We start from the raw sequence: 60,948 nt of genomic DNA on the forward strand, positions 1-60,948 counted from the left end.
ACAGTATTTTTATGTTCAATTACTATATGAATGTGTTTAGAGATATGTATTTTATAGCTATTTGGGTTTAACGTGGACGCTTTTGTAAGGTAAAGAAAAAAATTAAAAGGTTTTTACTTTTTTCTTAAAATTTTGCTCAAGATACAAGCAAGGTATGAGCATGATCTGGGAACAAATTAGTTTTCCATGTGAAAGTAGCACTGAATAACAAAATGAAAAAATATTTGGATATTGTTTTGACCATTTATTTCTCAATTCCACTCATTGGCATCGATATTAAATACTGGCGTCTAGTGGCGCTGAGTGGTCACTTTCCGGGTATCATAGACGACTGTCACGGGACCAGACCAGATCGGAGGCAGGAGGCAGGAAGGGTGAACTCATTCGCGTTAACGATCAGTTATTTTTATTAAGGAAATAAAAGTCGTCCAACACTCAGGGACAAAAACAAAAACAGGCTTACAGCCAAACAGGAACTCAGACTAGGAATACTCACAAAACAGGTTTTTACTCAGAACGGGCAAGTACAGGTTTCCTCAAGTCAAACAGAACAGAATAATGCAAAGTAATGCAATGAACCCGCAACCGGCAATCCCCAAAACCCGCCCTTAAGAAGCACACACGCAAATTAGAAAATCTGCTACAGCCGGTGCCAAGGGGGCGGGGCCAGACGGTCACCACGGCGACCATGCTGGACATGACAGACGACAGGCATTGTGGGGGTTTGGTTTTTGATCAGAGCACTCGCAGGCCACATAAATTCTGTGATTTTTTTTTTAATTAAACATTTTTTTAACATGTGACACGTGCTTTAAACAGTGAGATGATTATTCAAGGAAACAAGCTGAAAAGTAGATTATAGGTGTATTTACCTCGGCAAGGGAGGCTCGTCAACTGTTTTGCTGCTTCCCCACTTTTCCATTGTTACATTTTTTTAAATTTTCTATTATTTACTTCAAATTGCCTCCCTCTGCTCATTCCCTCACCAGCCGTTATTTCTCCATCCCCCGGCTGTGAAACCAAAGGCCAAAACTCCCCTGGGAGTTCTGTTTACCTGAGCTACTCCCTGCTTTTTGACATTCACCTACTTGGAGACAGAAAGAGACAAAAGGGAAGGCCACATGTTGGTGGTTCTCATTTTTTTCTTCATTGATGTACTAACAGTGTAATATTTTTTAGACAAGAGGCACACTAAACTGGTCTTTACTGAAAACTTGTTCTATTTATCTTCTGTGGACAAACAAATAAATAAATATACTTATATATATCAACAACCAAATTGATTATAAGTGATTGTCTCGCTGGGATGGAATGTTTTGCAAATTTTATTATGCAAAACAGAAATGATTTCTTCATTGGCAATCTTAAATTCATTTTAAGTATTTTTTTTTCTTTGCAAATGTTTTAATGAATTCATATAGTAAATAGAAATAATGCAGACAGTCATATTTTTTTCATGTTTTAAATTTGGACCTGACAATATCTAAATGATTCTCTTTCAAGACTAGAAAAATGATAAAATAATTTAGTAAAACATTACGTCATCTGCCATTTTGTGTGTGTGTGTACCTTAAGTATGAGTTGTCTCAATTTATTCCAGAAACAAGTTTAAAATTTAGTAAAATTAAAATAAACGTAACCAAGTATAAGCAACAAGTTCTGCCTTTAAGTTAAGTTTGGTTAGCCTTGTATTTGTTACATGATACACACAATGTATAAAATAAGTAATATTATTCACCAACGGGATAAGAATGTGTTAATATTTTGTAGTAAAGAGAGAAAGGATAGAAAGAGCTGGGATTTTGGATCACATAACACATATTTTAAAATCTCAAATACCGCCTGAATTGTGGTGCATAGTATGCAGGTTTACTATTACGCTACTTGAGATCCATTATGTTCAATAGTAAAGGTCTGCCCCAAGTTTGAAAATAAAAATGATAATACTTGATTTACAAATTACAATTATTAGAAAATATAAATGTATATATATAAAAATGTTCATCTTTTTCACAATACTCTCTAACGTTTTCTTAGTGTTACTCAACGATTAAGAAAATAAAAGTACTACATATTGGGGAGTTGAGCAGTGTGTAAATTCAAACAAAGAAAGACATGTCTCTGAACAGTGTGTGTTTACCTTGAGTGTAATGCATTCTGATGGTGACACAGATCCCTACTGGGCCAGACACTCCCGGGGTCCAGGTCGCCCAGCTTGAGGACAGGGTCAAACAGGCGAATCTGACCCGTCGCGCCATAGAACACTGCCCAGGACCATTAGTATCCATTACTAGAAGATACCGTATAGCTGCCTACCATACAAAGACACAAACACACAAAGACACGTGAAGAGGGATAATCTTGAAGGGATTATATTGGAAGGATTGTGCAGTGTTGGGACAAAAACCTTACAAAGGTATCAAAAAGGTACAGTAACTTTTCTCTGTAATGTGTACTTTAACGCACTAATTGTTTTTACAATATGATGTGTTACTCCGCTACTTACAAAGGGCAGATCCTTAGTGACAACGTCCGCTTATTGCTGTCACTTTTTTTGCACACAATGTAACAAAACTTAAGCAGTGTTGGACACGTTATTTTAAAAGAAGTAGATATTTATAGTTACTCACTACTTCTTCAAGAAAGTAACTGATTTCATTATTCGAGTCAGTTGAAAAGAGAAGAACATACATGTAGCTGTGTTATAGAAGATAGTAATATTTATTGCACCTCCCCAGCAACAGATTTATCCCATCTTTGAAGTGCAGCAAAAATAAACAGTAAATAATATTATAAAACAACATCCAGCAGTAAACAATATAAAGTGAGTTTAATGAATTAAATCTACTTCTCACAACCTGAGACAACTGGTCGAGTAGCCTACTGTACTTCAAGGATTTTGTTCACAACAAAAGTCAATTAAAAGTCAATATCGTGAAGCCTTCTTTTTTTTTTTTTTTTTTTTTTTTTGTAAAGACGCGACCTGTATCTGATTTGTTAAAGCAGGGGTCAGGAACCTTTTTGACCCCAAAAGCCATGATAGCAAATTATTTTGATTTTTTTAAGAGAGCAATACTGTGTATTTAAGACAAAAGTAAAACCGTAAAGACCGCTCTCTAGACAAAAGCTAAATTATTTCACTGTGTGACATTAGATGATTTGATAAAAGTAATGAAAAAATGATAATGCCAGAGGCGTTACGGCGGCTGGGTGGCTGGGCGTTAGTTTCCTTCGGGCACTCCGTTTTCCATCCATATTTCATATAGCATGCATGTGGGTTGATTGGCCAGTCCGAATTGTCCCTAGGTGTGAATGAGCGAATGAGATGTCTGTCTCTACGACTGGCTGGCAACCAGTTCAGGGTGTCCCCTACCACCTACCCCCTGCTCCGCAGAAAATGGATGGATGTATAAATAATGCCAAAGCCTATGTCCCATACTGTACCACTTTAAACAAGTCTCCCTCCTCTTAACTTTTTTCATTAATAATGTTTTTTGTAAAAATGTACCAAAAAACTGCAAAGGAAAAGTTCACGGATGTATTTCCATTCAGCGCAGTGGGTGCGTGTGCAAGAGAGCGGAGTGTTCTAAGTAAGCCTGTGTACTTGGTTAGTGTTTTTGGGTGTTTGCATTTTGTTCTGTTTTTTTTTTATCATAAAGTGTCTCAACACTGAACATACATTATTTATGAGCTCCCATATAAAATATTCTTTGGCAACGTACAGACAAAACTGTTGGTGTGACACCTTTGATTGAAAACTGTAGTGAAGACTTTGCCCTTTATATACCGGACTAAACATCTTGTATCATTGGCACTTACCAAACGCTATGCTAAATGTATCCGTCTTGGACCGCTGCAGACAAATGTAGTAGCATTATATCTCTGAGACATAAATACCCAAATGAAAAAATTAGGAGGGGGACTAAATTATACAGGAACAACAAACCAACAGGAAATCCATGAGGCAAACGTGAGCACAGGATTTACAGTAGAAGTTTTTTTTTTTTTTTTTTTTTTTTTTTTTTTTTTTTTTTTTTTTTTTATAAGATTATTTACATAATTTACAATAAACTATGACTGGAAAAAAAATGTCTCGGACACCACATGAAAACGGAGAAGTAAATCTTAGGGTGCTTTGGACCTATGGACGTGGAGTGTCTCGGATTCGTGTTCGTTTTCAGACTTTTAAGACTGCACAAGCCAGCCAAAGGTATATCAGGGGTTTACTGCTTCCACAGGAACAAAGTTTATTCTATTTATTTTATTATTTGACTATTTTAGAGCATTTTAAATTGTCAGCTTAAATACAACTACTGTATATACGTTTTTTTGTAGCTAGAACTACTAGAGCTACTTTTGGGTAATTACTTTGTAAATGGAGTAACTGGTAATTGTCCCTTATTTCTCTTTTTAGCAATGCACCGAAAACTGATCGTATGTATAATATTTAAGTAAGTAAATGACAAAAAGCGATTGTGTGTTTACATTTCAGTGGAAATGATTTGGCTTTGAGTCCGGTTACCAATCTCCATTTACAACAATAGTGACTTTAGTAGCGAAATGCATGCACGAGTAGCAGCATGTAGATGAAACGTCGCAACTCGGCCTCCAGCCGCCTGGTGCCAAAGATCTTCACTTCAAATAGATCTCCTCAGGGCAATGACCTTCTGGGAGTCTGCAGGGTGTGTACTTGTGTAGATTAGATAATTGTGATATGCAAACTAAATACCGGTGCCGTGGGGCGGACACCTTGGTTTGTCCAAAAAGGCTGCTTTTCATATCCTTTTACAAAGTGGTCTTTTCCCTTGGCGTCTGTTGCTTTTACACGTCATACATGAGTTAATATTGTAGTTTTAAAAAAAATGAGCTAAACCGGGAATTAAATATTATTTGAATATGGAGGGAACTATTAAAAAAATTATTGAAGCAAATACTTGAGGTCCTTTGTATAGCCTGAGAGTTTTTCCGTACTTTCCTATGTAGCATTGTGAATTCAACAGATTTTGAACATTTAAAGATGAAATACGGTTTAACACGTTGAGGTAAAGTTGAATGTTTGTTTCTATTTTCTATTTTCCTGGGCTTTGAAAAAGGTGAACATATTAAGAATGTATTTAGCTACATTAACATCAACGTGTTAACTAAGAAAAAATAATTATCTTTTAAAAGTTGGCTTTTTGGAGGAAGTTAAATCATTCAAAGGGTGACAAAATAAACCTTTGAACAGCTCTTAACATAAGAAAACTTACATTTACAACCAGAGAAATTTCCAAGGCTTGAACATTAATACAAAAGAGCAGTTATCTCTTGAAAATAGAAAAGAACTTTTTTGGTCCCCTTTGTGAAATAGATTTTCCCCGTCTGTACCAGCGGGTATAGGCGCATGCTCTGTGCTGTTGCTGCAGAGCATGCGCCAAATGACTGATTTACAGCACCTGGTATTCCCAGGCAGTCACACATCCAAGTAACAGTGGTTGTTGTTTGAAAATGACACAGCGCTTGTGGCTGATTTTGAGGAAAGATTGAGAAGGTTGGTAACGGAGTTTGGAAGAGTATGTGATAGGCGTAAGTTTTGTGTGAATGTTGGGAACAGTAAGGTGATGAAGTGTTCACGTGAAGGATCGGGCATGGCGTTTGAAATAAGGTTGCATCGACAGGTGCTGTAAGAAGTTGAAAGCCTTAGGTACTTGGGTTGTGATGTGGTTACAGTCGGTGGAATGGAGTGCAAGGTATTGCACAGAGTGAATCAAGGAAGCAAGGTTTTGGGTGCTCTGATGAGAGTGATGAGAAACAAGAGTAAGACCTACATACACAAGTGAGTCATGAGAAAGGGTATTTAAGGTGGCCAGTTGTTCTCCTCTGCATCTTCTCTGAAGAGTGGCAACATGGGAGCCTCAGAACAACTGTCAAATGACCTGAAAACAAATATTGTTCAACATCATGGTTTAGGGTAAGAATATAAAAGCTAGCTCAGAGATTTCAGCTGTCAATTTCCACTGTGAGGAACAAAGTGGGGAAATGGAAGGCCACAGGCACAGTTCTAGGTAAGGCCCGGAGTGTCAGGCCAAGAAAAATCTCAGATAAGCAGAGGCGAAGGATGGTGAAAATACTGTAGTCAAACACAACCCACAGACCAGCTCGGAAGACCTACAACATGATCTTGCTGCAGATGTTGTCACTACACATCGTTCAACTATTCAGCACACTTTGCACAAGGAGATGCTGTATGGGAGAGTAATGTGGCAAGAGCCTTTTCTGCACACATGCCACAAACAGAGTCGCTTGAGGTATGCTAAAGCACATTTGGACAAGCCAGCTTTATTTTCGAATAAGGTGCTGTGGACTGATGAAACTAAAATTGAGTTATTTGGACATAACAAGGAGCGGTATGCATGGTGGAAGAAGAACACAGCATTCCAAGACAAACACTTGCTACCCACAGTAAAATTTGGTGGTGGTTCCATCATGTTGGGGGAATGTGTGGGCAGTGCAGGTACTGGCAATCTTGTTAAAGTTGAAGGTCGCATGGATTCCAGTCAGTATCGGCAGATTCTTGCAAACAATTTTCTAGAATAAGTGACAAAGCTGAAGTTCCTGCCGGGCCTGGGAACTTCAACAAGCCAACGACCCCAAAAACTGCTCAAATTCTACTGAGGCATTTATGCAGAAGAACAAGTACAATGATCTGGAATGACTATCTCAGTCCCCAGACCTGAATGTTATTGAAAATCTTTGGTGTGATTTAAAGCGGGCTGTCCATGTTTAAAAACAATCAAACCGGACTGAAATGAAGATGTTTTGTAAAGAAGAATGGTTAAAAATACCTTCAACCACAATCCAGACCCTCATATAAAGCTATAGGAAACGTTTAGAGGCTGTTATTTCTGCAAAAGGAGGATATACTAAATGTAAATTTTCTGTTGGAGTGCCCAAATTTATGCACCTGCCTACTTTTGTTTAAGCAATTATTGCATATTTTCTGTAAATCCGATGAACTTCATTTCACTTCTCAGACTTCACTGTGTTTGTCTGCTATTTTAAATATTTAACTGAAATTGCTGATCCGAACAACCAATGATTTATAAAGTAAAAACTTGAAAATGATCAGGGGTGCCCAACATTTTACATAGGACTGTAGATATTCAGAAGTGTCAATTTTTTTGTTGAAGCTAAATAATGCTTTAAGTGGCTGCCACACAAGTATGCACAAAAGATGATATACATTTGTCTCTTGACAACAGTGTTTTTCTAGCGCTTGCTTCCGTGTGTGTGTGGGCCCTTAGCAGCCTATTATCCAGACGAATGTGTGGCAGCCGGCCCATATCTGCAAGGTGTATGTGCACTTCAGAGCGCAGCAGCTGTGTCGTACCTCCAAGCATCTTCAGCAGATGAGGATGGTTGTCATTGAAATGAAGGACAAAAGTCACACCTCTGCCACTTTTGTAAACTTCTGAGATGTAATATTTCCTCTATGGCCTGCAGGGCACACATGCATGTTTGCACCCTTGCATCCATCCTTCATCCATCCTCGCATCTGCCCATCTGTGGATCTGTCCATCAATCAATCAATCAATTATTGCATCCACCCTTCTGTTCTTCCTTGCATCCTTGCATTCATCCATCCATCATCCATCCGTCCATATATGAATTTATCAATGAATCCAGCCACCCATCCATCCTTTCATTCATAAATCCACCTGTTCATCCATCCAATCTTGCATCCCCTTATCTATTTTTCCAATCATTGCATCCATCTATCCATCTATCAATCCAACCATTCTGCCATTTTGCATCCATTATTCTATATTTGCATCCATGCAGCCATCATCAATCCATTCATACTTGTATCCTAAGATCCATCCCTCCATCCTTGCATCGGTCGATACATCTATCCATCCTTCCTTGCATCCTTGCATCTATGTATGCATTCTCACATTCATCCACACATGCATTCTACCATCTCGCTATTCATTCCTGTAACCTCGCATCCATCCATCCATCAGTCGATTAATCCATGCATCACCACATCCATCCACCAATCCTTGCATCGATATAGCACATTATTTATTTACTTAAGTGTTTCTCCTCACATTGGTTGAAGGTTGACTTTCAACAGAAGACAGCAGAGAATGTGAAATTGTATTAAAAAGGACAACATCATCCCTTAGTCATATTTCTTTTAATTTATGTTAAGTTGTGAAGCCACTTGCTACCACCTGCTGGACTAGAAAGTAACACCAGTGAACACTTGAAGAATTTACATGAATGGTCTTTCTGGCTGTCTTCGTACGAAGCGACATATGCATTCAGGCACACAAACAGAAATGGGATCTCCCTGCTTCTAAGCATCCCCACCTCCGTTCCACATGTGCTGCCGCTGCCGCCACCAGTCACGGCAGCCTTAGGGCGCGGCCATCTGCCGCCGCTCCATCCCACCCGCCTTCTTAACATATGCAGACCTTGCCCTGGGTAAGGTCGTAGGGGCACTGGCCTTGGGTATAGCCAAGGCGGGGGTGGGAGGGCAGTTTTAACTTATGGTGCTGGTGAAAGAGTCACAGGAAGGTGATGAAGAAAATGGAGACAAATGAAGGATTAGTTAAATCCCGCTTGTACGCTCGGGCTCCCGCATTTGATTATTTTCTGTGCGACCACCAAGGTCACGCCTTGCAAAGGACTAGCGAGGCCGCCAGCGAACAGGGGGTGAGAAGTATGCCAGGGGGTTTACTTGGTCAATATAGCTGGCACTGTCACTGAGGCGCCATTGTGACATTCCGCCTCCAGGCATCCGCTGTCACAAAAGGTAGTTGTGCGCTACTTTCATCTGCTCATCAGCATCATCCCGCTACGCTGTCTTCCTCCCCCCACCGAAAAGATGAGCAGATGACAGTGGCTTTTGTTTTATCGCTGACATTAATTACATCCACTTTTCTAAAGTCCTTTCGTCCATTTTTCATGAGGCTTCTTTTGCATGCACCCTGCCACTCTGCCATTCTCTTTCTTCCGCCGGGGCCTCTTTTCCCGTTCCAGGAAAGCATCAAGTGCAGAGGTTTGTTAGTTAACCCAAAAGGGAATTGGGTCATCAAATACTCTTAAAAATTCATTAAAAAAAAAATTCACTGCAATCGAGCAAGATCCAAAAATGTAAAAACAACAAAAGCTTCTCCATCTGTCACCTCTGTCACTCATATCATCTAATAAAGTAGGGAAACAGATGTTGCCTTAGGAAATTTATAATGTTTTACCCCAAAGAAGCAACATACAACATACATTTTACCCCGTTCGGATAAAAAAGGCTCGCTTTGGGTATCATCTTTTCTCATTACAATATTTTGTACTTTTTAATTAATTAAAAAAATCATAGTTCGTAATTTGGAGTAAGACAGTTAGTTGGATGAACTATATTATTTTTTCAATATGTGTATTATTTCTTAGTTAAAAATGCTCAGCAAATCATTTTCTCATATAAAAGTCATGCATTGTTTGAGATGTCTGTAAAAAAGTGGAAATTTAAACATTTTCTCTATCAAGTATGTGTTAAAAATGTCCAACTAAGTTCAAAGAGCCATTATTCTTTTCTCCTACCCCCATATTCTTTTATCTTACTTTTTAAAAAGCTGAGAATGTACGATTGGTGAGGAATGATGTCATGCTTGTTCCCGCTCTTGTTTCCATCGCATTGAAATCCAAGAAGAAGCCTACTTCAAGTCAAAAAGACAACCAAAACACCAAGAAAGATGAAAAAGAAGATTAAGTTTTTCAAACTAGAATTAAGACCTACTTCTATTCATTAGCTTATGATTGATGCCCACATCATACTATTCTTTTCCTGTCTTTTTCCGACTGGTTGTGATACGAGGGAGAAGGACGATTTGAGATGAGTCAGCGGACCAGCATCTGGACCTGAAGCATGTCAACACCTGTATCGACTAGCCAGCAGAGATGGGAAGCTGTGTCGTTGCTGTTACGGATTTTTTGGACTATTTTATAGGCTTGAGGCGTCGTTGCTGTCATGTACTTTCTGGACAAATGTCATTCTCTTACCAATTGTTCACTATGTTTTATGTACTGTTACCCAATGCTAAATCTATGGCACCCTAGTCATCCGGGAAAAGAGATTACCACTTCTGAGGCCCCTTCTCAAGGTTTTTTATTTTTCTCGTGCTGAGGTTTTGAGTTTTTCCTTGCCTGCATGTTGGTTTAAGATCAGGGGATGGTGTAGTTGTAATCCTGTGCAGTCCTTTGAGACAGCTTGTGATTAATGGCTTATACAAATAAAAGTGACTTAATTTGACTAACACAAGCCAGAGGGGGGAGGCCCAAGTAATGTCCCAAGATCTGTAGAGCTGCTTTAAAGATCACATGTGATTTTATTCATTAAAAAACAATCAAAATATCAGAACATTTTCTAGAATTTCCTGCCAATATACGATTGTATGATACATGTAGGCAGCGCGGCGGCGCAGTGGTTAGTGCGTGTGCGGCACAGTTCTGAGGTCATGGGCTTGCACCCTCTTATCTCTCAGATTTGATTTCCCCCTATGTTCCTGCACGGAGTCTGCGCTCGGAAAATGCCGGTCTACTTGTGACTCCGAGAGCCAAGAAGTCTGCGGGCTCGAGAGCGTTCTCCATCCGGGCCCCGGTGTTATGGAACGCCCTGCCTCTGGAGATAAGATCTGCAACCTCAACGGAAGTTTTTAAATCGAGGCTTAAGACACACTTCTATTCCAAAGCATATGATTGATGCCCACCTCATATTCTGTTTTGTCCTGTCTTTTTCCGACGCCTGCCTGGCTGATACGAAGGAGAAGGATGATTTGGGATGGGTCAGCGGACCGGCGTCTGACCTGCAGCATGTCAACCCCTGCATTTACCAGCTGGCAGAGATGGGAGGCAGCGTCGTGGCCGTCATAGACTTTCTGGACTGGTTTGCAGGCTGGGGGCGTCGTTGATGTCATGCACTTTCCGGACATTTTCAACATCTTACCTTATGTTTACTATTATGTGTACAGTAATGCTAATTGTAATTCACCCTGGTCAATCCTGGAAGGGGGATTACCACATGTGAGGTCCTTTCTCAAGGTTTCTCTTTTCTCCTCACACTGAGGTTTTTGAGTTTTCCTTGCCCGCATGCTGGTTTGAGATCAGGTAATTGTGTAATTTTGTAACTGTAATCCTGTGCAGTCCTTTGAGACATTTTTGTGATTAAGGGCTATATAAATAAATTTGACTTGACTTTGACATGAGATCGAACCTCCTGTGTGGAGTTTGCGTGTTCTCCCCGTGCTTGTTTGGGTTTCCTCCGGGCACTCCGGTTTCCTCCCACATTCCAAAAACATGCATGTTAGGTTAACTGACAGGTCCAAATTATCCCTAAGTGTGAATGAGCGAGTGAGTTGTCCATCTCTGTGTGCCCTGCGACAGGCTGGCAACCAGTTGAGGGTGTCTCCTGCCCACTGCCCAAAGACACTTGGGATGAGCACCCCCACGGCCCCACTGAAGATAAGCGATGCAGATAATATATATATATATATATATATATATATATATATATATATATATATATATATATATATATATATATATATATATATATATATATTCATTTTAGAATTTAAAAACAAATCTGATCAAAAAAGGGAACAATAACAGTTTTTTAAAAATTCCACCATTGGGGCACCAATTTGTGTGTGCATGTATGCATTTATTTGTTAGCTGACAAAAACTCAATTAGGTTCCTTGCTGAAAAAAAAACCATGTGTATGATAGTGCCGTGATTAAATAAATCATGATGACCTTTCTTACAACCTTTCCCCCCACCTCCAACTCTGACCTTACAAGACACACGTACATTAAAGGCATTTTTCCACTTCATCCCACATGCTACTCTAATATGAGAAATCTATGGTTTGGATTCTCCATGCATTGCCCTAAACCCTACCACCTCATAAACTTTCTTTATTTTCGATACGCATGGAATATGTTTGCGCGTGAGTTTATGCTGTTTGGTGGGTGTGATCTTTAAAATCTTCAGGTTCAAACGACCACTCCCACCACGCCTTGCCACTGAACTCCCCAAGAGGTCGCCGAGATTGCACAGTGTGTGCGTGAGCCCGTATCCTGATCTCTTCCACTAATACCCCGAGGACCTTTGGTTTTTTAACTGCACGAGCCAGTAGAAACACACACACAAACACCTTCAAAGATCTCACATCAATCGCTCTTGCCTCTTGAAGTCTTAAAGAACGGGCACCTCGGGTGAAAGGTCAATATACCTGCAGGGTTACAATCAATCGATGAGCAGGAATAAAGGCAGCGTTAAGTGTGAGTGACAGGGAGGAGGGAGGAAGCCACCACGTGAAACAGCAAGCCAGGGTTTTACCTTCAAGCAAGCAATGATTACATAACAAGAAGTCATCGTGATGGTTCTAAGTTTAAAGCTTCACTTGTGCTGTCACTTCCATTCAGTTCCTTTTTATAACTTGTTGCATGCCGTGGTTGCGACTGGACTCACTGGCAGACTCTGAATCTTGTTTTTTAGCTTTAATCTGGTCTGAAACATTGTACTACAAACAAATCATATAAAGCTTATTTACTGTTTACCATAGGACATAATCAGGTTTCAATTCAGGGCTTTTAGATTTTAGAAATTTAAAATTACAGTCCAAAAATGTAAACTTCTGTTTTATTACACTATATAAAACACATCAGAGTTGAAAAGGAATTACATCCAATAACTGGTGAGCTTGGTTTAGAACAGTCTAAAGTTACTTCTCAAAATGCCTTTGAAGGCAACATTACTCTTCTTAGAAACAATTTTAAAATTATTGGAAAGTAATTTTCAAGTGGAGTAATCAGGGAAATAGAATGACCGGCAACTGTTTTTTAATCCTATGAGGTCATGTATACACAATTTACTTGACAGCAATTAACAATTCTCAACATGTCATGATTGCTGATTCAGGGCACCTGTGACTGCCCAATTGGCGCCAATAGCCCTGAGCGCTGATTGGTTCAAAGACTCTTTTTAAACCCCTGGCTTCCAAGAAGAAGCCGTCAAACCGTTTGCGAACCTATGCTCCCAGCTAGGCAAGCTCATACCTTCCGACATTTTCCTGCCCTGTTTTCTCCTGCCTGATACCTGTTGCCAACCTGTTTCTGGACCTGTTTCTGCCGTGCTCTTTCTTCCCGACCATCGACCTGTTTTGCCCTGTTTCCTGCCTGATACCCGTTGCCGACCTCTTTTCTGGACTCGATATCGCCCTTGGTCTCCCGTCCCGGCTAGTGACCAGTATTCCTGCTGCCTACGATTATCCTTGCTCGACACGGAAGTGCCGTCGACCATCGAATTGTGGAAGCAAGCACTGCTCTCTCTCTTTATTAATAAAACTGAGTGAACGAACGCTACTGGGATCCTGTGTCCGTTTCTGGCTTGTGACACAACATTATTTAAAATAATTTCTTTGTAATAATTTATTTTTATTGCCAAACTTCCATGATGCAAATGGTTTTTCAAAGTTCAATAAATAAGGTTTACTCATTCATTTATTTATTCATCCATTTTTTTGTTAGCTGAAAAAACTTTGCTCCAATTAGGTATATATATATATATATATATATATATATATATATATATATATATATATATATATATATATATATATATATATATATATAAATAATATTTTTGTCAGCATACTAAAGTGGCTAAGTTTGCTAATGATGGCTGCCATGAGAGTAACCAGCCGGTTTTTTTTTTCTCCCAAATTCAACCCAAGCACCCCAAAGAATAATAGCATTTTTCCTTAAAGAAGGACAAGATAGGCTTAAATATGATTTTTTTAAATGCCAGATTAAAAATAAAAAACACAAAAGGAAAACAACACAAAAAAGTGAACAATGCAGAGTCAGAAATACTCCACTGCCTTAAAATATTTCAGTCGATCTGATTCCTGCAACAACCGCCACCCCCCAACACCTCCCCCGACCCCCAACCCCCCACACACACCCCTGTTTCACTCGGCCATTAATGTGGTATCATCAAAAAATATCAGTCCTCATTTTAGCTGTATTGAATTGAATGCAACAATGATCAGCCAGCCTAATTGTTGCATGGGTGTGTGTGAGTTCATCCTCCCAGCACCAGCATTGACATTTGCAGTTTTTTCTGTAAAAAAGCAGCATGTTCAGGTGAGGGTCCATTACCTACAACAACCATTGAAAAATAAAGAACACTGCCACCTAATTTATTTTCATAAGGTTGTCAGCGCTGGGAGATAGGGGGGTAGCAAGGGAGGAGATGACAGATAAGAACCCAAAATCGCCCCTGGTTTCTGCTCCAAACGTGCTCAATAAACCCACACTGTTATAATTTTAAAGAAAGGGTCACACAAAACCCTAAGTGACACCCAATGCAAGAAAGCTTTCCTTGCTATACTAGCTCACTTCTTGCACAGTTTGTATTATGGACGAGGCAGGAGCTTCCAGTTGGGATAATGATGGAGTGTCCGTCTACCACCCAGTTGGCGCGCCACAGTTGAAGAACTGCGCTCGACTCGGCCTGGCCTGCGTGGATGGAGAGGCTTATCTGCGTACGCTTGGTGTTTGCTGGCGTCTGATGTGGGACCAGTTTGGGTAATGCTTCCTGCGCTGGGTGCGCTGATAAGCAGGAAGCAAAAAAAGTCTCAGTTGCTCACTTGAAATGGAAGCCCTTTTGTCTGTGATGTTCTTCGTTAGCTCATCAGCCTCCCTAAGCAATGACCGGAGCAGCAACATCCCAACATTTGGGAACTGGGACAAGAAGGTAGCGTGGTTAAAAAAAAAGAGGGAGGTTGGATGACGGAGTGCAAAGAAAGAAGGGCGGAGGCACATGGAATGCCACAAAATGGAAAGAACAGAAAGGCAAGTGCATGGAAGCCAACGAAAGGAGGAAAAGCGTTGGAGCGGACGATGAGAGGGAAGCTCGGGCCACCTCTCCGTCTCCTCTCGTCCCTCCTCTTCTCCCCGTGAGAATGTGCATTTTTCTTCCTCCTTCAGATGTGGCGAGCTTTCATGCGCACACAAAGACAAGCCGTACCTGGCACGCCGGGCTGTGAAGGAGCTGGCACAAATGTTTGTGTGTACCGCACCCACACACTCATACAAACACATACACACCTGCCTGGCATTGAGTACTGTATTTGTTTAAAACTGGTGCAGGTATAAAGATACCTTAGCCCAAGGGTGGGCAAACTTTTTGAGTTGCAAGCTGCACAAGGTTTAAAAAAATTGGCAGAGGAACCCGTGTTCTGCCGAAACATCCTACCTTGTTGAGACGCCCTTATGAGGCTGATCCGACAGCAATTTGATTTTCTTTATAATGAAGTAAAACCAGCAACACTGTTTGTGAAATTATAGTATACAGAACTTTTACTGATTACAAAAAACAAGAGTTGGCATGCATACATACATTAGTACACTGCTTGATTAATGTGGTAAACAAATGCTAAAAATCGACGAAGGTAAACCACACTGGGCTTAAAAACTGTGTAAAAGAATATTTTTTGAAGCAGGAAAAGAGTCAAAAAAGAGTAAATAAGAACGATAATTGTAAGAACTCTCCTCTTTCAAATGGATGTATAATAGCTATTCGAAAGCACATTTCAACTTGCAAATGTCTTGGGAAATCGCTATCAGGGTTGTGCGCATGTGTGCTCACTTGCAAAGGGCATTGACGTCTCGATCGATAGGTAGGAATTTCATATGACGTGCTCCTCGGTTTTGAATCCCTGAAGCGTATGCCGAGTGTTTTAGATGAGTGGTTCATGAAGGGCGAGTCGGGTTGTGTGTTGATAACGTAGGAAGTGACGTTTGAAGCACCCCAAAGCGGGTGTACCAATTTATTAATTCAGAAAACAATTTGCTGGGTTTAAGTATTATTTGAAAAAAAAGTGTCAGAATAACACTGTGGATCCCCCTTAACTTTGGAGTCCAAAAATGTGAAAACATAAATAAACGTCTGACATTGAATAAGTTTAATTTTTTTTAAAAAGCAAGCACTTTGTTTTACCTCCTTATTATATAAGGCTAACGCTCCAAAGATTTATTCTTTATTCTTTGGGCGGCAGTAGCTCAGGAGATAGAGCGCTCATCTTGGGATCAAGGGATCCCAGTTCGAATCCCGGCTTGTCCGTGTTACATGTCGAAGTGTCCTTGGGTAAGACACTGAACCCCTAATACCCCCAATAAGCAGGTTTGCGCCTTACATGGCTGCAAGGCCGCTATTGGGAAATGTGGAGCACATTGTAAAGCGCTTTGGGAAGTCATTGACTTGAAAAGCGCTATATAAATGCAGATCATTTCCTTTCATTTCATTCTTTCTGAAGTCCCTTCGTCATCGTCAGGACAGAGAGGGATCGCCATTACAACCCAAATCATGTGATACCTTCACTGGAAACATTAGTGGGTGAAAAGTTTTTGCAAAGTTCATGCATCCTTCGTGGATGCGATCGAATGATATTTTGCAAGCAGAGAGCTCTTGTGTTAATGGAATGCATTATTTAGATATTGGAAGCATAACGAATAAAAAAAAGAAAAAACATGCATGCTTTCCCAAAAAGCTGTTTTTTCTCAGACGTTTTCTCTGAAAGGAATATTGCCAAGAAAATTAGCAATGTACAACAGTTGTTCACTACACAGAAATAAACAGATAGAAGCATATTTTTTAAGGGAAAGAGGTGAGGGTTCAGGCTTACTTTTGATGTGCTCTCTGCCTATATAGCTACGGAGCAAAACTTTCTGTAGGCGTGTAAAAATGAGTCAAAATGGCAAAAATTGTCTAACACCGGCACTTCCCATTAGAGAAAATCGTCAAGCACTGAATGAGTTAATGAAACATCATTTTTTTGTGCTTACGAAGCTTTAATTGCTTTTTTGTTTCCATTGAGCCAAAAGAACCGATGCCATTGTTGTGCTTGAATCCAAAGTGATGCGCAACAGCTGCTGCGCTACAAACAAGTGTGTGATAAAGAAACTAGGGTAGCAACAAACAATCAAGGCAAGGACGCGCACACGCGTACTTGCACACACTCGGCAATTGCTGTAATTAGTTTGTTTTAAAGTAAGCAAATAACAGTGATTTGAGCGCCACAACATCCATAACAATTTGCCCCTGGAGAGAACCGCAGCATTTCAACGCGATCCATTCAAACACTCAAACGAAATGTGCATGCAGTCGCGTTGCTCTAATTGTGCTTGAGATCGGCAGAAAGGGAATGGCCGTGTTCTCACTTAACACAAAATGATTATTCGTCATTATAAACCAAGGTCCAGGGAAAAAAAAGCGATTTGTTGCATCAAGATGAACTCAACATAAAATCTTATGGCTGAAAAATGTGGTGGGACAAATTTTAAACTTTCTTTGTAAAATGATCTTTTTCTGCTAACAGACAGTTAGCAGGTAAAAGCAGAAGTTAAATTGCAGTTACATTTTTGAATCACTTTAGTGAAACAAGATTAATGACAGGTAAAAAAAGTTTGAAATATATTAAAAGTGGGGTCTATTGGACCTTTGCACACATGTGAAACAACCAGATGATAACACCATGACGGACGGTAGTAACCCGTAGTAATGAGAGGACGAGCCCAGTGAACAATGGACAGCAATAACAAAAACAGCTATACTATTCAACACCATTGGCAATAACTAGTCTAACGAACACTGTGCAGTTGTCAGGGGAGGTGGCTCACCTTGTCGGAAAGCACAAAGGGCATTATTTAGAGAAACTGAGAATAGCATTAGCAATGCTAGCTACCGAGCCTATAGTCTGACATATTCACACATTTAAGAAAATCCTGACTTCAGTCCGTGCGATTTGTACCACTTTATTGTACATGGAGTATCCCCATACAGCGGTGCTGACCTAAAAGCTTATAAAGTCTGGATGCCTACCAGTTATTCTTAGCTGGTACGTGTTGCTGTGCACCGTATTGCTGACAGCATCTCCTCGCTCCATCGTTGCTAAAACGACTTTGTATCTTAATTTTTGGGGAATGTGGAAAATATTTACTTTCAAATTGTATGTTGACTTTTTCCTTTCTGACTTTTTTTCTCATTTATTTCCGTTGATAATTTGGCATTGGGGCATAATAAGCTTTATGGTAGAGCACATAGCAGTTGTCAGTACATTTGATACTCGGAAGAATACTGTTTTGAATCAATGGTTAATTGCAATAAAAGGAAGTCATTAATGTAGTAAGAAATGGCAACGGTAAGACACTAACATAGCTAGTTAGCACTAGCTAACTTATTATATTGAGTGTGTTTGACGTGACTCATACTTAATCAAAAATTGCTAAGAAATACATCAGACGTACCTTGTAAAAAACGTTCACTGCAAATCCAGGAATACTTGAGGGCTTTCAACCTGTTAGGGTTGTCCCTCTGTTTGACTGCAGATGAAAATTGCAGTCTTCTGACGATAGAAAGGGATAGTCAAGTCAAGTCAAGTCATTTTTATTTGTATAGCCCTTAATCACAATTAGTCTCTAAGGGCTGCACAAGTTATTACACATAATAAGTTTAGGTTACTCGTATGCTATAGAGTAGAAGTGAGTTTTAAGCCTAGATTTAAACATTTCCACCGAGGTTGCAGATCGGATCTCAGGGGGAAGAGCATTCCACAACACCGGTGCCCGGATGGAGAACGCTCTCGAACCAGCGGAACACTTCTTGGCTCTTGGGATCACCAGGAGACCGGCGCTCTCGGAACGAAGGCTTCGGGCCGGGACATAGGGGGAGATGAGATCTGAAAGATATGAGGGGGAAAGTCCATGTATGATTTTGTATAGTATTAGGAGAACCTTAAAATCGCATCTTAGGCTAACAGGGAGCCAATGCAGGTTAGCCAAAATTGGGGTGATGTGATCGTACTTTTTTGTCCTTGTTAGAAGCCTCGCTGCAGCATTTTGTACCAGCTGAAGACTCTTGAGTCTGTTCATCGGAAGACCGGAAAGTAGTGCATTACAGTAGTCGAGACGGGAGGTAACAAACGCGTGAATTATGATTTCCGCATCCGACTGAGAAAGTATAGGACGAATTTTAGCAATGTTACGGAGATGGAAGAAAGCGGTTCTAGTAATTTTCTTCACATGTGTTTGAAAGGACAGATCGGGGTCGAAAATGACACCTAAATTTTTAAGTGAGTCGCTCTGTGTGATGTGGCAATTGTCTATGTTCACAGCGGTTTTAGAGAATAAGTCACGGGACTTAGATGGACCAATAACTAACATTTCAGTCTTTTCAGAGTTAAGACGCAGGAAATTGAGTGACATCCACTCTTTTATCTCAGTGAGGCAGGCCTCCAAATTTCCACAGTTTAGTGTGGCAGATTCCTCCATCGGGAGATAGAGTTGAGTGTCATCTGCGTAGCAATGGAAACTGATATTATACTTGTGAATAATATCACCTAGTGGAAGCATATAAATGCTGAAGAGAAGGGGGCCAAGCACTGAACCCTGCAGAACACCACAAGTAACACTAAATGGCTCAGATGTCAATTCGCCATATTTAACGCAGTGTGTCCTATCTGAGAGGTAGGATCTGAACCATAATAGGACGTTTCCTGAGAGACCAATCCATTTTTCCAACCGTTCTAGCAAGATATTATGGTCCACTGTGTCAAATGCAGCACTAAGGTCCAGCAGCAGCAAAAGTGATGATGCGCCCGAGTCCATTGCCCGTAGGAGATCATTGGTTACCTTAATCAGAGCTGTCTCAGTAGAGTGGTTAGCCCTGAATCCTGATTGCATTGATTCAAAGAGATTGTTCTCGGACATGAAATCATTCAGCTGCTGTGCCACTACTTTTTCAAGTATTTTAGAAAGAAACGTTAGGTTTGACACAGGTCTATAATTACATAAGTTTTCTGGATCAAGGTTGGGTCGTTTCAGTGTGGGTTTAATGACGGCGGGCTTAAAAGCAGCTGGAACTACACCTGAGGAGAGTGATATGTTTAAAATATTTAGAACCGAAGGTGCAAGAACGCCAAAGAGACCTTTAATAAGTGAACCTGGAAGTGGGTCGAACTGGCAAGTCGTCGGTTTGGCCGTATTCACCATCTGCTTAAGATTATCGAGTGACAGTTCACTAAAACGGGACAAAATACCTGGACAGCCACCATGTCGTGCATCTATAGATTTGAGTGCTTTAGTATGTGTTGAATTAATACTGTCTTTAGCAATTTCTTCCTGTATGCTTTGGATCTTCTTAGTAAAGAAGACCATTATGTCGTGGGCAGAATGAGTGGAGGTATCTGGGATAGTCTGTTGCCTTGTGAGCGATGCTACAGTGTCGAAAAGGACCTTGGGATTGTTCTTTTGTGACGCAATCACCTTCGAAAGGTAGGCTGATTTTGCCGAGGCCAGGGCCGCTTTATACTTCAACAAACTATCACACCAGATTTGATGGAAAACTTCAAGCTTAGTAGCGTGCCATTTTCTTTCAGATTTCCTGCATTCTCGTTTAAGGGATCTAGTTTCATCATTAAACCAAGGTGTGCGTCTTTTAGGTCGTGATTTATGCCAGATGGGCGCTACTGAATCCAGGGCATTGGCCAGGGTAGCGTTGAATTCATTTAGGAGTGGTTCGATGGAGCCTATGTAGGAAGGAAAGGACGCAACTGCTCCTGGAAGAATATTGGAGAGCTCAGAAACTGTGCCCGTGCTTATATTGCGTCCGGTGAATCCTACAGTTTTTTTGGTACTACATTTAGCTAGCACCTCAAATGTAACTAAATAATGATCCGAGATAACTGTAGTACATGATAGCACCGCCATGTTTGAGGTTGAAACTCCTCGGGTCAGAACCAAGTCGAGCGTGTTTCCATCTTTATGGGTTGGCAAATCAACCAGTTGATTAAAACCAAAAGCATCAATTATAGACTGAAACGCAATAGTAAGTGAACTGAGTGGGGAGTTCATATGAATGTTAAAGTCCCCCATGATTATAATTTTGTCTGCATAGGTTACTAGTTCAGACAAAAGTTCAGCAAATTCGTCTAAGAAAGTTGTGTATGGTCCTGGTGCGCGATAGATAGTTATCACATAGATTGACAATGGAGAGGACCTCATAACAAGAGCCTCGAACGACTTGTGATTATTAGAGGTACGAGGAGTAAATTTGAGCGTTTTTTCAGAAATGAGCGCGACACCGCCACCCTTTTTCAACGTGCGTGCTGTATGGCTACTCTCGTAATCTGGGGGAGAAGCATAATTTAGCGCTAAATACTCATCCGGGCGTAACCAAGTTTCACAAAGACCGATACAGTTAAGTTTATAATCACGAATAATATTATCTACAAGTAAAGCTTTAGGAGCGAGCGATCTAACATTCAAAAGACCAAATTTTAGCTTTGAATCATTTAACTTAGCTGTAGTCTTTGTTGAGATCGTCACGAGATGCCGTTCGTGTGCGTTGGGCTTCAGGTGTCGGTGGACTCGCAGAATCGACGAAGAAATGATGGTTGGATTAGACAGATCTTCATGTCGTTGCTCCTTCAACTTCACACGCTTCCCTGCACGACATCCTCGTTTCTGTTTTCTATCTTTTCGCCGTCTTCGTCTCCGATTTTTATTTTTCTTCGGTGGAGCGGGAAAGCAGGGCGAACCCGAGTCCCTTTGGAGCTCATTCGGGATGTCGTGGGTGGTATAGAAAGTGCCCGAAAAGTCGAAATTTAGACACCCACCCAGTCGGATGAGCTCCTCCCGGCTGTAGGTCTTATTGGCCACGCATGTATCCAAAAAGGAAAGCAGGAGGACAGTGGTAAATAGTAGGATAGCCGGATAGCAACTAGCCGCTACGTAAACACGCGCCGCCATGTTGGAAACCGGAACCGGAAGATACAATTCCAAATCGGGCTTAGAAGCTTGCCCACCCTACAGGAGTTAATCACTATGGTTAAAAGTGGTGTTTATAGTCCTCTGTCGTGGTAATTGGTATTCAATTCACTCAAGAACCGTGCACTCAAGTGCTTATTTCTGTCCGTCATGGCGCTCATTCTGCCAGAGAAAGCAATGTGATATCATGTGCAAAGGGTCAAAGGTTTTCAGTATTCTTAAAACGTTTAGAATTATTTTCTCTATTAAGTATGTGTTAACGATGCACTACTGAGTTACATTTTCTTTTTTTCCCTCATGCCCTGACTCTTACCTTTACTGCTTGGGCGCCCCTGAGAAAGAGAGAGAGAGAGAGAGAGAGAGAGAGAGAGAGAGAGAGAGAGAGAGAGAGAGAAACTTGATAAACGCACTTGTATGATTCTCAATCGCATATGTAAATCATATATTATTTATATATATATATATATATATATATATATATATATATATATATATATATATATATATATATATATATATATATATATATATTTAAATGTGGCTCTGCAAAATATATTATTTGCACCTGTCAGAACCAGAACAAATGGTAGACCCAATCGCGTAACGTTTCACTCAAAAGTTTATTGGGATGTCGAGAAAACAAACGCCCGCGATCCAGTGCTCGCTGGAGACGGGAAGCAAGCAGCTCACGGGATCGGAGCGTGATCGGAATGCGGAAGTGACTTTGCCGGAGCGGGAGATCGGAGCGTGATCAAATAGGCAAAATGGGTCGATAGCCGGAGCGAGAGATCAGAGCGTGGTCGGTGGTCAAAAACGAGTCAATAGTCGGAGACAAACGGAAAAACAGGAACAGACAATTAGGATACGGATGAAGATGGGACCGACGGGAACCACAATAAAAGTGCTTGCCTTGCGCATCCAGAGGTTCGCTGACGGACTGACCAGGCTTAACTGCAGCACTAAGTTTAAATAGGAGGTGAATCAATCAGGCAATAAGCAGCAGCTGGCACCAAACGAGCGGGCACAGGTGAGGGCAATGAGTAATCATGACAGCACCACATTTCTTCTTTTAATGGTACTAGATGCATTGGGAAATTGGCTTTGAAAGTCCTTCAAAAGTTTTTGAATTTGGCAATGAAAAAGGTGTGTGAACCATAATCTTGCTTGCATGGTTGATTTTTTTTCCTTCTCTAACTCAGGAGACCCCGCCGGGACCCCTGAGCTACTCTGTGGCAACCTGCCAAGAAGGTCTGTGTCTCCTGGACCCCCTCAAGGCAGAGAAGAGCCAAAATGTCAGCTGGACCCTCTACACCGGGATCTCCAACCTTCTTCAAGCTGAGAGCTACCTTTTGTTACTTATTAGCGCACACGCATGGAGTAATTGAAAAAAAACAAAAACTTTTGTCATAAAGATTGGCTTCTGTTTTCATATTTTACCGTTTTCAACCTCATATTTGTTATTACTTTTGTTTTTCGCCACTTAATAGTTGTTTTACGTCAATAAGACTGTGTACTTTTTTTCCTGGTTTAAATTACAAAAAAATGCAAGTTGATTCGGTAATACTGAATGGTTTGCACGTCAAATAAGTCAAATAAGGATTTTTTCTTGATAAACAATTTTTCAAGTGATATTTCTTGTTTCATTGGCTGATGATTTTGCTGATTATAATTTTACAGTATATTTTTTGAATTGTGTTCATCAAAATAGGAAAATGCGGTTCCCATTTCAAATTGAACTATTCGTTTCAAATAGAACACACTTTTTACACTCACACTTGAAATACAAACACGTGTCCAAGTTGCATTTGTCTTGTTTTACAAAATACATGTGTGTTGTGTATTACCATATCAACATATGAAATACTTTATTACATCGATAATATTTTTGAAAACGTTCTCGACAACCATTACTCTGATTTTAAAATATTATTCTTATCCACAGCAGCAGACAGATTGCATTACATATGCATAGGATTACAATGGCCCTCATCTCATTCAGTAACACAACATATAAATATATTTTCAAAAGCATTGTTCTTAAGTTCCTAAACCTAAATATACTCTTTTTTGTGTGATTTATTTTTAATGAAACTATTCCAAAAGGTTTGGCAAAGCTCATCCGTAAGCACCAAGCGTCTGGGAATGATATCCCTATGAAAAATCACCATAGATGGCAGGAGTAGCTTTGATCATTCCTTATTCCACAAATCAAGGGAGCCCCCATTTTCTAGTGTTTCTTTCTGTATCCAGCGATTGAAGAGTGTAAGCGGCCCCATATGGCAAGTAGGTAGTGAGACAGTGTGTAAAAGAGGCAAATATATGGATAAATACAGACAGCGCTTTTTTTCTGTCTAAAAAGGTAACCTAGTCCCTTCTTTATCGCCAGGGCCAAGAGGGATGAGATTTTGTGGACGTCTGCAGGAACGCCATTGCCATGGTGACCGAAATTGTGTGATTATGTCACCAGAAACATCAGAGGCTGAAAACTTCTTGCAAATTGTATGCATTGCTCATGGATATGTTCAGTGTTCTTGCAATACAATGTTATTTTGCAAGCAAAGTGTCCTTGTGTTTACAGAAAGAATTGATTAGATCAGGGTTTTTTTTTTTTAATGATCAATTTTAGTGCCTGTGCGGTCTAGTAAAAGCAATCTTTCATATGAATTTACTTTTACTGGAGATGCAACAGCACCAACTGGTGGTGTCGCGTTGGATTTCTTCAATTTAAAAAAGGCCCTTGGCTCAGTAAAGGTTGAAAAACACTGGTTTAGATATTGAAGGCATCACAAACGAAAAAAAAACCCAGTTATTTCGGAAACAAGTATTTTCAAAAAGTTAGCAATGCTTATTTGTTAGTCACTAAACAATGGTAAAATCTAGATATGTTTTTTTCTAATAAAAAGGATGTGGGATAAAGCTTTCTTTCAATGTATCTAATGCCTATATCGTTACGGAACAACGTTTTTTCTAGGCCTTAAAAATAAGTCAAAATGACAAAATTGCCTGGCTCCAGTTTGAGAGAAACATCTGGCATGGAATCAGGTCATTTTCAGTCAAAAAAGAGTTTCTATCGGCCGGTAAAACAACTAAAAAAACGTTTGTAAAATAAAAATAAAGAGATTGTATCCATCATGTGTTGGTAACCTGGATTGTTTTTCATCTGAAAAAAAAATTCTAGCAAAAGGGAAAGCAGATAACTTAGAATCAGCAGAAAGAAGAAACGTGTAATTAGCTGCGTTGTCATTCATCTAAAATCAAATGCATAATTCAAACACAGAATTAGAAAAGACGAACCAGCTCTCCAAACAGCATCCTACACTGCAATTATAATAATGGCTGCGAGGATTCGGTCTGACTAAATGTGTTCATCTGTGAGATTTTAGCGATGGTTCAGCTCACTTCAGTCCCCGTCAGGCAGAACAAATGCACAAAAGCTCACAAAAGCCGCATCAGGGACGCCAAGTGGACCGAGAAAACGCGCTCACAACTTAACGCAAACTGCTTTCTCCATTTTTGAGCAGTAAAATAAGCCACCTGCAATGGATTTAAATATTTGAATTAAAATTCCTGCGCCAGACATTTCAAAGGATGTTTGATCACTTAAATGGGTAGTCCCCAAACTACATACTGCCCGCCTCCACATTTTATCCGGCACCCTGATAAATACCAGAGAGCATTTGGATGCACTTTTTTTGGCTACCTAAAAAATGACTTAAAGTCTGGGTGCATCTTTCTGGTGTTGATAAGATTCAAACCCAGGTCGCTGCAGTGGTAGAACTAAACTCTTACTGCTGGACTACCAGGGATAAAGATGACTCACGAAAAGACAATTAATTGGGTTTTACATCATTATCAGACCATATTGATTGCAACATAGCGAATGAGTGGTTACCGCGTCCGCGGCACAGTTCTGAGGTCATGGGATCAAATCTAGCTACCAGCCTTCCTGTGCAGAGTGTGCATGTTCTCTGCTTGCTTGCGTGGGTTTCTTCCTGGCACTCCGGTTTCCTCCCACAATCTAAAGACATGCACGTCAGGTTAATTAGCTACTAAAATTAAGTGTGAATGAGGGAGTGAGTTGTCTCTGTGTGCCCTGCGACTGGCTGGCAACCAATTCAAGGCGTCCACTGCCCGAAGAAAGCTGGTATGGCCTCCAGCACCCCCGCGACCCTACTGAGGATAAGCGGTATAATGGATATATATATATATATATATATATAGTGGCGCAGTGGTTAGCGCGTGTGCGGCACAGTTCTGAGGTCATGAGATCGAACTTTCCTGTGTGGAGTTTGCATGTTCTCCCCGTGAAAAAGCTGGGATGGGCTCCGGTAGCCCCGCGACTCTACTGACGATAAGTGGTGCAGATAACAAATGGATGGACTAATAGATGGATATTAATATAACAAGATTTTCTTAAAGTACGAGTCACTAGTGATAATATTATGTGTTTGAAATGTTATTTCCTTGTTTTCTAATTTTCCTTTGTGGGGTAAAGCACTGTTTTCTTGTTTTAATTTTAATATGTGTGAAAATGTCTCCCCTGCAAGAAAAAAATAACAGTGGTGGGCACTTAAAAGCTTCGGCTTCAGCCTAATCTCTTTGTGCAGATGTTTCTCTCTAATATTATAGTTTTGTTCAGCTGGTTTCGAGCAAATGTTTTGTTGTTCCTTTTTGTTTATTAGTGGTGTGTGCTGTTTTTTGGGAGACAGCTGTGCTTAAATACACTTAATTCATTCATTCATTCATTCACTCATTCATCTTTAGTCAGGGAACCAGATACAAATGTTTTGTTGTGTATTTCACATGGTGCAATGCCAATGTAATTGTCACTTAAATGCTTAGAAAAGAATAGGAAGATAGTATTTATTTTAATTGAAATATATTAATCACATAAGACAATTAACATTTGTTTCTGGTAACATGACTAAAAATAGTATTATAATGAGATCAAATGTACTGCCTTTACGCAAGTTATATATACCACTGGGCACAGTGCTCTGACAACTATGCTGATCTTGGACCTGTTAAGACTGTGCCTGGCACAAAGGAAATGTGATGTTCAATGGACTTTCTTTTCTGTGAATAACCCACAGATTGTTTTTGGTTAGTTTATTATTTCACAAACAGTATTATTAGTTAATATTTGACATTTGTTCTGTGAAAAATCCATGAGGGTTATTTGATTGAGGCTTTGTGTAAAACAATATTTTTTAACATTTAGGCACTCTTGTAATCGTCGCAGTTTATCTTTTACAACTGACCCCAGCCCCTGTCTAGAGAAATGAAAGTTACGTGGCCCTGACTTACACTAACTACATTAACAAAAGGCAACCTTTTTCTTTACCTTTTTTTTTTGCACCTGGAATGTAAAATAGCGAGCTTATTTATCGACATCATGTGGCAATGTATGGTAACTACATCTAAAAAAATACACGATTTAATGACAAAACAATTTTGCTTTCGCTTTTATTTAATGATTAGTAACTAAATATAATACCTGCATAACTTGTAAAACTTGAAATAGAAAAATACGATTTAAAAAAAGAATATTAGGAGAAGTCTGGTAGATCTATCTACAAAGTGATTTTTGGAGACTGGCCTAAATTCTAAGTGCGCATCAGGACAAATGTGCAATGACATGCACATGTGTAGGTAACAAATGAGGAAAAAGAAAAATCTGGAATAAGAATAAAAAAAAGCACAGGATACAAAATCGGAAGAAGATATGGAAGTTTTGTTTGATGTCATGCTAATTGTAATGGGACACTAATATTTGACCACTAAATATGTGCTGGATTGTGTGATGCAACTGAAAACGAGTGCTACAAAGCACAAAGAAGAATACAAACTAGAAAGACTAAAAAGAGACCAAATTGCACAATTTCTCTCTCTTTTTCCCCCAGCATTTTACAATATTAGGGGTTTTGGGGGGTACTGTACCTGTAGCAGCAAGATGGCAGACAAGCATGTAAGTTACTCTTACATGTGAGCCACATCTTGTGTAATATAAAAAGAATTTCATGACCCACAAGTAATTCAAAAATGCAGGATTATACAAAGTTTATGTGTTTTTGCTTATTATTTAAAATAATATAATTTTATTAATTTAGGAAGTTATTTTACAGCAAGGAGACACTAGAAGTAACACAAATTCCCTTTAAAGGGACAGTGTGTAATATTTGATCACTACATGTTGCAGCACTGTGTAGTGAAACAAACAAAAAAAACGAGTGCTAAAACCATGAGGAAAAATACAAACTCAAAGTGCCAAAAATGCAAATTTTCTTTCTTATATTTTTGCCCTGGTTTTGGTGAATGAAAGAGAAAAAAGAAAAGGAAAATATTAAGGTAAAGGGGGAAATTGAAAATAGAAGAAACCGGAAAAAAACAGAAAATATAAAAGAGAAAGGAGAAATAAGAAAAAAAGGAAAAAAAGGAAACCGATAAAAAAATTACAACAGGAAGAGAAAGAAGAAATACCAAAATTGAAATTGAAATTTAAAAAAAAGAAAGATGACAAATGGAAAAAGAGGAAAGATATGAAGAAAAAAGTAAATCTAAGAGGAAAGAAATGAAGAAAATGAGACAAAAAAAGAAAAAAAGTGAGAGTGAAAAGAATAAAAGAAAGATGACATATTGAAAAAAGTCCAGAAATAAAGTAAAAATAAAAACGATGAATTAAAAAAACAATAAGAAAAAAAGAACCAAGGGAAAAAAAAAAAGTAGAAAAAGTATGTTTTTTAGGGGTACACATAGCTTCCACATGGCTGTCAAATATTATAGCTGTAAGTGATCCTAATAGTATGTTGACGAATTACAAATTTCTCCACCTACTAGTATTTTAATTAAATGCACATTTATATCATTGTTTATGTTTTTCTTTTTGCTTATGATTCCAATCAATATGGTTTTTTTTTAAGTTACTGATGTTTTAGCCACAAGGAGGCGATAAATAATAAACACTGTCCCTTTAAGAGGAAAACATAATTACTGGACTTGCATACAGTACTTGATTCACATTCCATGCCTACAGGTGGCGGTAATGCTTCAACAGGGTACTTTCCAACCGTTACCAAACACCAAACGAAGAATAAGAAGAAAACAGGAAGAGTTAAGACTTTTTAATGTCGCAATCTGACAGGGATAGAAATATCTTTCTCGTTGTTTTTGTTTTTTTTTTAATAATTCTAGTTTGTAGTAATAGAGAACTGAAATTAGTCACTAATGTTTGTAATTATGGATTCACGTTATGAAATTGTTGTGGTTACGGTGTGTTGTGTGCCGGGTACCGCCTTGTCATGACCTGCCTGAGCCCCTACTAATCGGTCCACTTAGTTGCTAGTCGTCATGGAGGAGCGAAAGCTAAAGAGAAAGAATCCTCGGTCGTCCACGACACCGGCGGTGGCGACTACGGTGACTGTGGCAACTGCGACTCCTACAAGCGCTTCTGTTCGGAAAGTCAGTTCTTCAACTGGGGGGAAACATGTCAGTTGCAGCCATGCCACAGGCCCGCATTCCAGCCAGAAAAGCAAGAATAGAAGGTATGCGGGATAATGCGGCACAAATCACGTTGTAGTATTTAAATTGTAAAATGTTTAAAAGTGTAATTAAAGACAAATGATTCCTAATAATATATGATAAGAACGATCAGTATTCTAAGCAGGACATTTGTATTACTGCAATGCCTCAGTTATCACTGTCAATTGGGACAGAAACACCCCATGATACGCAGAAATTCCCCAAGTAGTACCCATGCATGACAGAAATTTTCTCACTTGGCCCCTGCTCTCAACAATGGTTTTCTGAGGATAATGGTTTGCGTTCAAATCATGGTGGCGGACCCCCAACGACACTTAGGCGGCCTTAACTGAACTCTGTATTCGTCAACCGGGGTTAATAGGTCATGGCCGCACCTGTGCTGTTCATTTCAGGCAAAAATAATGGGTAATAAGTGAGCCACCATGGTTAACATAAATTTTCCCTTTTTGGCCTCAGCTCTCGGGAATACCGTAAATTCCGGACTATAGAGCGCACCTGATTATAAGCCGCACCCACCACATTATAAAAGGATAACAAGCCGCACCCACCACATTATAAGAGGATAACTGCTTTTGTACTTACACAAGCCGCATCTGTATATAAGCCGCATGCGCCCACATTAAAACATGAAACACAATTGCATAACTGGGGTTTTTAAGGGTTATTGTTCTATCTTCGTTATTCATTATCCGTTATCGGTCAGTTCATAATACGCTACAAAGCCTAGGAGCCGGGCCACTTACTCTCAGCCAAAAGGCCAAGCTAAGGTCCTAGCCCTAAAGCCTTGCTGCGATCATTGCGAATGCACCGTTCCCGGAGGTACTGCAATACCGGGCCGATGCGTGGAGTGGACAGAGCAAGCTCTTATTCCATCTCCGGATTGCAAAAATGTCCTTCATTAAAGTCCACAGTCCAAAAATCACAGCCAAATGCATCATTTCCAGAGGTACTGCAATACCAGGCCAATTGCATAACTAACCCAAACCCTACTTTGATTCCCGCGAACCACAGCCATCAAAATGAACGGAAAATGATACCGGTAGTTAAGATTTTATGCAGACTTGCAGAGTCCAAGTCCCGTTAAAAGTAATCCAAGGAAAAAACGTGTATATTTCCAAAGGTAAGGGTGGGAAAAATATATATCCACTATTGTCTGCCGTGTCCACAAACACTCACCTTTACCGGTCCCCACTTCCCATCATGCACCGCGTCTGTTACGCCCTTTTTTTTAATTGGTCAGTGCAAGGCTTATCAGATTAAGTGTCCAAAATAAATACAAATAAATACATTACAAAAATATACAGTTGCAAATACATATTATACATGGTTACACATATTTACAAAGAAAGACGGTACACCAAGAGAGTTTTCAAAGCTTAGCTTATACTAATATTATAATTTTCATCCCAAACCGTGCCTGTGAACGGTAGCAAAACGCTACTAAGAACACGCTCGCATTACAGTTAACGGGCCTGTTAAAAAAAACATACCGCACAATTAGAAATTACGGTAAACCGTTCTCATCTTCCTCCCTATAACTATCGTCTTCAAAGTTGTCCTCCTTTAGTATGGGGAAGAGACTTTGCCATATAGACGGCGTCTCACGCTCCCTTAATCAAAAACACGCTAGCAACACGCTCGCAAGGCAGTTTGCGTGCAGTAGCTCTGTTTCCTTCTTTATCGGACTGCTCGATTGCGTTTAGCTTGTAAGCTGCGTCATGTGCCTTGAACTCGCGCGCCGATGGCGGCTGTTAGAAAATTTACATAAATTGGCCGCATCATTGAATAAGCCGCAGGGTTGAATGTTGGGGAAAAAGTAGCGGCTTATAGTCCGGAATTTACGGTAGTTGTCATGGGATAATGGATCGCATCCAAAACTGCCCTTAATTTGGCGGGCCACAATGACATGCTTCAGCGGCCTATGCCGGAAAAATGTACCCTGCTCCCGCCTACTTTCAGCCCTAGTCGACTGGCTCGGATGAATTGCGGGTGCACGGGGCTAATTTTAGAGGAAGAACGGACCAAAGCAGCCGCCACACAGGACACACATTTTCTCTCTCATCCCCCACTCTCATCAAAAGTTGACGGGGGATAATGGATAACGGCTAAAACAGTTTTGTTCGTTATAGGCGGGTCACAACGGCAAGCTGAAACATCCCTAACTGGGACAAAAAATGCTCTCAACCATAGTCGTGCGGAGAAAAATCTCAGCCACAACTGCGCATTTAATTTTAGACTGGGCAAAACGGCACACCTCCCATTGAAAGTGCAGTCTGCTGATCGGCATTTTCAGCAATATGGGATTTGGTATAATGGATTAAGATTGCACAAATGCACTTCATTTTAGGCAAAAGTACAGCGACTGCAAAAAAAGCGTCGCAAGGCCCGACAAAAGTGCGCTCTGCTGATCCTTGCTTGCAGCAATTTTGGGTCCGAAATATTGTATTGCGGCCACATGAGTATAGTTTACTCTATGCTAGACAGAAGGACTACAAGTGTTGCCTGGTCCGACTATATTGTGCTTTGCGGTCTTTTCCTCACAGCAATATGCCATTAGGGCGTATGGATGGCAAATATGTTTCAACCTGCTATGCACTGAGGTCGCCAAGTAGCAAGGGATTACAGTGTTACTGTATTTATAGAATACAAATTATTAAGCAAAATTAGAGCAAGGGATTACAGTATTACCACATTTAAAGAATACAGGTTATTCATCAAGCTCCACCTGTTTTTTTTCCTTTTCATTCTCCTGGCAAGGCCATTTTGAGAACGTTCTTTTGAAAATATTATTTCGACTTTGTTATGCCAGAAGCTCGGAGGATTGTTGCTTGTATTCAAAACAAACACAGTGTAGTCATTTTGAGATTTTGTGCCCTAGTGATAATGACATCTATTGGGCTCGGCCCATGACTAATCATGGTACACTAGCCTTTTGGGAAAAAAAAGAAAAGAAAAAAAAACATGTTTAGTGTACAGCTAAGCCTCTGCAACATCGATGTCATCATCCTTTCTTATTGTTCAAAACGGGTAATGTGGATAAAATTGGTAAATTCTGCTTCTAAACTTATTTTAGAAACATAAGGAAGGAGCTGTGTGGTGCTCATGCAACTAGAGCAAAGTAATATAATTTGGTTACACTGTCACACAAATTGTATTTAAAGTGTTTCTCTTTTGCTTTTATAACGCAAACAAAGCTGCAAAGTAAATGTGGAAACAAATCCAAAGATCCAGTAACTTTAATTTGGATGTTAATATGAAGCTGTTTGTCTTTTTAAATGGTTGAATTTTTCGATAAAAACACCAAAGAGTAACTTTTTAATCCTTATCTTTTTGTGTTTGTTTTTGTCCATAGTCACGCAAAGTTGACTCATTTATGAACACTTTGCGTACAGTTTGACTTGCTCTCATGAAATGTTGTTTTCAAGCAGGGCAGTTCGCGACAAATCAAAATATCAGATGGGTTCCGGTGTTCGCCCCAGTCCTAATCAAAACCAGGCGGCACCCATTATCCAGCACTCATTCTTGACGGACGTCTCTGACGTGCAAGAAATGGAGAATGGACTGCTCAGCCTTCTCAACGACTTCCACTCAGGGAAATTGCAAGCATTTGGTTAGTTGAATTGAGAGTTTGCTCTACCTATCCCTTTATAGTCTAGTAGACACTCAAAATAAGGAGAAAAGATGTCAATGAATTTCGAGCTTGCAAATAGAATAGTTGAGGACTGCACAAAAACCCCCAAGATGCAAATATTTGAATCTCCCCTTAGCCCTTCTTTTTATTAAATATCCTTGGTTACAAAAAGCAGATCAACCCTGAAGTATGCACAAATCAAAGAACAGGAACACGATTGCCCAATGTGACAATGGTGTAAACGATAGTAAAAAAATAACCACAGTGAGCCAAAATAATTAACAACATTGGGCAACAATAAGTCATAATAACGAACAACCTGGCATCCCAAGCATTTTACAGGTGTCCAATAATAAAAACATCACTACATTCTTCATTGCAAGCAAGCATAATAAACTTAAATCTTCGAAAACATTCTATAATTTACTCATCAACTGCATAAAGAAAGCTCCAACAATCTTTGGTTGGTTTTCTCTTAGGTAGCATTGATCACATTTGCAGTGTGAAGGGAACACAAAACACGAGTACAATTTTAAAATGCTTCATAATTTTAGAGTCAGCCCTTTTTCAGAAAGATTTTCATTGCAGGCCACAGTTCTTCTTATATCTGATTCACTTCAGTGGTTCTTGTTTCCCAAATTAAGTTAATCAAAATGTAGTTGTAGGCTTGAAAAAGTATTTTCTAAGGTGGTTTAGCGGTGTAGTATACACTGAATCGAGGTAGTAAACTGGGAATCATAACTCAGCCAGGTATTTGCACGATTTTACATTGTATTTCTGTGGAATTTTCCGTCCTAGGTAATGAGTGTTCAATTGGCCAAATGGAGCATGTGCGCGAGATGCAGGAGAAATTGGCTGGCTTACATTTTGACCTGTACGGCGAGGAGGAGGAGATGCAAGAGGATCAGAGAAAAACAGCCCGGGACAAAAATATGGACAGGTTACTTCTGAATGTAAGACCTCTGTAAACGAATAGTCCCTGTGCTCTACTAAGCTTGTTATTTTAACAATGTTTTACTGAATAGCGATTTTTTTGTTGTTGTTGACAGTACTGAATAGATGTTTTATTGCATGGTTTCTTTTCTGTTTGTTAATGGTTATGCGTATGGTTCTGAAAATTGAGCACTAATTTCAACTTTTCTTTTGCAGCTGGAAGAGTTGAGTTCATCAATGTATCCTTAATACTTGCAAGACTTCACGTTTAACCCTGAATGGTCTTTATTGTGAAAAAATGGGAATACATTGCCGCTGTTTTTTCTCCTTTAACCCACCTTTGCAGCCAAAAACTGAATCTGACCGACAGCCAAGAGATTCTGAGGTCTGCTAGTGTGTGACTCCATCTCTGCCAGCCGTTAAAGGCAAAGTTCTCGTAGCCCATGAGATGCAAAAGCAAAGTTTGATGCACCTCATTCCAGCATATTCTGACTAAATATCAAGATCCCAGTAGTTGGGCACCAGTAGCCCATATTGTTTGGAAGTGATTATCACCAGCATCTGTTTGCTTTTTTTCTGTAGGAAGTTTTACAGTCTAACTAAAGTGATTTGAAAGGACATGGCAATGAATTGTTCTGCTGCAAAACTATATCTCTGTTGCACTTTATGCGTTTAGGCAAACAGATTTTAACATGAAATATATATTGTACCCCTTTCAGCATTAAGAATAAATGGTTTGTGTGTTTAATTTGTTTGCTGCTAAGAGTCCAGTAACCTAATGTTGACTTCTCATGCCTTAATTTTGTTTTGGTTATTTATGCTTTATTGATTTAAATTGATTGTCTTCTGATCCACATTTGAAATTTCACTCAGTATATGATAAGGATGTGTTTTACTTACAACATTGACTTGTTAAAATGCCAATGCTGATATTTGTAATAAATTTTCATTTTGAACTCAAAAAGAGTGACCGGTGTGAATTGTATAGATCCAAGGTGATTATTTTTTGAGGTGAGATTTCCCAGAGTGAATCGGGTGGTTCAATAGCGCCCATAAAACTAAAATCACGTCCTAAAAGACGCACACCTTGGTTTACTGATGAAACTAGAGCCCTTAAAAAAGAATGCAGGAAATGGGAGAGAAAATGGCGCGCTACCAAGCTTGAGGTTTTCCATCAAACCTGGTGTGACAGCTTGTTAAAGTATAAAGCGGCCCTTGCCTCTGCAAAATCGGCCTACCTTTCGAAGGTGATTGCGTCTCAAAAGAACAACCCCAAAGCCCTTTTTGACACTGTAGCATCGCTTACAAGGCAACAGGCTATCGCAGACAGTTCGACACACTCTGCTCAGGACTTAATGGTCTTCTTCACTAAGAAGATTCAATGCATACAGGAAGAAATTGCAAAAGATATTGTTAGTACCACACGTATTAAAGGACTGAAATTTACAGATGCACGACAGGGTGGCTGCCATGGGAAAATGGCCGGTTTTAGTGAACTGTCACTTGATGATCTCAAACAAGTGGTGAATGCGGCCAAACCGACAACTTGCCAGTTCGACCCTCTCCCAGGTTCACTTATTAAAAGTCTTTTTAGCGTCCTTGGGCCTTCAGTTCTAAATATTATAAATACATCTCTCTCCTCAGGTGTAGTTCCAGCAGCTTTTAAGTCCGCCGTTATTAAACCCACACTGAAACGACCCAACCTTGATCCAGAAATATTAAGTAATTACAGACCTGTGTCAAACCTACCTTTCCTCTCTAAAGTACTCGAAAGAGTAGTGGCACAGCAGCTGAATGCTTTCATATCGGAGAATAACCTTTTTGAATCCATGCAATCTGGATTCAGGGCTAACCACTCTACTGAGACAGCTCTGATCAAGGTAACAAATGATCTCCTAATGTCAATGGATTCTGGCGCTTCATCACTTTTGCTGCTACTGGATCTTAGTGCTGCTTTTGACACAGTGCGCCACAATATCCTACTAGAACGGTTGGAAAAATGGATTGGTCTCTCAGGAGCCGTCCTCTCGTGGTTCAAATCTTACCTCTCAGATAGGACGCACTGTGTTAAATATGGTGAAACGACATCTGAGCCCTTTAATGTTACCTGCGGTGTTCCGCAGGGTTCAGTGCTCGGCCCCCTACTTTTCAACATTTACATGCTTCCATTAGGTGATATTATTCGCAAGTACAATATCAGCTTCCACTGCTACGCAGACGACACTCAACTATATCTTCCGTTGGAGGAATCTTCCACACTAAACTGTGGAAATTTGGAGGCCTGTCTCACTGAGATAAAAGAGTGGATGTCACTCAATTTCTTGCGCCTCCCCAACTCTGAAAAGACCGAAATGTTAGTCATTGGTCCTTCTAAATGCCGGGACTTATTCGCAAAAACTGCTGTGAACATTGACAAATGTCACATCACACAGAGTGACTCAGTTAAAAATTTAGGTGTCATATTTGACCCTGATCTATCCTTTGAGATGCATGTAAAGCAAATTACTAGAACTGCCTTCTTCCATCTTCGCAACATTGCTAAAATCCGTTCAATACTGTCTCAGTCTGATGCGGAAACAATAATTCATGCATTTGTTACCTCCCGTCTCGATTACTGCAATGCACTACTCTCCGGTCTCCCGAAGTCCAGAATCAAGTCTCTTCAGCTAGTACAAAATGCCGCAGCGAGGCTTTTAACTAGGACAAAAAAGTACGATCACATAACACCGATTATGGCTAACCTGCATTGGCTGCAAGTTAGCCAAAGATGTGACTTCAAAGTTCTCTTAGTATTGTACAAAATCATACATGGACTTGCTCCCTCTTATCTTTCAGATCTGATCTGCCACTATGTCCCGGTCCGAAGCCTACGATCTGAGAGTGCTGGTCTTCTGATGATCCCGAGAGCAAAGAAGTCTTCTGCTGGTTCGAGAGCGTTCTCCATCCGGGCACCGGTGCTGTGGAATGCTCTTCCCCCTGAGATTCGATCTGCAACCTCAGTGGAAATGTTTAAATCTAAACTTAAAACTCACTTCTACTCCATTGCATACGAATAACCTACTCCTCTTGTCGGTTGAAAATAGTTTGTGTAATATAGTGTAACAATCTGTGAAGCCCTTTGAGACTCTTCGTGATTTAGGGCTATACAAATAAAAATGACTTGACTTGACTTGGTGAGTTTAAACTCAAACCAGTATATTTTGCGAAAGTAGGAATACTGTATTTATTCATGTGTAACACACGTTACCTACAATCCAGGGGTTGATGTTAGGTTCAGAGCTTTGGGGGTGCTGAGGACCCAAAGCATGGTGGGAAAACCGTCAGGCTTTTTCATCTGTCCCGCCAAACAAAAATGGTCACTATGACAATATATGTCATAGTGAATATAGTACTAGTCATAAAATGTTTTTGTTCCAACTTTGTCCCCAATGTCTTTTGTGTGAATGCAACAAATATGCAGGTACTACAAAAATACTACAAAACTAAAAATATAATTTAGTGCTTAAATACAGGGACCTAATATATTGTTTTGTCTTCATTCTGATAGAAAAAATATAATAGAAATGCTACAATTAATACAATTATAGAAAAATACTATTACAGAGTTATTCCTACAGAAATACTACAAAATTCAACTGCAGTTATATTGAAAAATATTAAAGAAATACTACAAGGATACTGGTTTGGAGATACTTTTACATAAATACTATAAAATACCACTACAGTGGTACAAAAAGGTTTGGTTGGTTGATCACCTTACCACTAGGGTGGCAGGGGCACCATTTCCTGTGGTGAGTCTTGGACAAGTATAGCCTGGTGGTCCCCCAGGCAAACATGTTTCCACCCGGTCTCAAATCTGAGACCTTTAACATGTTAGGCGAATGTGCTAAACCAGTGCACTATGGAAAGAACCATTACAGCAGAAATACTACTACTAATAATTGTGACTGAAACACAACTAGAGTAAAGCCACAAAAGTACTACAGATATACTACTAAATATAAAAAATGACAATACTAAAAAAATACTACCATAGAAATACTACAAAAGTACAGTGATAATTAAAATACTACACAAATCTGAATGCATACTATAGAAAATACGTCTAGTGTAATACCACAAAAACTACAAAAGGGCTGTGCTAGGAATCAAATGCACTGTATCATATCAACGCATTGGAGTATTTCTGACGCAGCGTTTTTTTGGGGGGGTTCTTTTTTAGAAAAAGAAAAATATCTGGCGTTTTCCATCGTATATAAGCATAGCCTTTCCTTTAATAAGCAAATCATTAAGAGTTTTTAAAATGCTCTATTTTTAGGGGCTCTTAAGCACCCTCAAAACGGGCTAGTTAAGCCAATGATTTAATGTCATTATCACATTATTTGATTTGGGGCAAATGTTAGAGAATGGAAGACACAAAGTCGTCCTGAAAAATGAATCAATACAAAAAGCCTGATGAGGGAAAGAACTATTTAATTCATGGTGAATTGGACTTTGAAGGACATGAAATAAATACGTTGGAAATGTTATGTTGGTGTTATGTTCAGTTTGTTGTTATCAGAAATGTATTTGACTTATAGCTGGATGTATTAAACAACGTTCAGGCACTTTCAATGCTTAGTTTGAGCTGGGAAAATGTCAAACAAAATGTTCTGCTAATTTTTAACTATATTCTCATCAGATTTTTCTACTTAAAGCCAATTTAGAGAACATTACCTATTCTAATAGGAAGTTTTTATATGATTTATTTATTCCATATATTGAAAAGAACAAGCGTTCACCTACATATACAATATTACACATTTCAATATATTATGACTCAATTGAAGGTGGGAAAAGGTCAATCTTTGTCCGACGTTCACCAAGCGCCACCTTGTGTTTTTATAAAACGCAACAACTTTTTTCGCGTGCTCATATTGTGCTGATGCTTGCCGCATAGGGGCGCTGTGTACTGTGTAGGAATGTGTTGATGTGTTTCCTTGGCGACCTGGAGCAACGCGACGCATCACTTGCCTATTTTAATGAATGACGATCACTCCCAATTGAGCGTCAAATCAGGATTCCACGTGCCTTTTATTAATAATGGAAAAAAAGCTGAGCTCAGTTCGGTTTAGCCGTTGGACACCGTTGAGCAATCACACAGAGAACACGCAGGTGGGAACCACAACGAAATCTGATGTTTGATGCAAATAGCCGATTGCGAATTATTTACTCATATTTTGGTTCAATCTGTTGGAAAGTATTTGGTTTTAATTTCGAGTTTAGTCAAAATGAACAGGTACTAAATACAGAATTGCATGTGATTCGATTTTATTTCCCGCTTTGACTCAAATTAAATGGACATTCAATTATCTTGACTCTTTGATAGTTATTTGAAGAGAGAATCAACCTTGTGCTTCACTGGTTTGATCTCTGGACTCACCAACAAAAGAAATACCTGCTGCACTCTCTGCTCAATCGTTGCAGCAAGCCTCAACTCAGGTGAAGTTTTCATCGTTCTGTAAAATGCACATTTCTCAAGACACCATCGACTATATGCAGGTTCTGCAGAGATCTGCTGACCGAAGCTCTTCCATTGACGCAAGTGGATTTCACTACGGTTTTGCCCCGTTTCCTGTCCCTTTACATCATGTCTTTCCTGTCCCCTTTGGACCTATGCGCTGCTGCCCAAGTCAGCTGGCACTGGAGGGTTCTAGCTGAACAGGTGAGAAGTCCATAAAGCTGGCAATTACACATGACTTATTTGGACAGTTTAAAGGGGTTTGAAAAAAATCAGGACTGTCTCTGGGCTGGGCGCTGCATTCGACAAGGTTGGTTTCTTCCCTACGTGCCTGGTGAAAATGAGTATGGCGCCTGGAAGAAGCACTTTGTCTCCTGCGTCAGCACGTTGGAAATGCTGACGCCTCAACAGGGAGACGAATATCACACGGTGGGGCCAGCTTATGGTTGGGAGGAAGAAGAGGATGCACAGGGGTTATTGAAAGATAGAGTCATCCGGCGGATGACCAGAGCAAAAATCAGTGAGGAGAAGAGTAAGTGGAAGGAATGAAGAGTGATGTAAACTCACAAAATGTAGTTCACTAAGAAATATAACGCACTTTGTTTCCTTCTGCAGGAATAGCACTGAAAACCAGGAAGGCCTGGAGCAGCAGCACCAAGTTGGGTATATCTGGTGGCAATAGCTTCCAAAGCCCAGGAACCACTCTTGGAACAGTTTTTAAGAGTTCTGCAACTCCTGACTTGAGACTGAGCACGGGCAGTGTTCTGAGCGTGGAGAAAGAAGAGGGGTTGTGCTCCAGCAGGTTATGTTTAAAATCACAATGTGATGCAAGGCCCCTTAAGAATAATTTAAAAAAAACATACAGAGTCAAACACTCATTTTTAAAATTGTGTTCCTATTCTTTTTGTCACTTGTATTTATAGTAAAATACTAAAATTCGCAAGATTTTCTGGTATAAGATGCTCATTTTAAGTTATTTACGCGTTCGTTTTTTTTTTTTTTGTGTATAATAGATTGTGATATTATCAAAATGATCATTTATGACCAGGTTTGGGTAGGGTTACTTTAACTTGATTACTTTCAATTACTTTTGGATTACCCCAATGCCAAATATGCTAATAAAAGAGAAAAGAAACTAAATATGAATAAAATTACTAAATTTTGTGCAGGATTGGGGAGTAATGGAATACATGGAACGGCAAAAATGATGTTGGCTAGCTGTTTGGATTTATTTTCATTTTGTTTCTGTAGCATTTTATGTTAGTTTTGCCGGAGATCAAAGAGATCAAAGCCAGGAGAGAAAGCTTACCACGTGTTGTGAGTCTTCATTTTATTCATATTTAGTTTATTTTGTCTTTTATTAGCATATTTGGTATTGGAGTAATCCAAAAGTAATTGAAAGTAATCAAGTTAAAGTAACCCTACCCAACCCTGTTTATGACTGACAATTGGAACATAAACTATATCTGTTGCTATCTTATTTAACCCATTAAGACAGTCATCCATAAAACAAGTACAAAAGATGATTTGCATGTTAAGATTGCAGTTTTCTTTTTCTCCCCTAGCAAACAAAGATAAAACTTCAGTCAAATATGTAACCTAATACCAAAAGTGAAAAAACATAGTGGGAAGTTGGACTAGATAAGTAAAGTTGGACTAGACAAGTAAAGCAAGTGTGAAGATTTTGGTATTGAAGCTAATTTATATGATTGAGTGTATTTCCAGGATTATAAGGCTCACCTAAAAGGAAAAATATTTTCAGAAATTTTGAAAGTGACTTTCAATCTGGTGCGCCTACAGACCAGAAATACAGTGAATAACACTTTATCATTGAAGTTAATTTAGCTGTAAAACAAGATTCCGTAATATTCACATTTTATGAAATACGTTTTGTTTCGTCTTTTTACTTTTGGATGTTTTTTTTTTTATATAAAGGGACATTGTGAATTATTTTTACCTTCTAGTGATGAAAAAATACTTATCATGTAATAAAAAATATTTATTTGAATTAAAAACTAAAATACTTGAACTACCTTATAAACATGCATTTTTTTAAAATACTCATTTATTCATTCATTCATTCATTCAGCTGTCCTCGGGGCAGGGGACACCTTGAACCGGTTGCCAGACAGTCGCAGGGCACACAGAGACAGACAACTCACTTGCTAGGGAAAATTTGGAAAGCTTAACCTGACATTCATGTTTTTGGGAATGTGAGAGGAAACCAGAGTGCCCAGGGGAAACCCACACAGGCACGGGGAGATCATGCAAACTCCAAACAGTCAGGCTGCGATAGCTGGACTTGAATCCTGAACCTCTGCACTGTGGGGCCGTGTGCTGACCACCTAGCCGGCGTGCTGCCCACTCATAGGCTAAGACAAATGTTTTTTTTTTTTTTAAACACTAGCCTCACCTAGATGAAGCTGACATGATTGTCTGCCATATTGCTGCCAAAGGTACCCCCCTAAACCTTGCCAAAGTCTGATTTAAAAAAGTATCAGTTTGAGTATATGTGATTTGTATTTTACCTTGTACTTTGTAGTACTTGTAACGAAATCTAGAACTCAAACACAACACAATGTCCCTTGAATAAAAGCTTCACTCTTACTGTAGTTTTAATTTAATTTGTCTTATAGTCCAGTGCACTTTATATATGACAAATATATCATCGTGGGATATTTTGAGGATGCGCCCTATAACCAGGTGAACCTTATAGTTCGATACACTGAAAGAGACAAAAGAACAGCATACAGTGTTTTTTAAATTTTTCCACCCAAAATAATTTTGCTAGAGTCTCTCCCTAAGAGGAGCCCAAACCATGTGGCTGGTGCAGCAACAAGAGACATATCAAGAATGATACTTTCCTGTAAGAACAATAGCTAATAATTGCTTTTTGAAATGTTTCAAGCAGAGCTAGTAGGCCACTCTCCAAATACGTCTCCCAACCTGCCTTGCGAGAACATCCCAACATCTCCAGACATCCTGCAAGCAGCTTGCTATTGGTGTCTAATAAAATCCCTGCATACGAGGTGATCTGCTATCTTCAAGAAGCGATTGAACATGCAGTCAACATTGTTTTATGCCCGTGTGTCACTTAGCTGGTGCTGAGCGGTGCCAGGGCGGACGTGATCGTGGTGCTTTATGACCACTGGGGGACTCTCTCAGCACTCTTGACCCAAGTAGAAGCGGCCGTTTCTGGATACACGGTTGAACGTCTCGGCATTTTGGCGCCAGGAGGAACAGAAGAAATCCAACTGTTTTGCAGTGAGACTGTCTTATCCTTTGTAGTGTAGTGTAGTGTTTAGAGGGTCCATACATTATTTTGAAAAAGAAACGTTATTTGAAGAAGCAAATTCAATATTTTTATTAAGCTCATCTCGCCTTTTGGGCACCACAATAGTTCTTTTTTTATCAGGAAAATGGCTTAAAACCCTCATAATCAATCTCATTATCTAAAGTGTGGCCTCCAAACACAATATAACTGTGATTTATTTGTACCAATTTAGAGCAAATTTATTCTGACATGCCATAAATTTATGAGTATGTCAAAAAAGAAGTAAGTCTCTAGGTCAGTTCTATTAAAATGCATGTTTTTTTTTAAAATGAATGAAAACCAAATGCTCTCTCCAGGGGATAGTGTTGAGTTTGTAACATGGCGAGTCTGTTCAGGTGTAAAACTACATCCACTCAGTTAAAATAAACCAGTTAACACATTCGATCACAAAGATAAAAATGATTTTTCCTCCATTGATTGTGAATAAATATGTTGTGATTAGAAAATAATCCCTCGACACTCGTGATTAGAATATGTAGGGTAGTTTACTACCAAAGCTAAAAATTTGAAATTGACATTCTTTTACTTATCCAACCCGCCAGAGAACAGAAAGTCTCGATCAGGCCCCAGAGCCTAACTGAGTTTGACATCTCTGGTTTCGAGGTTCTTTGTAACTAAAAAGAATAGAATAGAATAGAATAGAATATACCTTTATTGTCATTGTTACAAAATGGGTTAACATATTGTGACAACGAAATTGGGCATGACACTTCAGTTTCACACATTCACAGTGAGGTAAAAAAGCCAAGAAGATAAAGGAACAGAGAAGATAAGGTTATAAAACAAGGAGGATAAGGTTATAGTTATAATTTACTCAATATTTACACAAGAAATGTCGGCATGTAGGATGTTACATACAGTTTGGTATCGTAATACAGTTTGGTATCGTAAGGGTTTGTGCAATTATACATTTGGTGCAAAAATAGTCATCATAGTGCAAAAAAATAGTCAACATATGCATTTGGTGCAAAAAATAGTCAACATATGCATTTGGTGCAAAAAATAGTCATCATAGTGCAAAAAAATAGTCAAACATTGTGCAAGGTAAGCAGTAAACATAGTGCAGTCAACATGTGCAAGAAACAGACATACAGTGCATCCGGAAAGTATTCACAGCGCTTCACTTTTTCCACATTTTGTTATGTTACAGCCTCATTCCAAGTTGTATTCATTTAATCTCTTATCTCAAAATTCTACACAAAATACTCCATTGTGACAATGTGAAAAAAAAATTAAATCACATTTACATAAGTATTCACAGCCTTTGCCATGAAGCTCAAAATTGAGCTCAGGTGCATCTTTTTTCCACTGATCATCCTTGAGATCTTTCTACAGCTTAATTGGAGTCCACATGCAGTAAATTCAGTTGATTGGACATGATTTGGAAAGGCACACACCTGTCTATATAAGGTCCCACAGTTGAGTGTGCATGTCAGAGCACAAACACCAAGCATGAAGTCAAAAGAACTGTCTGTAGACCTGCGAGACAGGATTGTCTTGAGACACAAATCTGGGGAAGGATACAGAAAATCTCTGCTGCTTTGAAGGTCCCAATGAGCACAGTGGCCTCTATTATTCGTAAATGGAAGACATTTGACTTAAAAAGCGCTATATAAATGCAGATCATTTCATTTGTAACCACCAGGACTCTTCCTAGAGCTGGCCGGCCTTCTAAACTGAGCGATCGGGGAATAGGGGCCTTAGTCAGGGAGGTGACCAAGAACCCGATGGTCACTCTGTCAGAGCTCCAGCGTTCCTCTGTGGAAAGAGGAGAGCCTTCCAGATTGACAACCATCTCTGCAGCAATCCACCAATCAGGCCTGTATGGTAGAGTGGCCAGACGAAAGTCACTCCTTAGTAAAAGGAACATGGAAGCCCGTCTGGAATTTGCCAAAAAGCACCTGAATGACTCTCAGACCATGAGAAACAAAATTCTCTGGTCTGATGAGACAAAGATTGAACTCTTTGGTGTGAATGCCAGGCGCCATGTTTGGAGGAAACCAGGCACCGCTCATCACCAGGCCAATACCATCCCTACAGTGAAGCATGGTGGTGGCAGTACAATGCTGTGGGGATGTTTTTCAGCAGCAGGAACTGGCAGACTAGTCAGGATATAAGGAAAAATGAATGCAGCAATATATAGAGATATCCTGGATGAAAACCTGCTCCAGAGCGCTCTTGACCTCAGTCTGGGGCGAAGGTTCATTTTTCAGCAGGACAACGACCCAAAGCACACAGCCAAGATCTCAAAAGATTGGCTTCAGAACCACTCCGTGAATGTCCGGGAGTGGCCCAGCCAGAGTCCAGACTTGAATCCGATCGAACATCTCTGGAGAGATCTGAAAATGGCTGTGCCCAAACGTCTCCCATCCACCTGATTGAGCTTGAGACTTATTGCAAAGAAGAATGGGCAAAACCGCCTAAAGATAGGTGTGCTAAACTTGTGGGATCATATTCAGAAAGACTTGAGGCTGTATTTGCTGCCAAATGTGGATCAACAAAGTATCAAGCAAAGGCTGTGAATACTTATGTAAATGTGATTTCTTAGTTTTCTATTTTTAATAAATTCAAAAAAAGTAAAACTACTGGGGGCGGCAGTAGCTCAGGAGGTAGAGCAATCGTCTTGGGATCAAGGGATCCCAGTTCGAATCCCGGCTCGTCCGTGTTACATGTCGAAGTGTCCTTGGGTAAGACACTGAACCCCTAATGCCCCCAATAAGCAGGTTAGCGCCTTACATGGCTGCAAGGCCGCTATTGGGAAATGTGGAGCACATTGTAAAGCGCTCTGGGAAGTCATTGACTTAAATAGCGCTATATAAATGCAGAGCATTTCATTTCATTTTTTAAAAAAAAACTTTTTCACATTTTCATAATGGAGTATTTTGTGTAGAATTTTGAGATAAGAGATTAAATTAATACAATTTGGAATGAGGCTGTAACATAACAAAATGTGGAAAAAGTGAGGCGCTGTGAATACTTTCCGGATGCACTTTAAGTACCATTTTACGTTCGCATGAGGTTGTGTTTTTGCAAGAGTTTTTTGTGCGGTGTCTGTTTAGGGAGGTAATGGCTGTGGGGAAGAAACTGTTTCTGAGTCTGTTTGTTTTTGTTTCGTGTGACCTGTAGCGCTTGCCGGAAGGCAGCAGGTCGAAGAGGTGGTGGCCGGGGTTAGAAAAGTCCTTGATGATGTTTTGTGCTCTGCTGAGGTAGCGAGAGCAGGCAATGTCCTCCAGAATGGGCAGAGAGCAACCAACGATTTTCTGGGCTGTTTTGATGACCCTCTAGAGCGTTTCCTGTCTGCTGCTGTGCATCCAGCATACCACACCGTAATGCAGTACGTTAGAATGCTCTCCACTGTGGCTTTGTAAAAGGACACCTGCAGCTGCTGTTTTAGATGATTTTTCCTGAGCACTCTCAGGAAATGCAGTCGCTGCTGGGCCTTCCCTACCACCGCTCTGGTGTTTGCAGACCAGGAGAGGTCGTCGGAGATGTGCACACCCAGAAATCTGAAGGAGAGGACTCTCTCTACACAGTCTCCTTTTATGATGAGTGGTGCTAGATTCCTGCCATTCCTTCTGAAGTCCAGTATCAGTTCTTTTGTTTTTGTGGTGTTCAGTATGAGGTGGTTGACAGTGACTCCACCTCATCCCTGTACGCCGCCTCGTCCCCTTCAGAGATAAGGCCGATCATGGTGGTATCGTCGGCGAACTTGATGATTGTGTTTGTGGGGTGGGTCGGTGAGCAGTCGGAGGTGTAGAGGGTAAAAAGCAGGGGGCTCAGTGCACAACCTTGGGGGGAGCCAGTGTTCAGTGTTAGGGTGGGAGAGACGTGGTTACCGAGTTTCACGGACTGTGGGCGGTTTGAGAGGAACTCCATTATCCAGTGGCAGATGGAGGGAGCGAGACCTAGGTGTGTGAGTTTCTCCACCAGGATCTCCGGGATAATGGTGTTGAAGGCTGAGCTGAAGTCCAGAAAGAGCATTCTGACGTAGCTCCCCCGGTGGTCCAGGTGTTTCAGCACGGTGTGAAGTGCTGTATTTATGGCGTCGTCAGTGGAGCGGTTTGCCCTGTAGGCAAACTGGTGGGGGTCCAGTGTGAGTGGCAGGGAGTTTTTGATGTACTGGGACACTAACCTCTCGAAGCACTTCATCACCACAGGCGTAAAAGCGACAGGCCTGTAGTCGTTGAGGCTTTCCACTGCTGACTTTTTGGGGATGGGAATGATGGTGGAGGTTTTGAGGCAAGGTGGGACGGTCGCCTGTGACAGGGACCGGTTGAAGATGGTGGTGAAGACCCCAGCCAGCGGATGGGAACAGTCCCTGAGTACCCTCCCTGGTACTCCATGCGGGCCAGCTTCCTTCCTGGGCTTTATGGTTTTCAGCACACGCCTAACTTCATGCTCCTGAAATGTGAGTGTGTTGCTGCTGGTTGTTGGTGGGTGTGATGTGGCTGTTTGTGGCCTTTCAGCTTCAAAGCATGCAAAGAACTGATAAAGGTCCGCAGCTAGTGAAGCATCAGCCTCAACTAGCTGCGGACCTTAATCAAATCAAGACAGACATTCGAGTACTCAAGGTAATTTGTTTACATCATATCTACAGAAGAAATTTGAATAAAGCAAGGCACTAGGTAGGTAGGTAGGTAGGTAGGTAGGTAGGTAGGTAGGTAGGTAGGTAGGTAGGTAGGTAGGTAGGTAGGTAGGTAGATACTTTATTCATCCTCGTAGGGAAATTCACACTTCCAGCAGTCTACCCTGTTGTTTATTAACAGTTTAACATGATGCCCTAGGGGTGCGTGTAGCGGAGTGGATGACGTCACACGCTAGTCCAAAAGTTCGACGTCCCGGCGCAGATGGAAGTCTTTTTCTTTGTGACCAGGGATACACCACCTCGTGTTGGCGAGTCCGTCTCCTCTCCGATTCCCGTAGGCTTTCGTGTCTCTGTATAGCGGCGCTGAAGCCGGATAGCTCCGGGTAGCTCCGGGTGGCTACACGTTAGCGTCCAGGGTGCTAAACGTGAGCCACGTTTCCGCAAAACACAGCAACTGCGCTCACTGTGCGCTTCGATGTTTTCCACCAGCACTCGTTGGTCTTATTTGGTAGTGAGTTCACATTTACAATGATTACGGATGGTACCGAAGACTTATAACGCCGCTAGCCGCTTAGCTAGCTCCGGCTCTTCTTCCACCATAGGCCCCCTCATCACGCCGGCACGAGAATTCTTCAGGGCAGGGAGTTGATTCCTCGAATAAACGCATTTTTGTTCGCTAAAACCCATGTCCATAGGATAGAAAGTCATCCAAAGTGTAGTTGTCAAACGGGAAGAAAAACACAGAAGATAGGAGCAGACAATAAAACAATAAATCACAAAAAGTGAGAGATAACAGGGCAGCGCCGACGTCACTAGGGAGTGATAGAACAAGAGGTGGGTATTACTGAATACTTTTACTCTGTTACATTTACTTGAGTAAGATTGGGGAAGTTGTGTACTTCTGGGAGTATTTTTCAATCCTTTAACATTTAGTTTTACTTGGATAAATTTGTGAAGAAAAAAAAACCCGGTACTTTTACTCAGCTAAAGTAACCAACATTAAAGTTGTTCCTTCATTACTTAATAAATCCCCTCCACCTAAGTACGCGCATGTTTTTATTACAACGGAGACCTCAGACAGGCTCTACCATGTTAAACCAATCAAACGTAGCAGCTTCGTCACGTGACCCTATGCAATTTCAGTGGGGGGGGGGTAAGTTTACAGATGAAACAGATCAATAATGTCGCTTAGCAATACCAACTGTGTAAACACGGAAGGGGAGGAGCACACCTGGCCTCACACCAAAAGCATGTTGCCCTTAAAAAGGGTGCGAAACACCAGCTACAATATGCGATATCTCCTATGTTCGATTTAATGGACTAGCTTGTTCTGCTTGCAGAGCCTGTTAAGATAAGTATTAGGGCTTTAAACGTGCTACTTGAGGCTACATGTGCTTAATTTATTTATTCAATTTGTACTATTCTTATTTTACTGTCTATTAAAGCACATAAACTTATGTTGATTATTTTAATCTACGTTTGAATTAAATATATATTTTTTGTTGATTGGATGGACTTTGATAATTTGATGATCTGAATGGCTGTTTCAAAAAAATCAATAAATAATAAACGACGTTGCTCAGTGTAAGTAATGTTTTACTTTTACTCAAGTATTTGTAAGACTACTTTTACTTCCACTTGAGTAATATTATTCTGAAGTAACCGTACTTTTATTTGAGTAAAATATTTGGCTACTCTACTCACGTCTGAATAGAAGACAGAAAGAGAGATTGATAGATCGGGATTTGACTGACGCTGTAAAGAGGGGAAAACCACACAGTTTGCTTCAATTTAAGGTAAGTCAACGCTTTCGCAGGACAGTTAGGTAACTGAGTGTTATTCTAATCAAGTCATTTTTCCTTTACCACACTAACTTACTATATATCTGATCACAAACCAAGATGTGTCTTTGTTTGTTTCTTGGTTGGATGTTATTAATGCAATCAACAAAGATGAGCTGGGGAAAATGATAAAAACAAAAACAAAACTCGGCACAAAAGACAATCTCAAAAAGGAAAACCTATTTCAGGGCAGAGGATAGCATGCACAAACTTTAGGTCCATGCTTTGGCTGGCACAGATTCAGCAGTGAGATGCCGCAGGACTAATACAATAACAGTCTCTTTCACTGTGGTAGCGTTACCATGCTAAATGATGTCCGAAGGGAACCACGTAAGCGGTTTGCATTTCAGGAATGCCTTAATTGCGTGGGTGATCACAGCACTACTGAGGACGCAACTCTGGACAGTTTTCTCCACTGCTGACGGTTCCTGGCCTGTTTTGGGTCATGGCAAAGTTGTCGCCAGTCACTACACGCAAAAGTAAAACAAAATTGAAAAGTCGTTCGGAGTTTTTGGTCCTTTGACCTGCTTCTCCAGGCACCCAAACAGAACTTACTAGGTGTTAGCACTTTGACTTCCTTGTTGCTGTAAGCGACACCAATAGCAAACTCTCTCCCAACTTTTGCCAAGTTAACGTGGTTATGTAGGTTAGCATTCTATTGTAATTGAGTTAACTCTGAAACTATCACAGATAGTGATCAGAATTAAATCCAACCCAGCCACTGCAGAGAGAACAAGTTCAGTCATTTATAACAGTTGATTCATGCAATCATAAACAAAATTCTCAAAGCCAATGTTTTGACATCTATTGTCTTTGAATCATGATGATATCTCTTGCTCCTGCAGACAGCTACTTATCAGACAAAACCATACTAACTCAGGCCCACCGAGATTTCTGGGAAAAACTGTCCACCTTGGTGGTCCCTTCTGAGCAAGGTGGCGTGATTGACATTTTTTCACCGTGTGCAGCATCGTGTGGGTGATCTCAGTTTTCACTTTGACTCATTTGCTGCGGTTTTGTGTCTGAAGTGTTCTTATTTTCTAGCTTCTGGTGTGGCACTCATGCAAAAAATGGCCGCTCTTACTGGTCTGAAGGTTTGGGCTCCCATGGGACTGGCCACTGGAAGTTTTCAAAATAGTGAGACCGGCTGTCCAAATCTTAATGTATTATTGAAATAATATTTAGTCCAAAATGTTTTGAAAAATCTTTAGTCCTTGGCGATTGGTGGGATGGCACTACCGGCGCCATTGGGATTTCCAAAGCACCAGAAGGAAGTCCAGCACTACGTTACATGAACGAGGCAGTCTTATTGGGCTGGTGCAGAGAGGCTCGATGGATGGAAGAAGCCCTGAAAGAGATGAAGAGCATTCTGGAGTTTCAGCTCCAGCAAGTCGGTCTTCAAGCCCGAGGCAGAGCTTTGGGTCGGTGTCGCCCTTTTTAGCAGGGTTTTGAAAACAAGTACGCAGTTTTATGTCCTCTGGCAACATTGCAGGCCATCTACTGTGGGAGGGTGTCTGTCTTGAGGATCTGTGTTCGTCTGAAGACCTGAGCGTCGCGCTCACTGAGGGACTTACTATTCTCAGCAAACAGGTGGAGGTAAAAATAGAATAGAATGAAATAAAATTAGTTAACATCAACGTTCCCTCGAATTTTCAATGGGTTTGAGCATTGATACAAAGTCTGTGAGCATTGTTGGGACCATGTTGATCTACAAAAGTCCTGTGTGCGGCAACCAAACCATTATCACACAAGTCCAAAACCTCATACCAAATCAAATGTTATTCAGTTTTCAGCAACACACTTTTTTTCCCCCAATTTTAAAGAGTTGGTTGATTTACTATTGGACAGGCTGCAAAACTCACTAGAGTCAGTTAAATGACATTCCCAGTTATGGAAACGTGTCTTCTGTGACTTTACTCACGTTTTGTGGATTTTTTTAGTAGGTCTCCAAGAACAGTACCTAATCGCAGCATTTTTGGGGTTGAAAATACAGCATGGCCATGGCATACAGTTCAATCTGATTGAAAAAACATTAACTTAAAGGTACAATATGTAATATTTTACTACTAGATGTCTCTATAGTGTACTGCAACTGAAACGGGTGGTTCAAAGCACAAGGAAGAAAACAAACTACAGATACTCAAGGTGACCAAACTGCACTATTTTTTCTTTACTTTTTTTGTGTGTATTTTTTTTCTCAATTCGTACAAGTGACCAAACCCTACACTTTCACTATAATTTTGTTTTTTGGGTGTATCCATACAACCGATATTGCAGACAATCATGTCATCAACCTTTAGGTGATGTTATGTCAAATAATACAAATTTCTTAACCTACGAGTATTTGAAGAAATGCACATTAATATAATAATTCATGTATTTTTGCTGATGATTTAAATGTATATTCTGCTTTAATGAATCAAAGTTTTTTTTTTACAACCAGTAGGTGCTAAATAATCTTCAATGTTTGCTTAAAACATATTAGTAAATTATTTTATTCTGACATTAAATTTCTTTGAAAGCAAAAACCTCAGGAAATTTATTAAACTCAGATGTTCTTTCTTCTCGCTGCACGTGCTTCCCACTTTCTCTCTTTACATGGGCCTATAACTTGCCCGGGCCATTTGTGGCCCACAACCATGATTTGTGGCAACTGTCATTATATGAAAGCCTTATGTTTAACTAATATTTTTTTACAAACTGTTTGTGAAATGTTTGATTCACTTTATGATGCAAAATGAAGGTCTGCCAGGGTATGGAAGGAGATAGCAAATGCTGTGGCACTGCTTAAATGATATTGGATGCATCTTACATTAATTTTCAGGGAGTTTCTGCCTTTGAAACCAGATCCGGCAAAACTTGACTCAAAACCTAGTTCTAGCAGCCCCCAAGTCAATTGAGTTTTAAGACCCCTGGATTAGAGGGAACGTTGGTCAGCGTGTATGACTCAGTTTGGAGTCGTTGACTAACTTACTTGTCTTCAATCCCCCGTGTTGACATTTTGAGATGAGACCATTCGAGTTTCTTGCCAGCTTCCTGACAAAATGGAGTGAAGAGAAAGAAAAGAGAGACACAAATGAAGTGCCAGATATTTCCGCACCATCCGGTCTTCCTCAGGTGGGATGTGCTGTGTGCATATCTCTCACTCGTGCCAGAGTACAGATACAGCTTCGCCTTAGCTCGTTTTTTCTTTCAGACGCAGTTAGACTGGAGAGGTGTCATCGTTAGAGAATTGCAACTCAGCGAGCTTTTGTACATCAGCAGACTAAGCTCAGTTGTCAAGGTGCGTCTACCTAAAGATTGTGGATTAGGAATCCCTTTGAGTCTCTCCTTTTACGCGTCAAAACGCCAAATAATTGCAAATTCAACCGTTTATACACCAAAAAACAACTGGTAAGAAAATATATAAACATATACACTTCTGTCTCAGACAACGGGTTCATATGAGTGAAAATGCTGGAATTGTTATATTGTGTTTTCAAGAGTTGAAAAGTGCTTGAATTTGGGTGAAGTTCTTGTAAATACTTGAAATCGTTGCCATGTTTCACAAGTCTACTTAAAAATGACACTGACACTGCTCACTGTTGACTATGCTTTGCCATTGCATTTCCTTCCTCGTGATTAACCGCAGCTGGCATTAGTTTGTATGGCATTGTCCTATGAGGTGTCATCCCCTTAAACAGGAAACTATAAAATAATGAAATGTGTATAGTGCAAGGATTAGGTATAAATTATGGACATTTATAATGGGCAATGCAAAAAATAAAGGTAGCGTTTCCCAGTGGAAATTCCTAATGGGAAGGACTTCCTGCAACTGAAAATATAAGCTACACATTACCGTCATTTTACTACAAATTTTGAACGTACATATTGTTTAAATCCATAAATGTATAAACTTAAGTGTACTGTTTTACAAATAATTGACTTTGCAACAGTATTTTCAAAATAATAAATCTTGTAATTGTAGTTTCTTTATATCTACGTATGAATTTTTTTTTCTCTCTTTTTTTTCTAGGTTTACTAAACCTTTTGCACCAGTGAATTGCAAGCATTTATTTTGTCTTATATAATGATATTTTTATACTTATACCATATTATCTTAACTGGACATTTTACTTGTTTTGTTTCAGTACAGCAATGCAAAAGTCTAGTAAGAATCAAGTAAAAATAAAGACCCATTTTTGAAATAAAAAAAAAGTTACATTGAGAATACTATTAATATTTTTGCAGCTCCGTACTACAAAAACTACAGTTAAACAAAGAAAAATGCAATAGATTATAAAATAATAAAAGTCATTTATAATGTGTTTTTTCATTGTGAAGCTGCAAGCACACTACAAAAAGTCTGTTTACAAATTAGACAAAAAACAATTAAATAAGGACATTAATTTAAAAAGAGCTAAATATTCTGAATAATACAGTACTTAAGATAAGCAAAAGAAATTCAATAGTTGTACGATTTTTTTTTTATTTTCTAATTGGACTTTAAAAGTTTAGAATGCATTCACTGCAATGCTTCATTTTTGGGGGAAGATGCGCTTCTGTACAAATGATACCCCTGGTTCTTCATTTCCTCATTTCTCTCTGACCTCTTCTGTGCTAAAGGCTTACCAGGGGCCTCTAACTGCAGCCCTCAATTCCAAAAGAGCCATCCTCAGTTATGCAGACATGCTCAGTGTCTTGAGCCCCGTTGCCAAAATACTGGACGTCAACAAGTAAGCGCAACGCCTACTCAGCATTCTCATTCCGGTTTTGTTTCTGTGAATGTCTCCCGTTTGTTGGTCACAGAGCGTTCAAGGCGGATTTAGATGCAAGAATACTGCAGTGGGGTGCTGAGCAGTGTGTTGGTGACGTGTGCTTGAAACTGTGTGCAGATCTTAAAGTGTATACGAACTACCTAAACAACTACACTACTGCACTGACTACTATTGACAAGGTAACAACCAATATTGATGCATTATCACAAGCGATGCACAATAATTATCAGGCCAAGTGTTATCGAACTAATAATGAGCCAAATGTGACGCCACAGATAGCGGCCTGGTAGAAAAATATAGCCAAAGAGTAGCCACACTATGATTATAGAATAAGCCGAGTATTATTACTAACATTCTTGTTCCTCATTAGAAAATATTTTGAGTTCCTATAGCAATAGTGCACAACATTAGTGCTTCTTCTCTCTTCTTCATTACGCGTGCAAGGTATTGGAGAGAAGGGCAGCACGGCCGCGTAGTGGTTGGCGCAGGTGCGGCACAGTTCTGAGGTCATGAGATCGAACTTTGCATGTTCTCCCCGAGCTTGCATGGGTTTTCCTCCGGGCACTCCAGTTTCCTCCCACGTTACAAAAGCATGCGTGTCAGATTGATTGGCCGGTCCAAATTGTCCCTAGCTCTGAATGAGCACGTGAGTTGTCTGTCTCTGCGTGCCCTGCAACTGGCTGGCGACCAGTTCAGGGTGTCCCCTGCCCACTGCCTGAAGATAGTTGTGATGGGCTCCAGCAACCCTAAGACCCTACTGAGGATAAGTGGAGCAGATAATGGATGGATGGGTATTGGATAGAGTGCTTTATTCAAGTTTTGTTCTTAAATGATTTTTAGAATTACACTCCTGAGTGTTTTTGTGTATAAATTGACAGCTCATTGATTTGAATTGACAGCTATCCAACCAAATCTACCAACTAGTGTCTCACTGGTGTATTTCTATTCTGTACTAAACATATATCATGTGTACTGTACATATTTTTACTTTATAGCAAATTATCCATACATTTGGTCCATGTGCGCCGCTATGAGAGACCCCCGTGAGCATGAGTGCGCAAACTTTATAATCCTCCGGTGTAGTATTCCCATTTCTGTATTGGCATTTTTGTACCTATTTGTATATATTATAGCAACTAGTGCATAGAGCAAGATAATTCCACTTTATATAAATGACAGATATATATCTTTTAGCCAAGGCATGTGTGACAATTTATTGGATGTAGTTTTCCATGTGTGCTTCAACATTTGTATATATCTTTGAATTGAAGTTTTTCAGTATTTATATTATGTATAAAAGTGATGTCTTTTTATCTGATGAACACAACCATAATCTTAAACCCTTTCTCCAATATTGATAAAGTCAAGCTCTAGACTCCCACACAACTGTTTAGAGATATGTTTACCATTGTGAATATGCTTGATTGCTATTAAGATTTTCGAGAAGGGTTGTTCAAACCTCACATTGTGCTTGCTGTTAAAAAAGTCATATTGAAATATAATATTGTGAATGTGCTTAATTGCTGTTGAGATTGTCATGATTGTTTTCTGTTATTAGTGTCAATACATTTGTTCAAACCAATTTTAATTGTAAACAATTCTAAAGCCACACATAAAAATAATTGGATTTTGCATGTGTTTTTATATTTTTTCCTAAATATAGAATGGTGTAAAAAAAAAAAAAAAAAGAAGTAATTTGTTGTCGCTATTGATTTCCAGAGGCTGGTAATATTAGTTTTAGTTAAAAAAACGATTATCAGGCATCCCTGATTATTTTAATGATTATTTTATCTTCTATATTGGAAAAATGGGTGAAAACAAAGATAAATTATACTTAAAATGTGCAAAAATGCTCTAATTGCATGGTGCTAATTTCTTATTAGGAAAACCAATTTGCACAAAATGTTTTTATTCAATTGGCAGGAATGTTAGTTTATTTTGAAATCCTATTTTCATCTTTTTATTAACGTAATTTTCTTGTTATATAAAAAATGAGTTTTATTTTATTTATTTTTTTAATAAAGAAAAAAAGTTCTGAAATTATTTGTCATATGAGATTTTTGCTTTTGATCATTTAACAATGCCAAAGAAATAAGATATTTATAGATTAGATGGATAGATTTTAGTTTTTTTTTTTTTTGGGGGGGAGAAATAAAAAAACTTAAAACATGGAGTTATTGCTATTTATCTCCTGAAGCAGTTTTATTTAATGTTCCGTATCAGTGGGGAAAAAAAAACATTTATTGTCCATCCATAATTACAACAACAACAAAACTGTTTTTAGAAATTATTTTGCAGCGTAGAAATTTGTATTTCTGCATTTTCAGTGCAGGGATGCAAAACCAGCATTTCGAGCTTTTCTGAAAAGAACCGACAGAACTCTGTCAACGCACATGCTGAGGTAACTTTAGGATTACTCGTGCAATGTCCGCACACATTATTCAGTTCAGTCATTTGTGTTTTCTTTTTCCTTCAAAGCTTACAGGAGCTGCTGCTTTGTCCCGTGTGGCGAATCCAAGAATACACAACCCTGTTGCAAGCTCTGACTTTGCACACGCCCGCCAGTCATCCCGATCACACGCACGTTTCTGCTGCGCTCAACACGTTGCAGCGATACACACAGTTTGTCCAAATGGTAAAAAGTAAAACGTCAAGAACAAACATCAAACATTGTCAGAAAATAGTCTAATCCTTTTTCGGTGTCGTTTTAGCTAAAGCGCAACTGCGAAAGAGACAGGCTGTTGGAAGAAACCCAGCAGTTGATCCAAAGCTGTCCGGTAGAACTTCATTTCTTTATCTTTCTGACACTTTCAATCACAAGCTTATTCTGAATAACAGTGATTTTAAACAGTATGCCTCGGCAAAACAGTGTGGCATGAGATTACAGTGGCTTGCGAAACTATTTGGCCCCCTTGAACTTTGTGACCTTTTGCCACATTTCAGACTTCAAACATAAAGATATAAAACGGTAATTTCTTGTGAAGCATCAACAATAAGTGGGACACAGCCATGAAGTGGAACACACTTTATTGCATATTTTAAACTTTTTTAACAAATAAAAAACGAAAAAGTCAGTGAGCAAAATTACTCAGCCCCATTGGCTTAATACTTTCTAGCTCCACCTTTTGCTGCGATTACAGCTGCAAGTCTGGTCTCAAATACACTGCCAAAAGTCCAGCTAGAGAAATGTTGTCAAACATAGAGTTAAACACCTTTTTTAGTGTTTATTTCAGTAAAACAATGGGTAGACACTTTATCAAGAAAAATTATTATGCATTACTATTATTTACAATTTAATCATGCCTTCTTTTCTTTTTGCGTCATTCTATTCATGACTTTTTTTGTTCTTTTTAGGGGCGAATAGATGAAATAAACCGTTCAAATGAAAAAAATCAATGTAAAATATTTTAAGTATATTTGTATTTACTCCCAAAAAATTACATTGTAGTAAAAATAATGTGTATTTGATCTACTGCATTCCTTTTATTTTTAACTACAAAAACAAAGACATCTATTTCAAGTAAGAAAATTCGTTGATAAAATCATCTAAATTAGATGCTAAGGCTATCCAGATAACTACTTTTTATGAAAATGTCGCTAGAGTTTACCCTATAAAAACAACAACAATACTACAAAAGCTTTTGTAAATAGATAGATAGATAGATAGATAGATACTTTATTCATCCCCTAAGGGAAATTCACATTTCCAGCAGCATCCCTGAGCTGAGAACAATACAATAATAAAGCCAAAAGAATACAATATACAAATACCCAGTGTGACGTGCAAATGCCCACTTTAGCATGTTATATAGAGTAACTAAATAGTGCTACACAGAATACATAATGCAGTAAGATTCGGTAATATCCAATGTAGGTGGTGTGGTTTAATGTGGGCCTTTACTCTGCCGGGTGGAGTTAAAGAGCCTCATGGCATGAGGAAGAAAAGATCTCTTCAGTCTGTCCGTAGTACAAGACAGTGACAGCAGTCTGTCACTGAAACTGTAACCAAACATAACCAAACATAGCATTTTCTAAGTCTTTTTTTAGTAAAAAAAAAAAAAAATGCAGAAATAGTGTGTTTAATTATCAGAATTAAGTATTACTATTATTTGTTAAGGATTATTCATGACTTCTTTTCCATCTAGTTCTTTTTATTTGTTTCAAAAGTGACATTTTTGATTATGTTTCATTTCTCACTTTGACAAAGTTGTTCAAATCAAATTACCGGTACATCGAAGAATTGTAAGTATATTTAATTTTACTAGAAAAAAAGCAACAACAAAAATGGAATATCAAAGTAATGCATGTTTGGTCTACTCTATTACTTTTGTTTATTGTTTTTGTGCAAGAAACAAGAAAAAATATGTACAGTAAAATAAGAAAATTATCTTTTTCTGCTAGTTAATTAAAAAGTAGTTGTCAAAAGTGGTCGATAATTTTGCTGATTTTAAGTATATTTTCTCATTTTACAAAGTCAAAATAAAGTTAATATAAAAAACAAATCAAAACAAAATAAAAAAATTGTGAACTTATATATATTTCTTTTTTTTCCACGGTTGGGAAACACTGCTGTTTGTTCGTGTTCGTCTGTGTGCAGCCTCTCCGGGTGGGAAACCGGCAGTTGATCACCAGTCAAGATGTTGCCTTGTTACACAGCAACAATGACCACATCCCGGAATCTCTCAGGTGCCAATTTCATACAAAATTTCAAATAGTTTTCATTTATCAAGAATCCTGTTATTTTCATTTAATTTCTGAGAATTGGGGTGCTTTTATCATTTCGGTAGCCTAGATGGTAGGGCGCCCGCTCAGAGACTGAGAGGTCGCTGGTTCAAGCCTCGCCCGAGTCATACCTAAGACTTACAACATTTGTACTCATTGCCTCCCTGCTTGGCGCTCGGCATTAAGGGTTGGAATTGGGGGGTTTGGTCACCTAATGACTCCCAAGACAGCAGTTGTGTCTAAAATGGCGGCGCCTTGTTTGGCTGCGGCTGCATCGGCTCACTACAGTTAAACTGTACGGGTCAGGTGTATCGACATTTCGTTCTGTGTGCATGGTTACAAAGAATGACTATAAAAGGAAATTCTATTCTATTCTATTCTATTTCTAGCAGGGTTGCTACTGTTGCTACCAAAAGTTTACTCTGGTTTATTTACTTCTGACACATGAAAATAATATAAATCTCGATCATAAATCAAATCATAATTCAAATTGTTTCTACTTGGAAGACCCCATAAAAGGTTTTTTATTTATCAGAACCGCTTAAAGTAGTTAAACAGAAGGTGAAATAATATTATTTCCCGGTAAAATTGCCTTGTTCTTCATAGGTAATTTTCCCTATTTTAGATATTATTTTTCTCAATGTACAACTCTTTTTCGTAAAATGTGAAAAATAATAAATTATGTGACTGCCATTTTGTTTTTTAATAAGTATTATTTCCTCATTTAAAACAAAATCAGTTTATAAGGAGATGTTTTGTTATTGGTTTTAAATATTATTTGTCTGTTTTTTGGTTAATAAAATGAAGTAAAATGATAAAAGTAATACTTAACATGAGCAAGATGTTGTGCAGAAACATTACTGTAATCCCTCGTCCATCATGGTTATTGGGGAGCAGAAACCTCCTTGTAAAGTCGCCCCAACCCCATTTTTAACATGGCCTGCGCTCACATCAATAGTTGACCAGGAATAATAGATGGCTCCATGTGTGCCGTAATTTTGGGCGAAAACACCAAACAAATTTGCTCACTCAAGCTCCGCTCTAAGTAATAGTCGAAGTCGCGCGCTTCAGCGGCCCGGACTTAATAGTCGGCCAGGGATAATGGATCACCGCTACAGCATTACATTTCATTTTAGGCAGGCCAGAACAGCACGCTTCCATCAAATTTGCTTTCTGGCTGTCTCAGGACTATGGGATTGGGGATAACGGATCACGGCCGCACGAGTGCAGTTCATTTTAGGCGCAAATACGGTTACAGCGACAACAAAAAATAAAGCACTGAGGCTGTGAAGTACAAAGTGCAAAGCAGTGTTATTATCTACTCTTACTGATATTTTAAAATGTATTTATTGTTTATAAATATATCATTTGTCTTTATATATATCGTGTATGTCATTTTTTGGTGTGTTTTTTGTTTTGTTTTTTTGAATCAGGGGTCAAGCAGCACCCATTACCCCTTTTGACCAACATTGCCCTATTTGAAAAGTATTGATTTAAGTTATTTGTGTGGATAATTTTTGGTAAGGGTCTTCGAGCATGTGGCAGATGTCAGCCTCTTCCTGTTCACGGATGTTTTGATCTTGACTCAAAGGCAAATGCAGCATAAGCCTTTCACGCTCGTGCACAGGAGCACACACACGTTCCTGGCTTCCGTGGCACTTGCAAGTCTGACTGTGAGGAAGATCACACACTCGCGCTGTAAGTTATCCCTCACAGACACAATCATGCACTCAGTTTTGTCAACATACTCTTATTTTTCTAGACGTGAAGCACGCCTTTTACTTGGAGAGCCCGTCTCACTCATGGCTTTGCGCTACAGAGAGAGGTGAGGAGATGGATCACTTTCTCTGTGTGCTCTGCGCCGCCATGAAAACAACTCTGAAGTAATGGGCAACAAGATGACTAAAGGAGCAACAAGTTGACCTCATGTAAACCGGTTTGGATTGCATCAAATAAAGGCTGTTCCCTTTTCATCTCCCAGTTAAACTTTCGCCTCCTTGGTGCACGGCAGATTTTATGGCGTCATTTCACAAGTGCTTTAACACTCAAACCAATCAAAGAACTGCCTTCCGTTTGAGCACTGATTGGACAAATTCAACTGAATTGTTAACAAGTTGTGGCTTCCTGGGGAATCTAAGGTAGGTTTTACACATGGAAAACACGTCACCAAGAGACTATCTTATAGAATCGAACAGAGAGGTTACCACAGAGAGGTGGAGGGACCGGCATGCTCACT

General features: G+C 39.5%; 2 protein-coding genes and 1 pseudogene across 3 annotated transcripts; 2 read left to right on the forward strand and 1 right to left on the reverse strand.

Annotated features, from left to right (window-relative positions):
- Positions 1–28,949: 28,949 nt before the first annotated feature.
- On the forward strand, positions 28,950–34,721 carry ccdc28a (coiled-coil domain containing 28A). Of its 2 annotated transcripts, none has more exons than XM_088332593.1 (5): positions 28,950–29,411; positions 32,835–33,019; positions 33,839–33,993; positions 34,190–34,212; positions 34,320–34,721. In XM_088332593.1, the coding sequence occupies exons 1-5, from the start codon at positions 29,218–29,220 to the stop codon at positions 34,372–34,374; spliced, it is 612 nt and encodes a 203-aa protein (XP_088188719.1). In that variant the 5' UTR covers positions 28,950–29,217; the 3' UTR covers positions 34,375–34,721. The 2 variants fall into 2 exon arrangements, with proteins under 2 accessions (XP_088188719.1, XP_088188720.1); XM_088332594.1 differs by having other exon boundaries at positions 28,952–29,411; positions 32,838–33,019.
- On the reverse strand, positions 30,207–30,329 carry LOC148370190 (U2 spliceosomal RNA; annotated as a pseudogene).
- Positions 34,722–39,010: 4,289 nt separating the features above from the next.
- ect2l (epithelial cell transforming 2 like) lies at positions 39,011–60,698 on the forward strand. The gene is made up of 21 exons (XM_088330077.1): positions 39,011–39,127; positions 39,342–39,454; positions 39,515–39,677; positions 39,750–40,005; positions 40,089–40,275; positions 42,385–42,502; positions 42,572–42,737; positions 50,079–50,207; positions 50,278–50,370; positions 50,445–50,654; positions 50,726–50,829; positions 52,240–52,350; positions 52,430–52,516; positions 53,839–53,948; positions 54,022–54,169; positions 56,318–56,391; positions 56,469–56,625; positions 56,702–56,767; positions 58,588–58,676; positions 60,238–60,410; positions 60,475–60,698. The coding sequence occupies exons 1-21, from the start codon at positions 39,056–39,058 to the stop codon at positions 60,597–60,599; spliced, it is 2,751 nt and encodes a 916-aa protein (XP_088186203.1). The 5' UTR covers positions 39,011–39,055; the 3' UTR covers positions 60,600–60,698.
- The last annotated feature ends 250 nt before the right edge of the window (positions 60,699–60,948 follow it).

Source organism: Urocampus carinirostris, chromosome 3 (genome assembly GCF_059441175.1).
Source record: "Urocampus carinirostris isolate Australia breed hairy pipefish chromosome 3, RoL_Ucar_1.0, whole genome shotgun sequence".
In the NCBI taxonomy this organism is placed as follows: Eukaryota; Metazoa; Chordata; class Actinopteri; order Syngnathiformes; family Syngnathidae; genus Urocampus; species Urocampus carinirostris.

Coding starts and splice junctions, on each gene's coding strand:
- ccdc28a (XM_088332593.1), top strand. CDS start 29,218: ATGGAGGAGCGAAAGCTAAAGAGAAAGAATCCTCGGTCGTCCACGACA. Junction 33,020..33,838: donor AGGGAAATTGCAAGCATTTG/GTTAGTTGAATT, acceptor TTTCCGTCCTAG/GTAATGAGTGTTCAATTGGC. Junction 34,213..34,319: donor GAAGAGTTGAGTTCATCAAT/GTATCCTTAATA, acceptor CCACCTTTGCAG/CCAAAAACTGAATCTGACCG.
- ect2l (XM_088330077.1), top strand. CDS start 39,056: ATGGAAAAAAAGCTGAGCTCAGTTCGGTTTAGCCGTTGGACACCGTTG. Junction 56,392..56,468: donor CTGTCAACGCACATGCTGAG/GTAACTTTAGGA, acceptor TTTCCTTCAAAG/CTTACAGGAGCTGCTGCTTT. Junction 56,626..56,701: donor ACACACAGTTTGTCCAAATG/GTAAAAAGTAAA, acceptor GTGTCGTTTTAG/CTAAAGCGCAACTGCGAAAG.